At 42.0% G+C, this 72,089-nt stretch overlaps 1 long non-coding RNA gene across 1 annotated transcript; it reads left to right on the top strand.

Moving 5' to 3' along the window:
- Positions 1–25,717: 25,717 nt before the first annotated feature.
- On the top strand, positions 25,718–51,829 carry LOC128565537 (uncharacterized). Its single transcript, XR_008374276.1, has 3 exons — positions 25,718–26,038; positions 30,958–31,077; positions 51,353–51,829. It is a non-coding gene; the product is annotated as an uncharacterized LOC128565537 (long non-coding RNA).
- Positions 51,830–72,089: the final 20,260 nt, after the last annotated feature.

Below are 72,089 nucleotides of genomic sequence, written 5' to 3'. Positions count from 1 at the left end.
TCTTACTGTGGGCCATGGTCTAAAATCTAAAATCTTTGAAAGTTCAAGGTGCCCGTAGACATTTGTGGACTCCATGCTTATGCTCCTAGTAGTTAAATAGCCAGGATTTATTGTAGGTTGCTTTTGCGCCAGGCACTGTGTTACACTGTTCACAAACATTATCTCATACGGTCCTCATTACAGTTCTAAGAAAAGGGTGTTATTATTATTATTATTCTCATTTGACAAGAGGAGGAAACTGACGTTTGGAGGAAACTGACGTTTGGAGAAATTAACTTGCGGTAAACAGCTAAGCTGATGGCCCACTTGCAGATCTCTCCTTAGCCACTGCTCTGCAATATCTCCAGTAGCATCTATTCTTTAATTTCATATACTTAACTGAATCCCACCACTTGTTCACTATCAATAAAATAGACACTACTTATCTAGCATTCTAATGGGAGATGCTTTTTAGGTAGCAAGTAGGTACAGGGGTGAGTAGACTGTTGCCCTGCTTAGGAGTTTGAGACTCCCTGGTCTAGGTGTGTTCCCATACCTGTGCACACACACACAGAACCTGGAGAGAGCTGTAATTGTAGCTGCTCAAGAGGACTACCTGATAAGCTGTAGTTTTCATAGACCACAGGGAGGAAGATGAGAAATAAATACCCTGTCATGCCCTCTTTCTATCTTTGCTCTTCTTTCCCAGGGCCCCCCATTGACTGAACCAGGATCAAGAGATCTGTTAATGCACTCCCTAGAGGTTAACCTCTCTAGGCACAGAATAGAATGGAGCCAGTTATGTGAAGGGGCATGTGTAGAACCCCCAGTTCACCATCCTCAGTGCAGTGCAGACTAACAAGAATTCCCAAGGCCTTTGAATGCGCAGTCTTGGCTCCTGCAATACCTGACAGCTCATGACAACTCTTCACCTCTCCCTCAAGGACAAGATCTGAACAGGCCAAGTGGGGCATTGTGCAGTCTTGGGCCACACTGCAAGCCCGTCCCATCGCCCTCCCTTTCTTATTCTCTGGGCTGCCAAGTGAGGAACACCAGGCCAGAAAAAGAACTGCCCCCCCTCCACCTACCTAGGCATTTGCAGCTCTGCCAGCACTTGGGCTTCTTGTCCATGATCTAATCATGGATGAGGTCAGTAGGTTTTTATACAGGGTAAGGATTTGACTACTTGAATAGCAGAAATTTATTCCTGCCATGGTTTTTGCATATTTCAGAACTGAAACCTCCTGAGAGAAGGAAGCAGGGCAAAGAAAGGGTGTGTGTGTGTGAGAGAGAGAGAGAGAGGACAAGGGTAGAATGTCATCTTCTGAAGGTATCTTCCTGCTGCTCATACTTGACCAGGCTCTGCAGGCGAATGTGTGGCTGCAATTGTGGCTGAAATATGAATGAATGTGGTGGTGTGCAGGTGCATGAATGACTGTAAGTTTCTGTGAATGAATACATTTGTGATGAAGGGTGTATGGGAGCCCTTGCAAGCCAGGCTAGTGGTTTGCAGGTGCCTGGCTGGCTAGAAGTATACTGATTAGTATGTTTACCAAAGTCTAGGAGAGTTGGGTTGATGGGGAAAGGGGAGGAATACTCAGTTTTATTATAGCACCTCTTTTTTGCTGCTGCTGCCACTGCTGCCAACGCGGCAGCTTGAACCATTGGCAATTGCCTTGCTCTCCCTGAAGCCCCAGAGAAGAAAGTCAGGGGAAAACATGTGGTCGGTCTATCGTCAGTTGAAGGCACCTGCAGCCACCAGGAATTGTCCTTAGATAAACTCTAGTCCCATAGCCTTCTGACTAGTCTCAGTGCTCCTCAGATGAGGTTGAGTAGTAGCTGAGGTTTGATTTTCTCTGACTCTACTCCCCTGACCTACTAGCCTGGCAAGGTAGAATTATGCATATTCTGTCCTTGTCTGAATGTTGAGGATGATAAGATCTTATTCCCTTCTTTCTCCCATCCAAATTTAAGGGAATGAAAGGAAGGGCTTCATTCTTTTAGGAAGTAGTGATAAGCAAAAAATGATTAGTGGTTACAAATTCAAAGGCTGACTTTGTAGTAAAAAAATTTTTTTTCAAGCCCTCTTCATTTTAATTCATGTGATTTAAATACATTTTGGGCTCTCCTCCTTCACCCAAGACCCCCCACATCCTTTGTCATCCAAGCGGCCTCTTTGAGGACCCTTGTATACAGTGACCCTAATTAGTCCCCTCATTAATAGTCTCAGCAGGAGCCAAAGACTGGGTCAAAGAAACCAAATTCTTCTACCACCCAGAGGCACAAGTGTGGCACATTTGAGGAAGGTGAGTTAGGGAGAGAGGGTTGGGAAACATGAAATGAGGAAAATGAAGACTTAACCAAACTATTGTAAACTGCCTTCTTTGAAAATAGAAAAAAAATCTATCATCCCCCCCACCCAAAAAAAAGCCAACTTTGAAAGTGGCATATCTCACATCTCACCCATTTTGCTTCCATGGGGAGGCGCTTTGTATTCATTCACATACGTGATATATAATTTACAGGTATATATGCACAAATATGAATACTTGTGAAATAGACCCCATCAGCTACCAGATTTTTATTAAATGCAGTTTTTTATAATACAATCTAATTATCAGATTCCCTATTTAAGTCCCCCAGATTAAACCTAATCCCATTTTGGTGAGCTGCTATGCCTTTTCTGCCAAGCAGCCATGAAAGGAAGGATCATCCCAGAGTTCTTGCTTATGAATGTACTGTCTCCGCTAAGTGTGAATGCTCCAGGGCTTTGTGTTTGTATGAATGGGGGTTGCATGTGCTGGTCAAAGGCCACATGAGACACATGGGGTGGAATTATGCCTTTAAAAAAATGAATTGGAAATACAAAATAGTAAAGTGTGAATGGCATAAATCTGCCTCACGGCACCGCCTCTTTTTTATTACCCACCACCATAATAGGGCACACTTGTTTTATTAAAATTAATTTGTGGCTTTGCAAATATCAATAGATCAATATCTGTACTTGTGTTCCACCCTTCACTGGGACCAGACTGCTAAAAACAGAGAGCTGCAACACAAAAGATACTGCAGTCAGCTCAAGGCAGGGGGTTATTTTTAGATCAGAAAGAGGGGAAAGGAAAAAAAAAGAGGCAGTTCTGGGTTTTGCAATCTAATTTGGTCCCTTTTCTTAAGGAAAAAAAATCCCATCAATGGCATTTTCCATACAATCTGATTTCTGTTTGGCTTCCAGAAAAAGAAGAAGAAAGCTAGGACTGAAAATTCTGGAGTTTTATGGCTGATTCTAGCTAGTATCCTTTCTTCGCCAGGCTCCAGCTGAATTAATTTGATACTATTTTTGAAAGTCAGTGTTTCTAAGGGAGACCTAATGACGCACTGACGTCAATGCAGGTCAATAGCACACACCGCTGGAACTGGGCGTGCTACACCGAGCCAGAGCTGGAGCCTTTTCAAACAGCCCCAACTCTGCAAATATCCCAGCTTTGCAGGGGGAAAAAAGCCAGGGTTTTGTAAGCATTGAGACCCCCTACCCACCCCCACCCCCAATGTCTTTGAAACTGATGCATTCTTTCCTGGTACAAAAAAAAAAAAAGAAAAGAAAAAAGAAAATTCAAACAGATAATAATCAGGCGCACTGCAGTGCCAAAAAAAAAAAAAAAAGAAAAGAAAAAAATACCTGTCAAAGGAACCGTATGTAATCGGCACACACACATTTACGTTCGGAATGCAATACATATCATTAGGGTCTGTCTATAAATAGACCCGAGCGCGTGCATCGGGACTTAGTCCCAAACCGGGTTTTCGAACGTGGGTGATGAGTTCTTTGCTGTGAACAGTTACTCAGGAGGTGCCTGAACGTGTGAGGGTGGGAGCGTGGAAGGGGGGCTGCCTCCTCTCCTCCTTCCCTCTGGCTCCCCCCTCCTTGCTTCTCTTTCTCTCTCCCTCCCTCCCCCCTCGCCTCCCCTCTCCTCTTCTATTCCTCTCTCATTTCCTCTCTCTCTCTTCTTCTCCCTCTCTCCTTCAGCGTCCCCCCACCCTCTTTCTTTCTCTCCCCTCCGTCTGTCTCTTCCTCCCTCTCTCCCCTCCCTTTCTCTTCTCCCTCTCCCTCCAAGTCTGGCACTGAACGCGAACTGTTTTGCTTTGCTCCGGGAAGAGTGCAGACACATAACGTGAAATCCCGAGCTTTTTGCGTGGTGCATTTAAAATGCTTCCTTATTTATATTACCCTCATTCCCTCACCTCCCCCACCCCCTCACCAGTCCTTCCAAATTTCCCTAGAAATCTATGTAAAGCATGCGGAGGGGAAAACATTTGCACAAAAAAGTGAAGGAGCTCGCCAAGGTAGGTTATTCCGTGCACTGTCTTGTGTCTGGCTTTTGCAAAGTTTATGATGTCAGTTGGTGAATGTTTGGAGAAGTAGATTTGTATGATTGGCCATGATTACTGCCTTTTACATTGAACAATTATATTTGTACAAATTGCCTAGACTTCTTGGGCAGGCTTTCCTGGGGGCTTGTGTGTGTGGTTTCTGCAGGAGGCATGCCAGTTGGAAGACAGTTCTGTAGTGTTAAACGGGAGAGGGGATGTTGTCTTGGCTCCCCCCACCCTAATGTTTTGTGGCGTGGGGGTGGAAGGGTGGGGGGGTTCTATAGTGGGCAAGTGCTTATTCCACTTTGCCATATTTGGGGTTGATTCTCATTCACTAAGTGTCTTTATTCTTGTAATTATTTGGCACATGAAAATTTAGTTCCAAAAAGGCTTCATAAAGTCAGAGCAAAGTGGGGAGTGTGGGAGAGATAAAGAGGGTCAGGGCATGGTGGTGGTGATGGTAGTGGTAACATTTCTTGCATAGAGGATTTAATCTTCTCTCTTCCCACTAGTTGGAGAAAATGCTAAGTCTTTAGTGAGTGTAAGCAAAAAAATTTTGTTAAAAAATGTTCTTAGTAGGTAAAATGGAATTTAAAAAGGAAAAACACTGTTTCCATTGCAAGAGCAAAAACTGCTACAGCTTGCAACCACCTGTAGAGGGAAATCTTTATGCATGATGTCTTAGGGTGGTTGTGTGGAAGAAAACCGCCTGAAAAGGCGCCTGGCAAAGTTTGCAGCAGGAAGGCAAAAGCGGCTGGGTGCTGCAGGGTGAAAGGTTAAATCTCAAAGGCTGGCTGCTCAGCCAGGGTCTCGGGTCTGGGGAGATGCAAGGTTGTGCTCTGTGCTTTGGTGGGCTGAGCTTAAGGTGGAGAAGCTAAATGGGGGAGGGGCCTTGCAGAGTACAAGTGGGTAGTGGGGGAGTCTATTACAGAGTGGGGGGGGGCGGCATTCTGTGAGGTTAGGGATTGTGTGCTGCCTGGTGCCATGTGGTGGGAGGTCAGAGGCCGGTTTTTCCCGTAGGGCTCTGGTCCTCCCTGCTGCTGCACAAATCGAGGTGGTTATCAACAAGTGTTTCTCCTGAGAAGATTAGTTTTGACAGGAACTTCAAGGGTTTTTTTAATCTGGGTAAATCCACCAGAGCTTTATTGTGTGTAACAGAGAGAGTCATTCTTTGTTAGGAAGGAGCTTCAGGAAGAGAGGTGGGTGGAAGGAGAGAGGGGGGCTTTTGAACATTGGCCATTTGACCTTGGGGCTAGAGTTCAAATCCTCCAGAGGGCTGAAAAGGCTGAAAAGGTATCTTTATCCCTTCTCCCGCCCCCACATCTTTCATCCAGAGCTTTATGTTTAATGGGGAAAATTCAGTGCCTGGTGTTGGCCAAACCTCGTCAATGGGAATTCCATGTGTCTGAGAGCAGGATTTTTTTTTTTTTTTTAATCTAGGGAAGCAGGCGGCACTCTCAGCTGTAGTACTGTAATTTTTTTTCCCTGCAAATGATCTTCTAGGAAAGCTGAATCACCTCCTCTCTGAAGAGCAGCCATCTCAGGGAGGTGGAACACAAAGTGGGGGAGGGAATACCCCCCCTTATGGTCCTTAAATATAGATGCAGGGGAACCATTTGAATGTCTGGTTAAAATGAACTTGGAGATTCGGGGATGATAAAAGACCAGAGTTCTTTGGACTAGAAGACCGCCTGAGTGAAGATATGATTTTGAAGGAATAAGTTAGTGACTTTTTTTTCCTGGAGGGCTGGCCAGGTGGTCACCATGACAAGAGAATCTGAGCAGGGATTCCATGCCGAGAGGTTTACGAGAGAGTGCTTGGAAGTTAGAATTGGCATGGTGGTGCCACAGCCTCCTCCTGGAATGAGGATAACCAGAAGGCAACAAGTACAGATGAACGTGGAAATGGGAGGTGAACTGAGGGTACAGACCAGCACTGTCTAGCTAAAGAGAGCAGAGTGGATGGTGAATCCATCCTTAGAAATTTTTGATGGGAAGTAAAACCAGGCCTGTTTGCCTGATACCCAATCATCCACATCAATGAAGGTCCTGCTTCATCCCGTTTTGGCCAATAAAAGAAGGGGAATCATCTTTCACAGTCTACAAGGCTTTGGGTTCCTTGTAATGCTCTTCTCCCATGGAAATGGTTTCTGTTCTTAAGTATTTGTCTCCTTTGGATATAAACCAAGAGGAAAATTGTTACAAGAAAAAAGTCTGGTCCTAGAAATACCGCCATGTCCTCCATAGGTCCTCCAAACCCATCAGTATCTCCCTCTGCTTCCAGCTGTGGTCTCTTGAGTACCATGTTCCAGGACACCAGCCTGTATATACTCTTTGCCACCTTTTTCACCCTTATAGTGTTTTGTGTCCATCAGCCCCCTGAGATCCATGTAAAAGGTCATCTCCATCAGCTTTTACCAGATGTCCAAGTCCACGTCATATCAGACGCATGTGCAGTGTATGAGCCTATGTGGGTGCAAACACCACAACAGTATGCTTGTGGGTCCTCAGGGGTACCCACTATACATGAGTTCACCAGCATCAAAGAGAACAGACCATCGTCTTCTCTGTTCCTCTCTGTCAAGTCTGAAGATGCCAATCGAAAAATGCCACATCCAATTTAGGGGTGGATCTGACATCCCTGAGTGTATGTGGTGAACCTGAATTTGCCTTGGGTTTCCTCATATTCATTCAGGAGTGTCAGTTGCCCCTACATACAACATTGGAAAGCCTTATGGTAGACAGATGTCAACCCATTTATGCGAAGAATGAAGTCAACTTTTCTCTCCACCAGCTTGGATGACCCCTGATGCTTCTCCTTTTTCTGAAAAGAAAAACCAGACATAGAGCCAGCTATGTAATTTGTGGGGCCCAGTACATGAAAATGTAGAGCCCCTTGTTCCAAAAGCAGGGGAAAAAAGTACTGTTAAAGGTCCAAAAATATAAAGCTCTTCCCTTTCTTCCATGGTCTCTCTCTAGACTTGTGACGTTTTTTGTTTGCTGTTTAATGTTGTGCTAAATAAAAGTTAAAATTTTACATTTTTAGCATGAATTTTATCATTAATCATTTTATTGTGCAATGCCAGTGGTAAATGTAAATACAAGAGCATTGAACTCACGGGTAGAATCAACAAAATTAAACAATTCTTATTTCATAGATTGTATGTGAATAGGTATTTCGTTCTTACCAGAACAATGAAAATGTTGAACCAAATGAACTCAGCTGTTTTTACTCCACTTCTTAAAACATGTTCTACCAGCTCCATCTACCTATGGCTTGCTGTTGAGTAGGGAGAGAATGAAAAGAGCAGGAGTCTAGCAAGGTGGCTCATGTCTGTAATCCTAGCACTATACAAGGCAAGAGGATTGCTAGTGGCCAGAAGTTTGAGACCAGCCTGAGTAAGAATGAGACTTCATCTCTACTAAAAATAGAAACGTTAGCCAGGCGTCATGGTGTGCACCTGTAGTCCCAGCTACTCAGGAGGCTGAGGCAGAAGAATTGCCTGAGCCCAGGTGTTTGAGGTTGCAGTGAGCTATGATGACACCATTGCACACTTGCCCAAGTGACAGAGCAAGACTCTATCTCAAAAAAAAAAAAAAAAAGAGCTGTGGAAAGAACACAAGAAAGAAGTGAAATGCTTGGTCATTCGTGTTTCTTAGAACCCCACTGCCACCTTTCTGCATTTGAGCACCTGGTTCATACAGAAAGCATGACCTGTCCGTACGGTCAGTGTCCCCATTTACTCATAGACTTACACTCAGTCTCACGGAGCTCCCACTGGAGTTCTGTACTCATGGGGCACTGCCAACACCACGAGACAGCAAGGATGGATGGGCGCTGGTATTCTTTATTGTGCTAGAGACATCATTTACAAAACACACATTCAAGATAACAGTAAATCTTAAACTAAGCATGGAGCCCTTCTGAGTACAGGACCTTACACAGGTTGCATGTTTCCGAAGCCAGCCTGAACAGGAGAACCCCATTGTTCATCTCCCTTGATCAAGTGAATAATAATCCCATCTGCAGTGAAAAAACCTCTACTGCCTCCATTTTTGATCCATTGAGAGTTTCTTCTCCAACCAAGTCCCACTCTGCGAGAGGTTCTACCCCTTCCTGGTGACAGTGTCACAACTGTGAAGAGAAAATTCATCTGCTGATCTTTTCTGGGTCCGCTGAAGCCTTGGGTTAGAGCCCAGACCTCAGAAATGAAGCACTGGCTCCAATCCCCACCTACCACTTTCAAGCTGAGTTCCATCAGGCAGATCTGTACTTAGGTTTCACGATCTAAAATTATTAATAATAATAGCTTGCTTCATGAAAACTGTGCTGATTATTTAATGCTTATTAATTATGATTTATCTCATCACTGCTTTGAAGTTTATCCAAGGATCCCCTGGCCCAGAATAACAGGTTCTCAGAAATTACTTTGGCAATAAATAGAATTGATGTTGATGTGGAAGAAGTAGGGCTTGGGGCTTAAAGAGTCCAGGGAAAGACAGTCCTATATTCCTGATAGACCCAATAAAAAGGGAACTTTTCCTTCCTTCATCAACTGCCTTCCTGCTCTTTACCTGCTAAAGAGAAAAGCTAGGGGACATCTCAGAGACGAGAAGTGGACTGGGGTGGAAATAAGATAGCATTAAAAATGCATCCAACCAAAAGAAGGAAGATACCATTGACCTTCCATTATTGGTTCAGGGACTTTGAGGATTGAGTTTTTCAAGCTTTCCTTCTTGTCTGGTCTTTTGGGTAAAATATATAGCTTGGTCTAAACTGAGAGTACCTAAAAAAAAAAAAAAAAAAAGAGGAAAAGGAATTGCTCTTGTTTATTCCTTTACGTAACTTTTACTAGCCTTGGCAGCTGTTGCAGTGACAGGCTAGTTAGTGGACTGAAAGACTAATCAATGAATAATTATTTACTGTTCATGATTGAGGCTAGCACAGTGCTTGACCCATAGTAAGCCTAATAAACATTAGTGTACTCTGAGTATGTCTCCTTATTGCGACAATATGTTATAGTGATAGAGCCATGGATTTGGCATCAAACTACGTAGGTTTAGGCAATCAAATAGATGTATAATCTTGGGCAAATTGTTTAGCTTCTTTGTGAACTGCTCACCTCACCTGAACAAGGAGAGTATTCGCATCATAATGCCTACCCCACAGGGTTATTTTGAGAATGAAAAGAGAAATGAGATGGCTCATCACAAAAGCATGTTAGATACATATGTGAAATGTGTTTGTGCATATGTGTGTGCACAAAGGCAGATATTAAATTTTTTTTAAAATCGGGCTTTCATCTCTTTCCCATGCTACTAAGCAACAGACGTAAGTGTAGGCCTCTGATAGGCTGGATTGCGTCCTCAGTACAGTATAAACAGTAAATAGTTCAGGTTTTGCAGCTCAACAGAACTGGGTTCAAATCTTGGCTCCTATATTTAGTTTGGTTATGTGACTTTTGATAAGTTATTTAAACATCTAAGCATGTTTCTTGACACTTATTGGATACTACCTCAAAGAGTTACTATGATGATTTGTTAAATTGATATTTGCAAAGGACTTGACACAGTTCCTAGCACATACCAAGTATCTAATATATTACTTTTACCTTTTATTGTCACTGTTATACCTTTGGCCATTAGTGGGCCCAGGGAAACACCAGGAAAGTGACTTGGGAACATCTCCTCATGAGGCATATACCTCTTTTACTTGGATAGATTCTTTTCTGAAATTAGCAGAGTCATTCTTAGACCTTTCCACATACAAAGGTCTCCTCTTGAGAGATCTGGATACAATCTCTTGTTCTCATACCCTACTGCAGCCAAAGGGCTGGCTGTCCATTGACCTGACCAAGCAAGGGACAGGCCTGGGCTACTTCCCTGGAGAATTTGCTTCAGCTCAGAGTTCACTAACTGTTTTATCTCAGCAGTCCCCACGCCTGAAAAAGGAGACATTCAGGTAAGAAAAAAAAAAAAGACATTTAGTCAGTGCTTAGTATGGGTGTGGGAAGGTCATCTGCATTTGACTCACAGGAGCCTAGAGTCAAGACTTGAGTCTTCTCTCCACTAAGGCAGATGTTCCAAGTTCTCCTTGGATACTATGGTAGGCCCTCAGTGATTCCCTGGAGGAAAGTATTACTATCTACTCCTCATCCAGATCCTCAGTTTCAATGACCTCACTCCCTAATAGAAGACAGAACGAAGTAGTCCCTATGATCTCTTTAAAATGGGAAACTAGTAGCCAGGCACGGTGGCTCACACTTGTAATCCTAGCACTCTGAAGGCCAAGGCAACTGCATCGCTTGAGCTCATGAGTTTAAGACCAGCCTGAGTGAGACCTCGTCTCTACTAAAAATAAAAAAAACAATGGGATGTTGTGGCCTCCACCTGTAGTCTCATCTACTTAGGAGGCTGAGGCAAGACGATCACTTGAGCCCAAGAAACTGAGGTTGCTGTGAGCTATGACACTCTGGCACTCTACCCAGGGTAACAGAGTGAGACTTTGTCTCAAAAACAAAAAAATAAAAAATAAATAAAATAGCAAATACAGTTTTCATAGCAAATACATCCCATTCAATACAGCACCAAGAAAGGTCCAACCCAACAAAAATCAGAAGAGCCTGTGAGAGTGTGTGCCCTTGAAGGGCAGCAAAACTCACCTGCCTTTCTCCTCCACAGCCTCCTGATTTAGGCCTGGCACTCCCCGTGCATCAAACCTGGGAGCAGCAGAAATAGCAGTGCAAATTGGCAGATAATACATAAAATAAAATAAAATGGGAAACTCAATAAAAAATTTCCAGAAGGTTTAACAGATAGAAGGTCAAACACTAGGTTCTAAGGTTATACCAGTAACTAAAACACGAATGCTGCTTGCCACCATGACACTCAAAGTCCAGAGGGTGAAAAAGACCTTGAACGGTCCACATTCTTCTTTGGTGAGACCCTTACCGACCCTGTATTCTTGCACAATGATAAAGCCCTTTCACAAACAGTAAGCCACCATAGTCTCCCTTTTTCTAGTCCAAACTTATCTGTCTTATGTCCTATTCTATTAAGAATCCTTTCATTCACAAACCTATGTGAGTGTGTTAATTGTTATTGATGTACCAATTGCAAAAGAAGTATAAGTTCTATCCATTAAGATCCAGATTTTTAGTTGCAGAGACCCTTGGTAATATTTATGAAGGAAACCAGGCTTTTGTGGCCCTTCATTCTGTTAGAGCCTATGGATTGATGATGTTAGGGTTTGTGGGTTGCCGAACTACAGACTTAACCCTGACCACCACATCTTGAGTAGAGAACCACAGAGCCAGAGATAACCTGCTGTATAGAGAGTAGCTACAACTTAATCTCAGTCTGGAACAAGATTTAGGATCCCAACTCACTAAAAGGTTATTTGCTTCTACTTGTTTTCTATATTTGCATGGATTTGGAAAACAGAAATTGTTCAAGGAGCTGATGAAAGGGACAAGGGAAGATCAAAATAGCCACTATCCTTCCCTGAAAACTGCTTTAGCCACTCCATGAAAGCAAAGGAGTTTCTCTTACTCTATACTAACTTGCTGGTTTTTAAGCTCTCAAGTTTTTAAAATCCACCTATATTGTGCAAGCTGCAGCATGTTGAAGGCTGATCCCTGGTGAGGGCATGGTGCTTTTCTCTCAGGACCTAAAAGAAAACTGGACCACAAATCCCTAATCAGAATGATGCCTTCCTGTGCATCTGCCATAGACCCTATCAAAACGTTAGTAATTCTGAGTTACAATCCAGACCAAAGTTGTGTTTTGGTTTGTAACCTAACATTACTATTCCCAATCAATTGGAACCAATCAATTTACTAAAACCGGTGGTCGAGAACAACAAGTAATTCCATGAATCAGACAGAACTTTTGGTGACAGCCCTAGAGATGAGGCAATGAGGAGAGGCCAGAATGGGCCTACGCCCAAGTCTTCTCTTCTTCCTGGAATCAGTGTTTGCAAGGCTTTTTCAGGCAGTAGCTCCTTCATTGTTTCTCTTCCATGTCACCTGAAGTCCATCTTCTCACTGGAGAGCTTCCATCTGTTGACTTTAGGAAGTGAAGGATTATTAAGCAGTTCCTTGAGGACTTGACAGCAGGGTCTTTGTCATCTGTGATTAAGGCGAGTTACCTCCTGTGAAGTTATCTGTGCGTGTACAGCTTTCCCTAAGAAGCCCAAGTCCAAAGGAGCCAAATGCTTACCCTTAACCAGACGTGGATGAACAGAACCCAGAAAACTTACAAATAAGAGCAGATGGAGTGATGGCTTATAGCTGCTGGTCACATCCATTATCTGGCCAGGGGCAGTGGCTCACACCTGTAATCGCAGCACTTTGGGAGGCTGAAGTGGGAGAATCACGTGAGGCCAGGAATTTGAGGCCAGTCAGGACACTAGAGTGAGACCTCATCTTTATCAAAAAAAATGTTTTTAATTAGCTAAGCACAGTGGTGCATACCTGAAGTCCTAGCTACTTGGGAGGCTGAGGCAGGAGGATCTCTTGGAGAGTTAGAGATTACAGTGAACTATGATCACTGTCAAGTCTTCCAGCTCATTCCCATATTGTAGAAGTCCAGTGCATTTTCAAAGCTGTGATGAAGTCCCTTTTGTTCTGCATGGTGTGACCATCTTGGAGAGGAAAAGGGAGGTAAAATGTTTTATTCTGGAGGTAATATTTTTCCTTCTGAGATGGGATACACTTGCTCTACAGGAATGAGACCATGGAATGAGAAGGGACATAACATGCTTCCAGTGGTGCTGCTTGGGGCTTAACAAAGTGTGCCCTACTGCTCAGGTTCCCCTGATCCTTTAAAACTTCTCCCAATGGTAAATGGAACTCCATTCTTGTTTCTTCTGGAGAACCCAGCCATGGCTCAAGAAGGCGCAGCCCTACATATCAGAATACCAGCTACTACACTTAATAGCTGTGTTTAACTTGTGGACAAGTTATTTAACCTCTCTATGCCTGTTTGTCAACTTGAAAATGGAAATTGTAATAGGAAGTGTTCCATTAAGTTGTCATAAGGATTGAGTGGGATAATGTATACATACCATACCTCTTAGGATAGTACTTGAAGTTAGTAAATACAGTACCCAGTAGATATTGTTACTCTTGATATCATACCAGCAGAAAAGGGAAGCATAGCTCTCATCATTCTTAGCCTTCCTAGATGGCAAGACTTTGCCTTATTCTGGATTCCTTCTGGCTGTGTATCATGTTTTGAGTGGGTGAGGCACAGATCCTCTTGAGTACCCTACAAGAAACGAGGCCACTGTTAATCAAAATGAGGCAGTGAACAAATGTTAATTGTAAGAAAGACCAGAAAGATCTCCCATCATCTCTTGAGGCTCCTACTATTGCATAGATTAACTGTGAGCCTAAAAATAGACGTGAAAAAAAAGGTCTGTGCACTGACAGGTGAGTGGACTGATTGACCTAAGGAATCTAATTAGGGAAGGAACTGTGGAAAAGCTTTGTTCAGAATCTTCGTAGAGAATACCTTGCCACCTTTTGACAGCCATGCTAGGTCTTTTATCTAAGAAGGATTTGGTTTATCGGACATGTGCTTTTAAAGGCTCCTGAGAGCAAGCTATGACCATTTCCTTTACTCTTCTGCTGTTAAATGGGATACACTGCCAGCCTGATGCAAATCTTTCTGGGAGTGGAGTGATGTCTAGGCTCCCCAACTCTTTAATAACAAGTTTATAGAAAGGTCCTTTAGTGGCTGTGAGTTAAGCTAGAACATATGCAAAATACCATGGGCAAGAGAAGTATTAGCTTCGGCCTCAGCCCCAGATCTCATGGGATCAGTCCCAGCAAGAACTAGTCTTTCTATTCCAACTTGGAAATGGATCCCAAGAGTTGGACTTCAGCATGGGACTCAAGATGTCTCTAAAGTTCAGGAACACTTGGGTTATATGAAGGCAGGACAGTGTCCAGGTCCTCTACTGAGAGCTTCAGTTTTCTCTAAGTAAAAGGTTTCTAGTGGAGAAAAACGTTTGTGGTCTCTGGGGAGAGATTTGTTTTGGAGAGAAACGAAGGGAATGTGTACCAGAGAAAGGTTTTACTCTGGAGCTCCCTCTACTGGCCCTTTGATAGAAATGCCATAGCCGTTACTCTGCCCTGCCCTGAGGGCATCAATGTGAACTGTCTGAGCCTCTTGGTACTTTGAAGCAAGGAGAAAGCAGTTGTCCTGAGCCACCAGGCAAGATGAAACTCCGGATGTTGTCTTATTCTGCCTCCTTTATAATTTCATCTAATACTTATTGGGTGCCAACACAGTGCTAAGCATTGTATTTGCATTATTTCATTTAAAACTTAACCATAAACCTGTGTGGCGTGATTTTGCAAATGAGGCAGGTGAGACCCAAAGAGATAAGTTTTTTTTTTTGTCACCAGAAACCACACCCCCTTAGTGACCCGCATCATCCTTATGATGATTCTGAGTGACAATTCAAGAGAAGCAAGAACCAAGGAACAATGTGAGATTGGAGGTGGAAGGTGTTCTAAATCACCTAATATAAATAGGTTGTTCTGGTTCTGAAATTGCTCCATAAACTTCCTGGGCCCTAGATAATTTCACTTCTTTTTTTTTTTTAATGCAGCTTATGAGGCAATTAATTACAGGACAATGCTTGTCCAATCTGCACTCTCACTGTGATACCCAGGCAAAAGAAAGCAGAGTAACTACCACAGTGACTAAGGAGAATTTCCATTACGGAGATGATGCCTTTTTAAATTTGTGGAACATGTTCACACCTATTTTTCTAAAAATAAAATCCCGTGATGTAGGGAGGGCATGTAGCAGCGCACAGCACATTTTATAGGTTGAGAGCTTAAGAAACTGAGGAACTGGTTCCAGTTCCCATTTTGATCAGGGGCAAACAGGAGAATCAAGACCAGAAGTGTCACTCTCATCAGGCTAACTTCTGACTTCACTGTTGGTGTTGGTTGTAACAAAGGTCTAAGTTGGGCTTTTTAATTACAGAAAATATTGTATCCTTACATCTATGTGTTTTACCTATAGATTCTTTCCTGAGTTGCTCCTTTTCCTGTTTTGGGTTGGTTCTTCACTGAACTCCCTTGTTATGGAGCCGTTTGGGAATTAGGCCTTACAAAGCTACTCATCTTTTCACTGTTGTTCTCTTGCCAGTCCTTATTTTAAAGATATCTGGGTTCCTGGGAGAACCCCAAATATTATTTCAATTCTCCTGTACTATAAGAAAATGTAACCTTTTCACTTTACCGAGAACCTCAAAGCATTTCCATATTGGTTTTTCTTGGGGATTTGAGCTATGGGTAAGTAACAGGATTCCTGTTCCTGCATGAGGTGGGGTGCTGGTCTTCAGTTTTACTGCCAATGTGTCTCTAAGTCCACATAGTGCGATGGTGGCTATACCAGATATTACTCAGCTCCCTGACCCCCTCGCTAGGACCTCCCTCTAGCTGTCCCTTCCTCTGAAGGCAGAATGATGTCACAAAGGGATCAGAACAGTCCCTGCTGATAACAAGCAGACTTCCTCCAGTGCCTCCTGAGTGATTGATTGGGTTGTCACTGTCTTAAACAGAGTGGCTGGGTTAAAAACATTTGTCCATGATGTAACCTCCTGGCCCTCAGCTATGAGTGGAAGCAGCTCTTTCTGGTTTGACCCATTAATACCACAAATTCCACTTTGCCAGAAATGTGACTTCTTGATGAACAGTCAGTCAAAACCTGCCAATTTGGAGTGAACTCTTATTTGGACACCTGCTGGTAAGACTGACCATCCCTTTGCTCAACTGTAGCCTTGAGCATCTACTCCCATCCCCGAGAAAGCCAAAACATAGCCCCTGCAGAGCGGGAGGGGAGAGCCAGGAATGAACGCTCCCAGGGAATTGTGAGTGATGAAATGTGGATTGCTGACCCCACGTCCCTTTCCTCTTGCTTGTTGTAGGAGCGCCAACGACCAAGAGGAGACCAGATGAGTTTTCAAAGCAGTCCTCCCACACCCAGGACACACCTCATCCTTTGCTTCCTGCTTTCTGCAATGTTGCTGCTCACGTTCATCTTCCTGCTAACCCTTGCCATAATTACCCCTTCCTGAGCACCATTAGCTTCTCCATTCACCACCCACTCAGCTCCTTCTCTGAGGTGCCCCTCTTACGGGCAGTGGCTTTAGACTCTCTGTTTGGCGAGTTCCCCTTTAAGTTATATCCAGATGCCTGCCATTAGCTTCCCTTTCTCCTATCTTTGCCTTGTGCCAAACTCAGCCCAATGCTCAGCCCCCTAAATCAAGAAACCCACAGCAAATCCTACTTCTTCCAAAATGAAGTTACAAGACAGTCTACCCGAACTGTTACCCTCTGTGAAGGGACCCAAGGTACCTTGAAAACAGATGGAAAAACCAGAAATCCCTTAATCCCAGTCAGATATAGTGAAAGAACTTACTCATGACTGTTGGGACTGATTGAGAATATAGAGGTAGGAGGAGGAGAACGAACCTCAAAATTGTATTACCCCTAAATACAGGATGGAATCATTTAGTTGTTTTTTTTTTCTCCAATTAAATTTGCATTTCATTCACCACATTGCAATGGCTTCACTCTAAACATTTTCATTCAAGACCCAAGGCTTTTCTTCATGGGTCCTGAGCCACAGGTTCCTGGATGGTGAGGTAAGTGGCATCTGCCAGCACTGTTAAGGGTAAAAAAAAAAAAAAAAAAAACATGCTGATGAGTCAGATCCACCCTGTTAGGCCCTAAGATTTGTTCTATTGGTCCCTTTTGGCTCAAATGTCCTTCAGGGATCCCCAGCCCTGCCATCGGTGTTAGTCCAGCCTCACAATGCTAATCTAGACTCTGCAAAACAAAACAGACCCTGAGAATTGACCAAACCAGGGTTTATTGATGTCATAGCATTTTCTTTCTCAACCACGATCACTACAGAAAGGTGCCTCTCTGAAAATCCACCGTACTTAGAAAGTGTACTGATCCCCCTCCCCTTTTCTATCTACCATTATGGATAAACTAGGACTGATGAAAGATCCCAGGTTTTCACATGTGAGCTGAAGGTCTTTCCTTTCATGACAAGACTCAGATCCAGTTCATTATTTAATAGCTTTGCTAATAAGTACAAAAGACAGACCAACCCAGCACCTATGGTCAGTCCATGATTCCTCTATACATGATTCCTCTATAAGTGTGATTCCTCATCTACACTTATTGGATGAGGAATTAAGGAAATGCAATCCCCATTCTTTACTCTTGGCCAGTCAGATTTGTAATGATCCAAGCCCAGTATATCAGCAGCCAATGGCAAGACTGCTTTAATAGTGAATAGATGAAGGGTTCTGCTAATTCAGGCCCACTGTATCCCTAAGAGTTCACAGCTGAGCTCTCTCTGCCTGATGAATTCAGGTGGAGTAGACAATTGTCCATCAATCACAAGATGAAGGTTAACCTCACACAGGTATTCTAAGCATCACTTAGATCATTCTTTTTGTGCTATGGTCCATGCTTTTCAAGCTCTGACACTTTTTCAGTTGACCTCTGCTAAACTAAAGTACCCTGCAATCCTGATCCCCATGCCAGCTGTCCCTGCAGCTTCAGACGCCTGTCATGTGCTTGCTGTGGCTTCTTTGTCTTTGCTTAGAACCTCATCATGAAACTTACTTAGATATTCCTGGGTGACTCCTAGGTCCTTATTCTCCCAAATATGCAAGGGGCGAGCTAAACTGTCATCTGGCTCTGGAAGGTGTTCCCTGACTAGAATTGTTGGTGGGGTGGGGGAGGCTGGGGCATTTGCCAGAGTATGCTCCTCCATGGTGGAGCTGTACAAAGAATGGATTTTGTCTTAACTGTTTTGAAGTTGAACAATGTAACTACTTTCAGGTGAACAGAGACTTGGAATTATTTTGAGTTGCTGATGGCAACCAATAAAAGGGGGGCGTGGCTTTCCTCTAGCTTTGACTGGTCCTTAAAATTTTTACCCTCAAACCTTCAAATATGCTGGCTTCTAAGAAGCGTTTTCCAAGATTGAATGTACTTCTTGATCAGGGTAAGTGATGAAAACGCGTATTTACCAGGGGAAGAGGGTCGTGGAATAGCTTGTGTTATGCATGCCATGGCTTATCTATCCCCTCCACCATGCTAAGAACCCAGTCTTTAAAGTTTTCCAAATCAGGAAAATAACCACAGGTGCCAGTTTTTAAAGGACTGAAAGAAAAATGAGGATGACCAGCTAACTGAAGGGGCAGACCTGCTTCTGTTCTCACCTTAAGACAGCCAACTTTCTTAGAAGACCAGGTCAGGGAGTTCCTAACTTCTCCCTCACACCACCCAAGGGGCTTCCTCAGTGAGAGTAGAAATGTGGCTGGATTCAGCAGCCTGAATGGAGATCAAGGACATCAATAGCCTTCACTGCATCTCCACCTCAAACTGGCTGGTTCCAGACGATTTCCTGAGTTTTGGATGAGGCTGAACTAGATGGGGCTTTCCTTGAAATACGATGAAGGAATGTCTTCTCCTAGGCAGATTGCCGTGAGCAGGGGGCATGTATTATTCTTTAGGAGGAATAAATCAGTTATTCCTCCTAAAGAATAAAAGTGTTTGAGAAAGTTCCAGATACTTCCAACTGAAAATCAGGCTACAACTGGAATAGTAAAATCAGAGGTTGGAATAGAGGCAACATGATGGAGTTGTGTGGGCATGAGTGTTAGAGCCACAAAGACATGAATATGATCATGTAGTTTTACAAACTCAAGGACTAAGACTTGTAAACAAGTTGCTTAAACTTCCTGGTCTACATTTCCTCAGCTTTCAAATAGGAAAAATAATACCATTGTTTTCAGAGTGATTTCCGTGCTCAACAACTCTATAGGGTAGGTACCATTATTATAACAACATCTATAGAATTGCCTTAAACAAGGACATTTATGTAAAAATGTCCAGCACAGTATCTGGCATATAGTTGGTGCTTGAAAACTATTGGTTTCTTCTCCCTCCCTTTTCCTTGGGCCAAAATAGTTGGGCTTACTGATGAAGACACCTTCAAGCAAAGAAATCCCCCTTTCCCAGACTTTCTCCCTGATAGATTCCCCTTGGTTCATTTCCTGGGTGCTGGGCTTTTGTCCTCCTCCAAATCCAGTACTTCACCTACTGGCATTTTTCTTGGTGTTTGGAGAGAAGACAACAGGCACAGACAGGACATTTCTGGGCTCTACTGACCTTGAAAGAGAAGAGACTCAGTTGTTTTCAAGGGCTGTGTGACAAGCAGCCTATTCTCACGGGCCCTCTGGGGGAGCATTAGGGGAAACGAGTCCTCTTCGTGCATGGGACGCCTAGGAATAGGCTGGAAACTCAGAAGGCAGTTTTCATCAGTCTATTAATTACCTGGGTCTTTAGTTTGACTGCCCAGACAGGAATTGGGCACCACCATGCTTGGTAAAGGATGGTGGGACAGCTCAGGTCACCAGCTCCAGCCCAGATATGCACCAAAAGACCTGACTGAGGAGTAGGGAAAATGTAGATGCTGGCTGTGAAGAACTGTCTTTCTGCAAATATTTCTGCTGAATTTCCTACCCTTGTTTATTCACTCTAAACCAGTCAGCTTGATTACTGTAGCAGCTGAATTTCCTAGCCCTGTTCATTCACTCTAAACCAGTCAGCTTGATTACTGTAGCAAGGCAGGAACAAGGCAGAGAGGCGCCCTCTTCTGGGAGGGAGGAGCAAAGACACTGACTCCACCATGCAGCTGGAGTTAGATTAATTTTGTCTGCTGCCCTCGAAGAGCCTGAGTACATTTCTTCCATTTCCAACTCTATTTTTTAGAGCTAGTTTCAGGGTCTGCTTAAAGGTGTTAGCGATATTAAATGATTCTGTCTTGGTCTCAACATCAGACACTATAACATCCAGCCACCAAATACAACATACAAAGCAGGTAACATTCTAAATTGCCTTTTCTCTAGATGGTTTGTGTAGTCCACATAGAAACTGCATAGCTTCTGGGAAAGTGCCCACATGAGTTTAATCTTAACCTAATCTCATGTCTAAAAACATACCTACTCTGTGCTTTTAAAAACATGCTTAGCCTGACATTTTTATTAATCCAAGAAGACTTCATTGAAATGCTGCTTGCATTTCCTGTCTTTCCTTTTCATTGGGGTACATCTGATGACCCCATATGATAAACTATCTTCAGTGCAAGAACCAGGGCTGCTTCCCTCTCACTGATATTTCTCCTGACTGCAGTCGCATTCTCACATACATACGTACATGCATTTGTGGAGCTAAAAATAAACAGCTGCTGATGGGCTGCCAGAGGGTGTCCTCTGTCTGGAGCAGACGTCCTCTCTCTCCCTTTCGTAAGCATGGCTCAAGCCACAGACAGAAATTGAGGGTGCTGGACAAGTTTAAACTTAAATCAAAATCTCCAAGGCCAAGTACACAAGCTGAGAGGAACCACAGAAGGAGGGGATACAGGCTGCGCCCCATGATCATTCTCTCCCAGACCTCGTACCTCAGATCCAGGTGGTAACCTCCATAAAATGGTTTGCTGGCATCAAGGAAAACCATTGTCAGGGAAAAGTTGACAGAGTTAAGAAAAGAGAGAAACCATGCATCCAGTCACAACTGTCAATAGCTGTCTGCTTTCCATCTTTCCCCTTCTCTTGGCAGAGGTTATGCCACCTGGGTCTGGCCAGCTAGGAGGATTTGGGGAGGGTGATTTATGTGCATGTGGTTTTGTCTAGCTCTTCCAATCTGCAAGAATTCCCCCACACACACACATCACTCCATCAATAAATAAACCCTTTGTCATGCTGAGGTGTGGCATTTCTTCTGCTGAGAACCTCAGATTCAGACACATCTTATACACCCTGAGACACACACACACACACACAGACACACAGACACACAGACTTTGCCACCCTCACAAAGCAAGCTCCATTCAAATTGGTTTAAAAATAGCACGAATCCATTGAGCTCATTTTTCAGAGATGTTATTTTAAGTAGAAAAAGATCTCTTGGTCTTTGAGAAGGAGAAAGAGGAAACGTCACCTCGCCTTAGAAAGTCCTGATAATGTCGCTGGGGACTAAGCATTTGCAGTCTTTGTTGAATTTTCTCCTCCTCCTCCCATTCAGCAAAAGTTGTTTATTTGCTAATAATGCCCTGCCCTCTGGGTATTTATAGAGGTGGGTTTCCTCTTTGGGTGGCCAGAAGCGGGAGAAGCTGCCGCAGCAAGCAAGCCCCGACCCTCCCCTCTGGGCGCTCTCCACTGCCAGCACTGCCTCTGTGGAGGCCAGTGGATTTGTGAATCAGCTTCTCCCTTCCCCCACACAGGGGAGCCCGGACACGGCTGCTGGCCATTTGCAAAGAGCTGTGTGTATGTGTTTAATCGCAGGTTCATTTGTTCCTGGTCTGGGAGTGTGTCCATCTCTCTGTAACTCGGATCACTGCTCTCTGGGAAGCTGTTGCTGGCTGATTCCGTGGGAGACCAAGCAGGATGCGTGGGCGCAGGAAACAGAAGAAGGGAAAAAAGGAGGGAGGGAGAAAAAAAGAGAGAGCGGGAGCCTTAGAATCTGTTATTTGCGTCACTGGAGGAGCCGGAGCTATATCTGCCCGACAAACACACAGAATTAATCCGAGTTACAGCCATAGCTGTCTTTGCTACAGTGGCCAGATGCTAAAGGGCGGGGAAAGGACAGGCGACCGAGTTTGCACCGGCTGCTAGGGACTTTGGGGAGGGGGCTGTCCTGTTGGGCACGCCCCTGGGGCCCCATACACCCAATGCAGACGAGGCTGCAGCCTCCTCTGCAGCTGCCCAGCCCAAGCCTGGGGTGGCGCCCGCGTCGGCCGCCTCGCCTGCTCAGTGGCTGCGCGGAACACAAAGCCCTGTCTCCGAGCAGAAGCCTCTTCTGGGCTGAACCAGACCCACCAAAGAGGAGAATCTGCACGTGACGTCAGTAGCTGCTGACTGACGCAGGCTGGCAAAGGAGACTCAAGGCGGCTGCTCAGCGCTGCCTTCATGAGTCTATTTTCTGCAACCCCCTCGTAGTGAATTACTAGAACGCAAAACACACACAGAGACACACATATGCAGCTTTCAAAATATACATTTCCCAAGGCGGTGTGTTGCAAACACAACGCGATTTTGCAGAGCGTGGGTGGGAAACGTGGGAAGGGTACGGATGATTTTTTCCCCCTCATTCGGGAATCTCCATCATCCAGCGTTAGACTCTAGAGCTTTCCTGGGAAGCTCTACTTGGGAAGGGGCTACGCTTCCCCCCTTCTCCAGCTTGTACCGAGTCTGGTCAATGGAGACAGGCAGCTCTAAGAATACAACCACTCCAACAGCTTCTGCTGGGGGAGACAGCGAGGAGCTTGCAACAGGCAGAGGCAGAGGGGAGTTCATGGGAAGGAGGGAGAATATAAGAAATATTTGGGTATTTTTCTGCTTTGAAAAACATCTTCTGCAGTAATGCAAGTGAATCTGCTGGTGCAGAAAAAAGTGGGGAGGGGGCGCTTAATGCACATTTAATGTTTTGGACGCAACGTTCCAGCAAAATGCCTTTGTGTGTGGAGGTTTTTTTCAGTACTTGCTAAAAATAGCATCAGGGTTTGATCGTGTTCCAGAAATAGACCGAGGGCTGTACTGGGATAAAAAGCCAGCGCGGGTGGAAGAAAACCTGGACATCACCGCATTCCTCCCCCCACAACTATGTCTGGAAATTAATTGTTGGATTTTTCCTCTCGTCTCTCCTCTTTCCACCACTTTCTCTTTCCTCCCCCTATATTTCTCTTTCTCTTTCTTAAGGAGTTCGCGTTCGGGTAAGTAATATTATGTCATGTGCATGCCGCAGACTGTGAGTATGAGCTGACGCTTACTTTGTGCATGCTCCGGGATTCTTTTTTTGGCTGCTTTTGTAACCCTAAAGAGAAGAGTGGGACTGAATAGGGGGTAAAGGGCTTAGCTGTGTGTGTGTATATATAATATATGATGAATTGGGGGCTGCATGCAAAGGAACCAAGAGAGGGAATTCTTCCAGAACCGGGAATCACCCTGACGAATCTCTGAATCAATAGCAGCTGCAACTCTCTCTTTCGTTATGGGTCGGCGCTGTTGAGCTGGGCTCTCTTGATGGTCCTCCTCCCCTCCCCATTTTTTCTATCTTAAAGGGTAACTAGACACGACTTAATGGGCCATCTCTGAAAGATTAAAGGTGCAATATAGATCAAAATTGCATGGAAAGGCCTGGGTAAAGAGAGGTAAGAAAGGGGGGAAATCTCTATTCCTTTTACAAACCTCCCTGCTCGCTCGGGTCCGAGAACTGAGTACCGCGACCCTGGTCCGTCTGGTTAGGACTCGGTTGCTGTCCATCGAAGATAGGTGCTGAAAATTCCCTGGTCCTGACTGAGTTCAGCTCCCAGCGCCAGGGGGCGGGGTTAGAGCCAGCAGCGGTTAGCCCCGCCCTGAATGCAGAAGAGGGATGCGGGGAGGAGGGGGTTAAGGATGTTCAAAGGGGATAGTCGTGACTTCGGTGAGAGCTTTGGGGAAAGGAGGGGTGAGTGGGAAGGAAAGGAAAAAAAAATTTAAAGGAGGGGGAGCGAAGTGTTAGATTCGAGGATGAGCCAAGGCCCAGCGTTCCAGGAATGGAAGGCCAGTGGCTCACTGCCTTTCCCTGCAGAGGCCAGGCACTGTCTGGGTCTCCATTGCCAGGCTTCCACACCTTCCCGCCAGTGAGTTTAAATATTTCTACCCGGTGATGGTGGTTCTCAAAATAAGATGCGATAGGTTGCTTTATTCGGACCCTCATCCCTTTCCACTTCTTACCCCCTCCATACACACACACACACACCACATTCTGCAATTCTCAGGAGGTGTGTAAGGTAGTATGTTATAGCATTTTTCTCATTATCCCCCCTCCCTTCGCGTCCTAGTCATAGAAGCCCCAAATGAGTTGGTGGAATGAGTGAATTAGAAGGCAAAGCCCAGGAGCTCCTGGTGCGTTGCGCAGAGAATCCAGGCTTGAAAACATCGCGCTGTGCCTCAAATGCCAAAAGCCAAAGGGTTCCAAACTAGCTCCAAAGGAAATTGGGGAGCAGGTGTTCTCCAAATTGCCAAGTGTTACTGGAGAGACCATCAACTCCCTGGGGTTGTGGGCTCGACCCAGACTGAGATTCATTACAATCAGCTCTAGACACTTTGGCCAAACCTGGGCCAGACAGGTGAGAGGGAGGAAGGTTATTAGAGGCCGGTGGGGGCGGGGGGGATGAATATCACCCGCACACAAAGTCATTAAAGGAATAATAAAAATACATCCTCAAACTGGCCCATAAGAATGAGCTGTAGACGATGTGGGAATTGCACTCCAGCAGATCTGCAGTAAGCTGTGTACATACAAAAATCTTTTCTATATAATTCTTTTTAATAAACTCAGGACAGTGAGGTAAGTATCTGTGAGGGCTATCCTTTAGGAGAGAGAGAAGGAGAAGCCAGATCGCTTGTTTCATTTACTTCCTCACTGTCTGGCAACAGCTTCTGGTTTTAGTGAGCTGACCCCCACACACAGGACAACCAGGACGCAGCCCTTAGGGTACTGGGCTCAGAAGGAGTCCCTCTCTGGGACGTTCCCTGCCTGAGACTGAGTATTCAACTCATAATAGTAAATAGAGCTGTTACTGATGTGGAGAATAACACAAATAACTGCACACTTGGTCTTGACAATTCAGCTCAAACCAAAGCTGTTCACAGCCTCTCGGCCCACCCCTCAGCCTCCTCCTCCTTCAAGGGGACCTACCCGGTCCCTTTCCCAAGCCTCGCCCCTCTGTCCTGAAAGTCGCGTGGTTGTGTTTACAAATTCTGCTACATTTGCGAAGGAAAAGTGGGGGTGGGAGCAGCCTCCCGGGAGGGGTGGTAAGCGCAATAAAGCACTCGCAACACGTGGAGCAATGATGGTGGTGGTGGGCTCCAAGAGTCAAGAAGGGGGAGAGGGGACGCCCCATGTCCTCATTTGCCCCGTTCTCCCTCACCCCTTCCCCATTGCATGGCTTAATGCACAAGTTTACCCCCTAAACTGGATCCTATTAAATAATTCAATGGTAGCGGTGTAATTTTGGTTGGAACCAGCACGGATTCCCAAGTCGTGACTGCAAAAAGTGAGTAATGCGCGCTGGCTGCGTCATGGCTCTAGTCACAGTTCATTTCGAACTGAGAAGGAATCGTGACTTCGCCTGGAGACGTCCCCTACAAGGGAGATGGAGGGAGGGGGCATCAAACTAAGGGGAACAGAGGTTGGGGGGAAGACCTATCCAATGAAAACCGCTGCCAGGGGGCATTTGAACTCCGCCGCTCGCTGTCTCGCTCTTCCCTCTCTGCCCCGCGCATCTCTCTCCCCCCTCCCGGCCAGCGCTCCCGGGCGCGCTTGCTCGCTCTCCGGCTACCCGACGAGTCCTCAACAAGTTGGAGGAAGGCAGGAACGCAGGGGTTAAGCTCGGGAAGCCGCAATTACCAAGATCGTGACCCTCCCACACAGTACAGTAACTTATATACTTACCTGGAAGAGCCCACTTTGCCGCTGGGCAAACACCCATGGGGGCGGGGAGGGGTAGGAGAGGAGCGGGCCGGCTGGAGAGGGGCTCCTCCAAGCTGGCTGCAGCGCTGACGGGACCGGCACGCTCCGGTGGCCCCCAGACCAAGGTAAGGAGAAAGGGATTGATGCACAGGTCGGATGGTGGTCGGTAGGCTCACTGGTCCGCTGAGCAGAACTTTTTTTTCCCAGCTGCCACGCGCTGCAGCAGCGGCGGGCACGGACTGTGGAGCCCCCTCTGGCGCGGCGGGCGCGCCGACACTCAGAGGGTGTGTGCTTGCATCTGTCGGTGGCCAAGCCGAGAGGATGTAGTAGGAGGGTGGGTGGGTCGGAGAGCTGCGGGAGGGTGATGGATGGGCGAAGGGGGTGGGTCGACAGGGACTTGCAGACAGCGACTCCCTTGTCTAGAGACATTTTCTCTGGGCGTGCTCGGACGAGGGTGTGTGTATGTGTGTGTACGCGCGCGCGCCCTCCTGCACGTCGATTTTAGGGTGGCAAAGAACAAACATGGCAACTTTCCCCTCAAGTTCTTTCAGTGTTTGCAGTATTCCACCCTGAGTAAGGTTTTCCCCACTGGGGGCTTATGCAGCTAGGGAAGTTAATGGTCAGAACGTCCCCATTGCCCACACCCTTCTTAGGTACTGATGCGGGGGTCCTCAAGAGAGGACTTGGGAAGGGTGGCGCTGCTCCAGAAACCAGGGCAACCCTTCAAAGTTTGCACGGGTGGGATGGAGGGGGAGAGTCTGGAAGGAAAGAGGGAAGGGCAGGAGGGATAGGGAAGGGATACCTCCTCCCTCCTTCTCTAGTCTCCCCCCCACACACACACACTTTCCTGCGCCGGAAGCTGGAATCTCTTGTCTTTATGGGAGCCTGTCATCCAAGGCCTCACCCCTTGCTGTTCTCCCAACAGCTGCAGAATGGGCAGGGAGTGGGGAGCTGCAGCAATGAAAGGGCACCTGAGGCGAATGGTCCTTAGACACCCAATATCAAGACGGGTTTCGGGGAGGGTGCGGAGAGAGGAGCTTCACCTTCCTTTTGAGCATTGGGAACTTTTTTTTATGATGGTGGTGGTGGTGGGGGGGAGGGGTATTGAGACTTCTCATTTTTCTAGATAAAAGCTGACTAGTGTGGAGTTTGGGATTAATTTTATGTTCATCTTTGTCATTTTTCGTCTGCATCTTCTGGCTTGGGTCCCGTTGGGAGAGATCTCTCTCTTGAACCCCTCTTTCCCAATATATCGTGCCGCCCCCTCAGGAATGGGAGGGGTCCTGGACAGCTGTTTTGCAACAACAATATTTTAACGTGTTCCAATCTAGGTTTTGTTGAATAATTAGAAATGGAAATATTTTTTCTCCCTCCCCCTTCTGAAAAAAAAAAAAAGGAAATGTGAGCTCTCTTCTGATTGGTGGGTGACGATTTTAGTCCACACCAATGAGCTGGCGGCCTCGTCTGTATTTATTTAGTGCTCTGGGGGAGTTTTTCTCTTTACGCAGCGCCTGTAGTCACGGCTGGAACCTCGGCTGGGGGACTAGGAGGGATAAGAGGGGATTCGGGGGAATCCAAACTGTACCTGTTCAGAGATCCGCGACCTTGCAGCTTGGGCTGTCAGGACCTTGATAGGGGAATGGGGTGATAGGACAGAGAGGCAGAGATGTTCGGAGTGCTGGGGCGACTGGAGAAGGGTGGAGGCTGGGCTCCTGGATTCCAGGTCCCCCTCCGCGGTCCCCTTCTCGCCTTCCACACACTTCTTTAGGGGTCTGTGCGGGGCTGAGTTGGAGGGATCGCGGAATGTCTGGAGAAATGGAAGCACGACGGGTCTGGGGACCCGGGAGGGGCGGGCGGCGCGCGAGGTGGCGGGGCTGAGCCGCGATGGAGCGCGCTGGGGAGACCCAGCCTGCTCGGCTCCGAGGTTCGGAGACATCCTGGGCTGAAGGCGGCGGCGGCGGCGGCGAACTGAAGAAGCCAGCAGACTGCCCTTCGCGAATCTTTTTGCGGTCTGGGCTTGCTGTACATAACTCAATAGCCGGAAGCCCTTACCCCAAAAAGCATTCGCGGAGGGCGCAATCGTCGAGAAGACTGCAGCCACCGGCGACTTCCGAAGCTCGCGCCTTCGCGAAGCGGCTCTGTCCGAGCCTTCCCCAGCCCTTTCCCTGTTTTCCACAGAAGAATCCGTCCTTTTCCTCTTGCCCTTTTCGCGCTCCCTGAGGCTCTGGTCATCCGCCTGCCCTCTGCGCGGGTCCCCCGCCCCCAACTTTTGAGCCGACTTTATTTCGCAAGGGGAATCGAAGCGGGTGGGGTGCGTGTGTTTTCGGAGAAGTGAGAAGAAGCTAAAATACAATAAAAGTTTACAGAAGTTTCATCTTCCCCCAGCCCCCGCCCACACCCCCCAATAACCCCATTCACTCACTGCACAGAATGTATCTGGTCTTAGGGCCAAGTCAGTACGTGGAATATGAATCAGTTTAGGACATTTCATGGCCATTTTAGACCCTAATAATCGGATTCCGCAATAGGGGGGTAGGGAAGCCTTTGAGGGAGGGGCTGGAGGCCCTCTAGATCTTCTGTCCCTGTGCGTGGGGGACCCCGAGGAGAGGAGAGCCAGGCTGAGTTGGGTAGCTCCGAAAAAGAGGGAAAGCACCCCGGCACCGCCCGCTCCCTGGAGTCTCTTCCACACGAGACTGTTTCCAACCTAATCTGGAGCCTTTTACAGCCTCGGGTCTCCCCCGTCTCCTCTTTTTCAAAACTAAGTAGCACGGAAGGGGGTAAAACAGGCGAAAACTGGGGAAACCCCCCACAGAGAAGGCGCTTTTGAGTGGTGCGGTTGTGCCAGACTCAGCAGCTGAACCGTAGCAGCAGCAGCAGCAGCCCCATCCCGGCCTCTCGAGGCGCCCAGTCCTGGGGAGGGAGGCAAAGCTGCAGGAGTGGGGAGAGTCTGTGGGTCTCCCTCCTCCCCTCCACTCATCGCAGTCGTGACCACTTCGGTTACAAGTGGCACAAATCAGGCCTTCACCACGTTCTGCGCCCCGTGCCCTTCGCCAACTAGGAACACTGCTAGACGCCCTTGCCCTTAGGGACTGGGCCAGAAGGACACACAGACACACACCAGTGCCCAGAGGGGTAGCAATGGACACGGGGCAGGTCCAGGGATACCACAGTCCAAGACCCAGAGGCTTCGAAGCTTCACGTTTTCGGGGAGGGCCTGAATTTCCCCTGCACCTGAACCATCCTTCTTCTAACAAACCAAGCGCCCACCGTCATTCCCTGTCCTTTAGTTAAACACCCAGACTCTATCCTCTCCAGAAAAAGGACAGCACTGCGAAGTGGACAGTGCTGGACAGAGTCGATCTTGTATGGCTCAGCCCGTGGGAAGGCACAGAAGCCTAGCTCTCCCAGTTCCAGGGCTAAATCAGAGACCTCCTCCCCAGATAAAGGAAATTTTTTCTCTCTGAATACGTTTTATGAAAGAGTAAAAGAGTCTCTAAGATCTGCAAAGAAGATGGAGCAAAAGCAAAAAGCTCTGGGGATTTTCCTCCCTGCCTCTCACCTGGGGCCGTCTGTGGAGCGATAGCTCTGCAGAGCGAGAGGCATAAGAGCTACATTAGATTAAAAATAGCTTTACCCTGTGTCCCTCCAGCTCCTCTTTTGTCTTTTGCTTCTTACATCGCCCTCCTCTCCTCAGCCAGAAAGCCCTCCTCTCTCCAAAAGCCTGAATCTTCACGAGATTTGGGAGAGAGGTGACCCAAGAGAAGTGAACTTGCCCAGAAGAGGTTGAGCAACCAGACCTCAAGGTGGCTCGGGGTTCCTGCGCCCCCTGCCCCTTCACTTCTCCCACAGAGGCTAGATGTGGGGCTGGGGCTCCAGGGCCCGAGATCACCGGCCAAAGCCGGCGTCGTGCAGCACCAGAGCGAGTCCTCGTCTCGCCTCGCTTCAGCCAGACAACTGTTGCTGCCTTGAAGAAGCTTCTGCTGCAGCAGCCGCTGGGGTGGCTGCATGCGCGTGGGGCTGGGGCTGCTTACTTTTCATCAGAGCTGGGAGCTTTCGGAGAGGGGATGGGATGGGAGAAAGGACCCCTGCCCCTCGTGCTTCGTAATAAGTGAAAACAGGTTGCTTTTGGTGTCTTTTGATATCTTTCCTTCCCTTCTTAGGATGTTTATATATCAGCCTGAGGCTGGTAGGATCTAATCTCTCCCTTTCACCCCACTTTGCCTTTGCTGAAGAAAAAGGGAAAGGGGGGTAACTTCTTAGAACCCCCAAACTGCTTATGCACACCCCAATGGAAAAAGAGCCACCTCACCTTGGGAGCCAGGGGCCTGATGGAAAATTCCAGGCACTTATGTCTGATGCCAACCTCTGGAGACCCTACAGAAGAAGGGGCAGCTCGAGGAGACCCCTCCTCACCCCAGTCTACTTCTTGGGAGGTCTTGGGGGGGTAGCTGGGGAAATTTGGTCCCCTGGACCCAGCCAACTGGCTACAACTTTTGCCTGTGTTCCAAATCAAGACCTCAGGAGCTAGGGAAGTGTGAAGGGGCTATGGAGCCCACTAAGATCACATGCCCCCCTGCAGAGAGAGGCAGGTGACTGGGCCAGGCGCTCTGCGAGCTGTCTGCCTTGAGCCTACTGCTCCCCATGCACATTGCTCTTCCCCACTCCCAGAGTCTGGAGCCAGTGTTCCTCCTTTTGTCTGGCCCTTTTGACTGTCCTATCCTGTTTTTAGCACCTTGGGCTGCTTTAAGTCCCTCTGCATTGCCTGCCTCAGGTCAGACTGATGCAAAAATAAGGGGCAGAGATTGATATAAAGGTTCTGGGAAGACTTGCTGTGATTTCAGGCCAGGACCTTCTCTGAACCAAGGACTTCTCAACCTGGAGGGATGCATCAGCATCCCAAGCCTAGGTCACTCTTTCCCTAGATGTGCCCCTTCCCTTCAGCCTTTCCATTCCTTGATTTCCTATGAAGTGTCCCAGCTTTCAATCTCTCCCATTCTCTCTCTGAGCCAGCAGAGTAACCCTGCCTATCTTTTGGCCTTCCCAGGGAGTCCAACCCGTCCTGTCCTGACACCCAGAGGTCTACATGAGAGGTGGCCACTGAAGGAGGAGGTCTCAAGCATCACAGGAGATGAAGAGCTTGGATGCATGAGCTTAGGAGTCCCCGGTGAGTGCCCAGATATATCAGCCTTTGGCCCCTCTGCCTGGCCTCCACACATACTCCCCACTTGGTCGTAAGCCATAGGGAAGCCAGGGTTCTAGTGCTTAGGGACTGTTTTCAAAGGCTTAGCCCATCACAGAGGTTACAAGGCAGGCACCTGAGGCAGGCTCATTTCCCATCCTATCCCCTAGGCAGGACTTGGGCCTGGGTGTTTGGAAACTCCCAAAGCCCAGGTCCTGAAGGATGCAGGTCTTACTCAGTGGGACCCACTGTTTCCTCTCCACTCCTACTTTCTAGGCCATTTCAGATCTCTCAGGGGTTCTGGGGATGTGCAGAGTTGAAGGCTCAGTTACTGAGCTCAGTTTGTCCAGAATGCTTTTAAACACAGTTGTTGTCTTTTTAACTGGAGTTCAGCATAGGATGCATAGTTCTATGGGAAAGTTTTAGGCTATTGATTTTTTTTTTTTTGGAGGGGTATGGTATTAAACTCTAAATACATTTACTTTTCCTATTAACCAGCAAAATCTCTTGCTAGAGAGCTTTTGTTTAACTACCTTTCTGAGTTTCAAAGTCATACTGTGATTCTTATTGGGGATTTCAGCTCAGAGCTTGGCAGAGAATTTTGAACCCCCGGGGCTGGTTAGATTTGTGAGGAAGGGAGAAACCGAGTACCTAGCTAATCCTTGGATGTCGTGTGAGCCAAATGTAGGAAGCTGCCAGAAATTTTAGAGGGAAACTCAAGGCTGTGGCAGAACAGAAGCATATTACAATGAAGATCTTCAGGCATTATACAACCGACTATGTGCTATATAAATTAAGTGACTGCTACATGGGTTTTTTGAAATGTTTACATTTCAGGAGTGGAACTTAAATAATAAGTAAATTGACTGGAATCCCCTATAATTTCCACTGTGTAAAGTTAGGATGAGTCCATCAAATCATCGACTGAGCATAACTTCTTTTAAATCCCCCTTTTGAATATAAAGACCAGAAGTTTGCAGTATCTATCTTTGGGCCATAGGATTATTGTTAATTCTAAGAGGTTAACACCACTCCCTTCCCTCCTTATTTGATATTTCAATTGTGCTATGAAGAAATCTAAGAAAATAATTGGGGGGCGTCTTGCCTGAAGAGTAATCTTTCCTAATTATGTTTGAGAAATCCATCAATGGGTTAAACTTCAACCTTAAATATACTATGTAGCAGCAAAAGCTATAATACAATATAGAGTATATAGACTAATCATCTTCATTTTATAAATGAAGAAATGCGTTCGGAGAGGTTACCAAGGTCATGCAGATGAGGCTTGAACCTCGGTTATTTATTGTCCACTCTGAGTATTTTTTTTCCTACTAAATATTTCCTATCACTGCCAAATATTACTGATAATCCATAAACATAATCCCAGACATTATAACAGATTCCCTTCCAGAATGACATGCATCTAGAATGCCAGGGTTCAAAGAAGGGGTTACAGAAAGTTTCTTCTGCTGGTAATTAGCATTCTGGGGACATCTCTAGGTTTCAGAACTTTCATGTCGTGTTGGTCTGCTGAGGAAGTCCTTGGCACAAGAAATTTGCTGTGTCATAGAACCCCAGTATTGGTCTCTTTCGATACCTCTGCTAGCACGAAGCAGCTCCAGAAGGAATGGGCCCCAGTCCCTTACTTCTCTCCTCTGGGTGGCTGTTGATTCTCATCCTTCTTGCCTGGCAGGCTTGATTCTGAGCTATTCCGAGGGTAGTTAAGCCCAGTTTAAATTCTCCCAGGATTCTTTTATAAACAAGAAGGTCTTCATAAGGAGCTTTTGAATCAGGTGGAGATCTGTTTGACCTCTGTCTCTCAGATTTTTATTTGAGAATGCTGCAGAATCCCTGGATCTAACTCCACTATTTCAGTTTTATATATTTCCACCAATGACAGCCATGTTGATGCTATATTAATCACGTCTTCAGAACATGGGAGTAGTAGCCAGGGTGTGTGTTGTCACAAATAAATTATTCTGGTGGCCTTTCTCATAGACTTTCCCTGCTATTTGCTCCCTCAGCTCTTTAGGAGATACACATGCTGACATCTTCTAACTAGGAAGTAAAATTCATTTCTCCACTTAAAAATAAATGGATTGGGAGGAATAAAAATGACATGGGGCAAAAGATACAAATAGGTTAAAAAGGAAAATGAGACTGACAAGCAGGGGAAAGAACTAAACGAGCTAATTCTATCTAGTCCTGACTATTTAGGCTTATGAACTTGAAGAAGCTATTATATCCTCTCTATGCCTCAGTTTCTCTGCATCTAAAATCAGGTTCTTTGGAGCTGAGATCCCAACCATTCATGCGTTTATTCAATAAATGTTGAATGTTTATCTGACAAATGTTTATTGAGTCCCTGTGCCAAGTATCAGGTCTTAGGCTTTGGAGATATAAATAAATTATTCTCTCTTTGATAATCTGAGGAAAGTTCTGAACCTTCTCCCCAGCAAAAAGGAAAAGAAAAACACAGACATTTTACATAAAATTTCAGGTAGTTCATGAACTCCTGAGGCTCCATAGTCCTCAAGTTAGATTTTTTTTCATCTAGTCTCTAAGGCTTACATCTTACCATATTAAGGTTGGAGCGTAGGTTGTATTGCTTCTTGTTTTTCTTTTCCGAGCAGCATTCTCCTGCATGTTTATTGTGATTTAGGTATCTCGTTTTTTGTAGAACGAATATTCATAACTTAGTTCATACTTCAAGTGGCTAGAATAAATGTTGAATAGAAAAATCAGAAACTGAGAGGTAAAGCTGATGTGGGGGGTGAGGACAGAGCAGATGGGGAGCTTTGATGACCAAACCCAGCTTGGTCCTGCAGAATTTCAAAGAGACAATCCATCTTAGGTTAAGTGTTCTTGGCAAAGCTTGGTGGTTCCATGGAGGGAAGAGAGGTCTGTTTTGGAACTGGACAGTGTAAGGTCACAGTGTCCGGATGTGCAGCAAAGATGGATTTCCTTTGGTGCTTTTGGTCACCAGGCAAAAATCACAGCTAGATAGGCCAGAGATTCCTTGAAAAGGAAAGACCAGTCCATTTCTGGCCCTGCTGGATTGGTAGCCCAGAGAGGGGCTTAATGGCAGGCAGTTCTGTTGAGATCTTTGGTAAAGGGGAAATTGGAGGTCTTAAAGATTCCATGAAGAGGTCAGGGTAGAAAGGTTTTTCCCTAGTCTTTCGGATCTTTTTTCTTTGCCGCTTTTAGCACCCTCAGAATTCTTTCTTGCAATGAGGAAGGCCTGAGCTTTTTAATTTTGGGCAAAGGGGCATTTATTGACCTTAGTGCTAATCAGACTATCCTTTGTATGGGCTGTGGGGGAGGTTAGAGACTCTTATTCAACAACCAGCAAAGTCACTGCTGAGAGACGACCTTGGAAATGAAGTGACCCATCTTTTAAAGGTCCAGATGAGGACCTAAACTTATAAAAGCTTTGTGTTAGATTGTGGGAGACTAGGATGAAATGTTTGAGATTTCTGCCTAAGTAAGAAAGTAGCAGGTTGCTGCTGCTGAGGCCAAAGTACAGAGTATAGGAAAATCCATATAAATGCAAACTTTTCATTTTCTCAATTTCCTCATCTGTAAAATGGGGATAATAAAACCACCATAACGTGCGAGTGAGGATTAAGTGAGATTATGCATTTAAAGTGCTTTGCATCTTGTCTGTATCTTGTATCTTGCTCAATGTTAGTTGTTATTATGATTAGGATGATGATTTTTTTTCCTGACACATCTAGCAATGTTATACATGGCTTAGATCACAGAATCAGCAGCCATAGGACCAGAGCTATTCCCAGTGACAGATACAAGATAATCTTTTCTGGAAGCATCTGTCCCACTGCTCCATAGCCTGCCAGTGCCCAGGATTACGCGCTAGGAGCAAATTAGAAGGGCTGATAGAAAAATCTTTTTCTCTACTTTCTGTGTCCCTGCATGAAGATTATCTCTTTCTAGTTTCATTCCCCTTTAATTCCTTGCTTCCACATTCTTTTAAAAAAAAATCTATTAAATTTAACTGCAATTGTTTTTGCAAGTCACCACATCACTCTTTTTACCTTTGTGTGGGGGGGGGGGCGAGTGTGTGGCTTTTCGATCAGGGAAAAAAAGTGATTCACCCAGAATACTTGCCATTCCCTTTTTACTTTCAGCTTATATCCTGTTCTAAATCTTCATAGTTTAGGTGATTTCCTCCAAAGAAAGAGTAAAGAAAAAAAAAATAGCCCCACAAGAATATAGAACACAATTTGCTGTTATAACTGATATTTTCTCTTTCCTTTTCATGCATATTTTATCTTCATTTTTTCGTTCTTCTGACTTGTATAAGACATTGGTCTTATAAATCTTTTTGTTTCTTCTCATACTCTCTCCCTCCAAAATAAAAAAAAAAAAATCTTTGTTCTCTTCCTTATGATCCACTTAACTTGTCCTATCAAGCATTTCTTTTTAAGTCTTGGCTGCTAACTGCATGGGTGAGCCTAGGAGGAATCTGATGGGCTCTTTCCATTTTCTGGGCAACACTAGGAAAAAAGGACCAGGGCCATTGTTTTATCCCTGAACCTGTCAAACACATCAGAGGCCATTTCAAAGAGAAGGAAAATATATGTTGTATTTTTTTCGAACAGTTTAAATTTATTTTATTTAGTTTTCATAGAAATGAAATTGAAACCTTCTACATTTTCACTTTCCCATATTTAAACCCAACGCCTGTGCATTGCTTACGTTCAGCGACTTTTCTTTTTCTTCTTTTATAAAAGCTCAGGGTCATGTCAAACAGCCTAGATAGTGGTCTTGCCAGCTCTTCTTTTCAGCCTTATAAGGGGAGAATGGTGAAGGCAGCATAGGAAGGAAGCAGTGAAACCTAATGGTCAAGAGCAGTGGCCTTGAAAGACCAACCTTTATCAGCTGTGTCCCTTGAGTAAGTTCTATCTCTGAGTCAGTTTCCTCATCTGTAAAATGGGTATATTAAAAGTACCTATTTCATAAGATTATTGGGAAGGTGAAATGAGATGTCAGCAAACACACGAGTGCTTCAGGCCAGTAGTATGTACTCAAGTGTGATTAAGAATTATTGTTAAAACAGGTTCCTTCCAATCCAAGTCTGGATATAGCCTCGGAATAGTTGGAGGATTTGAAACTGCAATAAGGACGCAGAAAGGTGAAGGTGATGTTACTAGGAGTCACAAGACAGGGGAGGAGTCTGAAGTCTAGGACTCCTCACAAATGTCCAGCGCTTACCAAGATTTTCCACGTGTTGTGATTTGGGCTGGGGTCAGTCTGAACCTGAACTAACAGCGATAGTGTAAGGGAGGCTGGCTTGGGGTTTCTTGGCCTCCCATCAGTAGATTCTGGCTAGTTAAATGGCAATGACATTGCTTGGAAACTTTAATACCTTAAGTGGCAAATTACTTAGGTTAGCACTGTAAAGAAGTCATGATCCCCAGGGTCAACTTGTCTTGAAGGCCCAGATTTTAGGTTTAGTTGAAACAAAAAAATCAAGAAAAGAAATAATATCAGCATTTATTTTGAGTTAGAGTGGCTTTGTTCTTTTTTTCAATTAAGAGGTCTCCTTTACCCTTTAAATTTGTGACAAGAGCCCTGGGCCAGGCATAAGAAAATAAGATAGAAAACCAACTGGCTACAGGTGCGGGTTCTATGAACTAAAATGAAATTATTTGGGGAAATCCTGTAATTCTCAGCTGATTATTAGTAAATAAATTGAAAGCATATAAATTAATTTAAAAGGAAGAATGAATTAGATATAACTCTCCAAATTTTATCCTTTAGATCTCTACCAGCTCTTCAATCTTTATACCACACTTAATGAAATATTATTTAAATAAAAGAGAAAAACAGTGGTTCCCCTAGTGAATTTTACTATACCTCATTGTTTTTTAAATTTTAAAAAATTTATGTAGGTAATGGAGTGCAGAGACTGTTATTTAAATCAAAAATTTTAGAAAACATTTTTACTGGCAATATCTTTAATTAAAATTTGCTTAGTGTTGTTTATGAAACATTTAAGAAAACATTTTAGGCTGTAATATAAATGGATGCCTAATCTAGTGTTTTCGTGTATTTGGCAGGTTTATAAAACCCTCATAATTATAGATATTTCCCTCTCAAAATTATCCTTTAAGAAGTTTTACCAGGAAAAAAAAAAAACCTGTCTGAGGTAGTTTTCCATAAGAAATTTTTGCATTTAAATATGAAGCCTTCATAAAAACAGTGACTATCATTTTAAATAACAAACAAATGAGATTTTAAAAATACAAATACAAGCTTATTGCTTTTCTGAAGGTTAGATATTAACTTTTGAATTTATTTTTTTAATGATGCTTTAGAATTCTGGGAGAAAGGAAAACCTTTCTTTAAAAAAAGAAAACCTTTTTTAAATAAAACCTTAAAAAAAGTTTTCCTTTTTTAAATAGACCATGTAATTTTGTTGGCATCTTATGATTAAAAATATTATTTTTTAGTGAGATAGCTCTCTGCTAATCTGTGATTCAAAATGAAATTTTGTGTTTCCTTTTTTTGTGTTTCTTTTCTGTAAAGTCAACTTGTACAATATTGAAGATAATTTATTCCAGTAAGAACATCATTTAACTAAAGCTTAGCTATCTAAGAAGATATTTTATTTAGGACTATAAAATATTATTTTTTCATATGACATAAAGGAAATATAACTTTCCCCTGAGAATTATGTGATGATTCATTAACATGCTTATTTGGGAGAGGTGCGCTATTTTCTTCTGCTATTCATAAATTCATTCCTTAATTTGAAATTAAGACTTCATTTTGAGTTAATATTTTTTGTTAGAAATGTAGTTTTTAGTCAAAATATTTTTTGAGATACAATTTTAAGCTGAAAGCTTTTTTGTTTACTATTTTAATTTTTAAGAGTCTGTATTATAGCACTAGGTTGATTTTATCTCTGTTTCCTTTCAGCATTTGCTCATAGATTATAAAATGTATTGATCTTACTATAACACAGAAAAGTAGGTTGTTTTATTTATAATATTTATACTTACAAGGGTATTATAGTGGCCATTATCTGTTTACTGCTTTGTTTTTTGTCAAAAAAAAATTTAATTGCAGGAAGGCCTTATAATAAATTAATGTAGTATATTCTGACAGTTGCTTGAGGAATTATATTATAGAATTAATAAAGTTTATGGAACTGTTTGGAAATCATTCTAGTTCAAACAATGGAATACCAAAAAAAGAAGTTAAAAAGTATAAAAACCTAGGGTCCCAGAATTGCTCTAAATTATTTTTCACAAATATTCAATTGTTTCTCATATTTTTCATGATGATCACCCACCTGTTGCATTTTAACGTATCATGTCTTCATGGAAACAGAGAAATGAGGTGCTGAAAATGATGACATTCATTGCGTAATTATTTCCTTTCTTCTCACTGCCATTTTTCTGAGCAGACAGGCACAACCCGGGGTCCAGTCTTCTGACATTCACAATTCTTTCTCCATTCTCCCTGTTGGCTCTTAATAGGCACTCTTATGGGAAAAATATGGCTTATAGATCTATTTTTTTAATGGAGTTTTTATGGTAGTCAGGAAGGGAAGTTGTTGCCTGTTAATTCTTTATTTTCAAGGGGGTCAGGATCTTTTCTTTGATGTCATGCACTCCTGGAGGCTAATAAACATTTGCTGAGAATACAGGAGGGAGGCTGTGATCTCAAAAAGTTTGGATGAGGGAGAAATATGTCAGCACCTAGGAAGTAACTCAGACAGGGCAGGGTAAAGAGGGATGTAAGGGGCTTACTCCAACGTCTTGGCTCAGTGATGTGATGAAAACCCCAGAATTGTATGCTCCACATCTGTCTACAAGTTAATTTCATAATGACTCTTTTGCACCCACACATGTGCACGCACACACACATACACATGCTTATTGCTTTTCTGAAGGTTTGATATTAACTTTTGAATTGATTTTTTAATGATGCTTTAGAATTTTAGATTCTTTTTCACCTAGGGGGGTCAAACTCAGCCATTTGTATCTGAAGGTTGGTTACCCTGATGTTAAAACATAATCTCATTCCTCTAGTTTCATTTAAAATCAAAGTGGAGTCTATCTGTCACATAAATAAATAAAATATTGACAAGATTTTTGATCGAAAGAGGTTACTCAGCTCCAAACTAAACCTCAGAACTTTTTTTCACCTCCTTAAAAAGATCAATGATAGAACTGTGTAATTATCTGTGTCTGGCAATGCTAAATCAAAATATCTTTAAATAAAATTTTGATCTCCAGCCTTGATGATCGGGAAATCCTAACTATAACGTCAGAGAGGCCTTAACTAGAATGGTTTTAACATCAATATCATGGAAAAACAAAATTTCAATTCTCAAATTTCTAAATCCTGTGGAAAGAAAAAGAAAACTGACTTTATATTTGTAAATTACCTTGAGAACCTCAAAAGGAAAGTAGTAGACAGTAAAATTATAATTTTTAATGTTACTGTAGCCATCATTATTTACTGATGATTTTGTTATTAATAAAAGTATTGCTAATGAGCAAAAAAAGGAAAAAAAAGAGCCAGGATAATTAAAAGAAGAAAAAAATATAAAAAGAAAAAGGAAAGCCAAAAAAATCTGACTATGGGGAATCACATTTAGAGGGCTATTTGAAATAGGTTTAAACATATAGTATAAATATCAAACAAAATTCTGTGCTGCTCTCTTTTTGCAGGAACACACGCATACCAACCCCAAATTTGTACATAGGAAATATTTTTAATTGATGTCAACCTTATTTAAAACTTCACTGCTGTTAAATCTGCCACCACATTTTGTAAATATACAAATTGTTACTTTTTGAAAAAGATTTATTTTTCCAAAACTAGAGGCAGGATTGCAAAGGGGAAAAGGTCAGTATATCCTTCACCTTGATAATTGGATTAAGGCATTTCTGAGTCAAAACAATGGTTAACTTTTAAAAATCTTAATTACTTCATAACTACACAATCCTTGAAAAAGTGGTAATTATTTTTAAATATCCTGAGTTTTAAAAATACAACTTTGAACAAAGATACTTTTTCCAAAGAAAAGAAAAATGCTAGCAATTTCTGCAGAAACAAACAAAAAGATTGAATCTATTTTATTGATATATTGAAAATGTAGATTGGGAGGGATTGGGAAGAAATCCTCAGCAAATAGGAGATTTTTGATTTTAAGAAAAACATTCAATTTACTAAAAAAAAAAAATCTTATAAGGAAACTGTTTTTTATGTGGAAATTGAATCTTTAAAATACTCTCTTGAAATTTTTTGCTAAAAAATTTTTGAACCAATTTGATTTGCTTTTCTATTTTTCTCTCTTTTTATAAACTGTGTTTATATAACAATATTGATTTCAAAGCTGTGCTTCCTCTTGTAGACTGACTAGTAGTTTGGCCTTTAGAGTTAATGAACTGACTACATTTAGCTAGATTATCTCTGTTTTAGAAGATCCCTCATTCACCTCCATGTTTGCATTCAAAATGTTTTACCCTGTGAAATACATTAGTCACTTGTTTTTTTTTACTTTTTCTTTCTTGATATTTTCTTTTTCTTCAGAATTTCACATCACCTTGCTGCCACCCTGCCAAAAAGTACCCAACCAAAATAAGTTATCCCTTTTTTCCTTATTCTTATTTTTTTTTAATTTTTTCTGCAGAACAAATACCATTTTCTTTCTTTTTTTTATTTCATTTTTATTTCTTTTTTTTTATTAAATCATAGCTGTGTACATCAATATGATCATGGGGCACCATACACTTGCTTCATAGAATATTTGACACATTTTCATCTCATTAGTTGACATAGCCCTCCTGGCATTTTCTTAGTTACTTTGCTAGAACATATTCTTCTCAGTAAAGTGTCTCAAGAATGGAAGAAAAAATATCCAATGTATTCACCCCTACTATGAAACTAACTTAGGATCTTCACATGAAAGCTATAACCAAGTTACAACCATTTTCTTACAGAAAACAAATAATCCTTATGTAGTCAGAGTCCTTTTTATTGAAACCGTTGTGGAATTTCTACATTTGAGGGCTCTTATGTGGCTTTGAGTAAAGCAATCTTGGCGAAATATCACAAATGCACAAACATTTGATATAAACAAAAGTGCAAGACTGATTCTGACCCTAGCAGTACTAAAGCCCCTGTTTATTCTTGGTTTTCTGTGACAAGAGAGGGGCCAGAGGGCTCCATGTATTCTTTTTTTTTTTTTTAGAGACAGAGTCTTGCTTTATTGCCCTTGGTAGAGTGCCATGGCGTCACAGCTCACAGCAACCTCCAACTCCTGGGCTTAGGCGATTTTCTTGCCTCAGCCTCCCAAGAGGCTGTGACTGCAGGCATCCGCCACAACGCCCAGCTATTTTTTTTGTTGCAGTTTGGCCAGGGCCAGGTTCAAACCCACCACCCTCAATATATGAGGCCGATGCCCTACCCACTGAGCCACAGGTGCCACCCAAGCTCCATGTATTCTTGAGATCCATGGTGGGTTCCAGTGACATCCAGCTATAAAGGTTGTGGGGGGTTTCATGGAAGCACCTAATGTGGAATTTATGTTGCACTGTGTATATGTATATGCCTTGTATAGAAACTGCAACTTTTCACCCAAATCTGTCTCTAGGAAGGTTTAGTTCAGTCTAGTTGACAGTTTTGAAAACTGGTGAATGAAATGCTTTCCTTGGTTATCTGACTAAAACCAGCTATTATTTTCTCCCTCTGTTGATCTAGTCATTGAGATGTTAGGTGTAAATGAAGAGAAATTACTTGTTAATGCTGCTGATTGGATTCTATAAGTTTGTGTTTTTTTCCGAGTAATCTTCAACTGTAAAGTTAATGTATTTGAAATTAACCTTCAGGCTCAGCACCTGTTGCTCAGTGGTTAGGGTGCTGGCCACATACACTGGGGTTGGTGGGTTCAAACCCGGCCTGGGCCTGCTAGACAACAATGATAACAATATAAAAAAAATAGCTGGGTGTTGTGGTGGGCACCCGTAGTCCCAGCTAATTGGAAGGCTGAGGCAAGAGAATTTCTTTTTTTTTTTTTTTGGAGACAGAATTTCACTCCGTCGCCCTCTGTAGTGTGCTATGGCAGCACAGCTCACAGCAACCTCCAGCTCTTGGGCTTGGGCAATTCTCTTGCCTCAGCCTCCCAGTAGCTGGGACTACAGGTGCCCGCCACAACACCCGGCTATTTTTTGTTTCAGTTTGGCCAGGGCCAGGTTTGAACCTGTCACCCTTGGTATATGGGGCCAGTGCCCTACTCACTGAGCCACAGGTGCTGCCCTGGTTATTTTTGCAGTTTTTGGCCAGGGCTGGGTTTGAACCCAGCATGTCCAGTATATGGGGCCGGTGCCCTATTCCTTGAGCCACAGGCGCCACCCAGCAAGAGAATCTCTTAAGCTCAAGAGTTTGAGGTTGCTGTGAGCTGTGACAGCACAGCACTCTACTGAGAGTGACATAGTGAGACTCTGTCTCAAAAAATAAATAAATAGATAGATAGATAGATAGATAAAATTAACCTTCATTAATTTCTTATTAACAATAACAAATAATAATAATAACCCTTTGTAGGGAGTAACCAAGCAATGTTTTCACCATTTAGGTATTCATTTGAATAAATGAAAAAAATTCTTGAAAATATACTCTCGTGGGTTGATAGCTTTCTACTTCTCCCCTCACTGTGCACACAAAGAAAATATCCACAGAACACACACAGAGGGCAGCGCCTGTGGCACAGTGAGTAGGGTGTCGGCCCCATATACTGAGGGTGGCAGGTTCAAACCCAGGCTTGGCCAAACAACAACAACAACAAAAAAGAACACACACAGAAAGAGAGACAAAGAGACAGAGATCTATTACCCTGGTGACAGAATCTTCCATATATTGGTGTTTGCAGGTTGGCCTGAAGAATGAGCCAATTCCCAAGTCATTTTGATTTTGCTCATTCAACACACAAGGTTAGAATTTTGATAAAACTTGGTCGGGACCCTTGAGACTATCCAGCCCAAACTCCTTGTTTTACACAAGGGAAAACTAAGACAAGCGGGGGTGGGGGTGGGGGAGGCACCATCTTGCCCAAAGTCACAGAGAATCAATGAAGTAGAGGCTATTCTGAAGTTAGAACCATCTAGCCTGAGAAGATCTGACTCTGGGCAGAGTAGAGATGGGTGTTGCATTCCTGGGTAGAGCAAAGAAAAACAAGCGGGGGGGTGTGATGTCATTTCCTGGGTAAGGCACTTTTCTAAGCCAGACTTATCAAAGGCTAAATATCTGTCACCCTTTTCTATATGCCATCAACTGAGTTAATCAGGCTAATTCTTTTTCTCCCTTTTTTACATCTTCCAAAAGAGACATAGCTTAGTGACCTCTCATCTGAATAAGTTCAGAAGTCAAACATTTCCCCTCTTCTTCATGGAATAACACAACAAACACTCGTGAACACCTGAAATGTGTGAGCACTCGGCCATATCACAGTGACACAGGGTAAATGACATTACCCAGGAAAGTGTCTGGCACCCACAGTAGATGTTCAATAAATGTACATTTACTTACTACCTATGAGGACTTTAATCAAGACAGATTTAAATAGCAACAATAAATTAAGTGCTAGCTAAAGGTAAAAACAAAGAACTGTAGCACTAAAGGGAAGGAATGCTTAATTCTGATGGGAGGTCAGGGGTTGGGGAGCACATGAACAGTGCCTAGTAAGCTGAGTAGGATTTTGATAGAAATATAATGAATAAGGGTATGTCTGGCTGTGGAAGCTTCATAGTAAAGGTCTGGAGTGGTGAGTGCATGGTATATTGTGGAAATGATGGGGAGTATGTTGTGATCAGAATACTGGGTGATGAGAATGATGAAGAGGAAAAGGAAACCATGAAAATAATCAGTTGTCAGATTGTAGAGGAATTGAATGTTGAGCAAAGGATTTTGGACTAATCTTCACAGTCATTAGAGAGCCGCTGGAGGCTTTAGGCAGGTTGATCTCTGGTGACAATATTAAAGATAGTGGTTTGGAAGAGCAACAAGATGGAAACAGGGAGAGCCTGCAGGTGATTCAAATTAGTCTTGGTCATTAAGAAAGTCTGCTTGCAGGCAGCGCCTGTGGCTCAGTGAGTTGGGCACTGGCCCCATATACCGAGGGTGGCAGGTTCACACCCAGCCCCGGCCAAACTGCAACCAAAAAATAGCTGGGCACTGTGGCGGGCGCCTGTAGTCCCAGCTGCTGGGAGGCTGAGGCAAGAGAATCGCGTAAGCCCAAGAGCTGGAGGTTGCTGAGAGCTGTGTGACGCCACGGCACTCCACCCAGGGCGGTAAAGTGAGACTCTGTCTCTACAAAAAAAAAAAAAAAAAGAAAGCCTGCTTGCTTTTTTCATTTTTAGTTTTGTATTATTTCAAGGGAAATCAAGAGTGTGTTGCAATGCTTGGTAAAAACTTGAGTGACATGAAACCATTCCCGTGACCAGGAGTGATCTGCAGAGCTATGTGGGCTTTACTTAGGCTTCCTTGTAGAACTCTGGCTATCGTGGGTACCACGTACGGGTCAAGGCCCTCCAAAAAGCTGCCAAGTTATTGAGAAACCTGCTGTAGTGTGTGTTACAAAGTGTCTGTACGGGTCAAGGCCCTCCAAAAAGCTGCCAAGTTATTGAGAAACCTGCTGTAGTGTGTGTTACAAAGTGTCCGTCCTGCCATAGGGAAGGTTCTTGGCTTGGGTGAAAGAATGGCCTCCAGATATCCTTTGTCTTCATCCGGAGTTATGACCTATGTGTCTGGTCTCCTGGGTCACCTGTGATCCTTTTGAATTGTTTCCCAACTTCCTCCCCCCAAATGACTCCTTTGTTCAGCCACCTGAACCTGTCAAGTGTCTGGGCACCATCCCGCCCCAGGTGTATTAGATATAGGCGTCTCTGAGAGCTGTTTTTGAATCTTGTTTTTGACCTTCTTTTTCTAGTAAATCAGTTTCTTGAGCTGAGTCCTTTTTCCTGCCAAACTTGATCTCAGTGAAGTTGATTTACTCTTACAGCATTCCCATTGCTGTTCACACCAGTGTATGCCAATAGGAACATATCTTTTTGTAGGCCTCAGAGTGGGAACCCGGCTCTTCACGCCATCCTGCAGCTCTCTTCTCATCCTGCTTTGTTTTCTTGCACTCTGTGTCTGCCAATTTTCCCTTCTGTCTCTTAAAACTCACATCATTGTCCCTAAGCCCTCTTCTCCCACCCCACTCTTTAAGACAGGGTCTCTCTCTGTCACCCAGGCTATAGGGCAGGGGCATTACCATAGCTCACTGCAACTTCAAATTCCTGGCCTCAAGTGATCTCTTGCCTCAGCCTTCTGAGTAGCTGAGACTTCAGGCACATGCCACAATGCCAGGCTAATTTTTCTATTTTTTGTAGAGGCAAAATTTTGCTATTGCCCAGGCTGGTCTTAAACTCCTGACCTCAAGCGATTCTCCTGCCTCAGCCTCCCTAAGGGCTAGGATTACAGGTGTGAGCCACTGATCAGGCCAGACCCCCCTCTTCCTCTCTTAATCCACTTGGGTTCAACTGCCCTTCCTTCTGAAACTTTTCTGATGCATGCATCAGCTCAGTCAGAGCTGAGCCCTGACTTCCAGGTCAGAGTGGAGTATGACAAACCAGGAAAAGAAAATCTCTTCTGTGCATGCTGATAAGGCTGATGTAGGGTGTAGGCCATAAAAGTATGGGTGTGGAAGTGGGACTTCAATATTACATCCGCACATCCACCCAGCTGTGTATGTGTGTTAGAAAAGCAAGTGCCCTTCCTGATAGAGACCCTAAACCAGATGTTGGAAATCTGGGTTTTATTGCCAATTCTGGCACTGATTTCTCATATCGCTTTGAACAATATTACAGTTTAGGAATGAAATGGAATCCTTTTGTTAGTAAATAGCACACACAATCTCATTCTTATTCCATTTTTTTTTTTTTTTGCTATAGATTTTTTTTTTTTTATTGTTGGGGATTCATTGAGGGTACAATAAGCCAGTTACACTGATTACAATTGTTAGGTAAAGTCCCTCTTGCAATCATGTCTATTCCATTTTTTTTTTAAAGAGGTGGGATCACTTTCTGTCACCCAAGCTAGAGTGCAGGGGCATGATCATAGCTCACTGCAACCTGGAGCTCCTGGGCTCAAAGGATCCTTCTGCCTCAGCCTCTCAAGTAGGTGGGACTATAGATGCATGCAACCATACCTGGCTAATTTTTTAAATTTAATTTTTGTAGAGACAGGGTCTTCCTATATTGCTCAGGCTTGTCAGGAACTCCTGGCCTCAAGCAATCCTCCTGCCTCAGCCTCCCAACATGTGGGAATTACAGGCATAAACCACCACACCCAGCTCATTCTATTTTTATAACATTATTTATATCTATCTACTCAGCTTTCTATCCATCCATCCGCTCATTCTTATATCTGTATAAAAAAACCTCTGGAATGATGTTCACCTAATGGTAATGATGGTTATTTCATGATGGAATTAGTGTGATTTTTTTTTAACTTTCTTTTTTATACTATTCTGCACTGCTTAATTTTCTAAGAAAAGATCACAATACCTGAAGTGGAGTAAACGTTGGCTCGGCTCAGATCTCAACAGTCCATGTGATTCGTAACACTTAATCTCGTTATTTCTGTCTTTTTTTAACCGTGCTAAAGAGGAGATTTTTAATGTCCCACCCAATTCCACAAATTTATGATGCTTTCATTTTTTTATTTACTTAAAAATTACTTTGTTGTTTTTCTTTTAAAGGTAGTTTATACTTTCAAAAACTAATTTCAGATTTTGATGATTTCCTAGGCACATACAAATAAAAGATAGGATGGATGGATAGATACCGACATTCAGGATTATATGGCTTTTATATAAAATGGGATCAAACTCTACCTGCTATTTTAAACAAAGTTATTACATTTAGTTTTACTTAAATCGAGAGAAGAAAAAGGATTGAAAGAGTTACTAAAGTTCAGATAAACACGTTTTTGCAGAAGATATCATTGCTTAAAATATTCCTTCTGATGTTAAGAAAAGATTATGAAATACCTTAACAGGTTGCAGTCACTATCTTTAACCCTAAATGATTCAGTTTTAGTTAGTACTGATTTGTTTCTTGCTATCCAAATTAAAACTTTAACTTTTTTTTTTTTGAGATAGAGTCTCACTATGTCGCCCTGGGTAGAGTGCGATGGTGTCACAGCTCACAGCAACCTCAAACTCTTGGGCTTAGGAGATTCTCTTGCCTTCCAAGTAGCTGGTGTCTGCCACAAGGGCCGACTATTTTTTTGTTATTGTTGTCATTGTTGTTTAGCAGACCCTGGCTGGCTTTGATCCCACCAGCCCTGGTGCATGTGTCCAGTGCCCTAAGCACTGATCTATGGTGCCGAGCCAAAATTTAACATTCTTTTTTGTTCTTCCACCTTCTCTCTCATTTTGATTTGTATTGTTCCATGGCATCATTTTGTTATTAATATTTAGTTGTGTTGTTTTTTTTTATTTGTTTGTTTTCTTGTTTGTTTGGTTTTTTGAAATAGAGTCTCTGTAGCCCAGGCTAGAGTGCTGTACTATCAGCCTAGCTCACAGCAACCTCAGATTCCTGGGTTCAAGTGATCCTCCTCCCTTAGCCTCCAAGTGCCTGGGACTACAAGTGCCCCCTATCACGCCAGGCTGATTTTTCTATTTTTAGGAGGGTCTTGCTCTTGTTCAGGGTGGTCTCAAACTCCTAAGCTCAAGTGATCTTCCCACCTTGGTCTCCCAGAGTGTGAGGATTACAGGTGTAAGCCACCACTCCTAGCTAGTTGTATTTTTTTTTGGCCGGGGCTGGGTTTGAACCTGCCACCTCCGGCATATGGGACCGGCGCCCCACTCCTTGAGCCACAGGCACCACCCTAGTTGTATTATTTTTATTTGTTCATTATCAAATTTTACATTACTTCTGTTCTTTTATATGGCCATAATTCAAAACTTTCATTTAGTATTTATTCTCTTTACTATATTCTTTTAACACAGCTTTTCTATTTTTGAGTTCTTTATTTGGATTATTGTTTAATTGACTGGATTTCATTGTAAACACTTTTTTCTTTTAAAATAGCTCATTAGTACCGTTTCATTGAGCTGTTTTATATATGTTGCCTTTTTTTAAGAAATGGGGATACTATTCTTGGGTCACACTTTATTGCTGAAGAGCTAGCTAGTTATTTCTTCATTGTATCACTGTCATTGTATATTACGGTGAGAAGACCATTAGCACGATTATTTCCCATTATAGATGATTTATATTTTCTAACTAGATGTCTTTAAAAGTTTTTTCTTTATCCTTGTTTTCATATTTTGTTGTTGTGAGTTTCACATTCAATATGTCTAGAACTCAGGATACACTTTTCAATAGGCAGATTCAGTTCTACCTGACTTAATCGTATTAACTGTTAAACCTTAACAAATTACTTAACCTTTTTAATGGCTCTAGTTTTTTAGCTGTAAAGTATAAATAATTATAACATCTACCTTGTAGAGTTGTCAGAATGATCTGAGTTGGGCAGTGCCTGTGGCTCAGAGGAGTAAGGCGCTGGCCCCATATGCCGAAGGTGGCAGGTTCAAACTCAGCCCCAGGCAAAAACTGCAAAAAAAAAAAAAGAGTTCATAAAATAAACCTTTGCCTCTACTCTTAAAAAAAAAAAAAAAAAGAATGATCTGAGTTAATATATTTAAATTACATAGAATAGTTTCTGGCACATAATAAGCACTATTTAAAAGATTGAAATTACTTTAGGAAAGTTTTCTTGTATTAGGTTTAAGTATTTTCATATTTTTTCCACTATGTTGAGTTGCTGCTTTAACGATATCAATTATTATTATTGTTACTGATCATCTTTATCTTCCATGTCTATTGGTTTCTCCCTCATTTGCTTTGTTTTTTTAAATATATATATTTTTCAATTTTTTATTTTATAACTGTAATTTATTTTCCATTGTGCCTGCTCTGCTCTTTGGTATTTTATTTATTAAATTTTTCATAATATTGTTTTGGCACCAATTGTCTCCTCTCTGCTACTTCTTTCTTCGTCTCATGCTGTTGTTTTATCATCTTAAGAACTGTTCTTATTAGGTTAAATGTACATGTGAAGAATTTTTCTTTTCTTGAATTATATTTTTAAGGGTGGTAATTTGTATGTCTTTTGTATGTTGTGTGTGTGTCTTGTATATACTTGCACTGATTTTTATTTTTTTTGACAGCGCTTTGACAGCTCTAGTCATACCACATTTTCTATCTATTTATTTTTATTAGTGTTAGTGACAGCTTGACTCCTATCTCAAGGTATCATTTGTTTTTTTCCTTAGGGTCTAAATTTAAAGAACTATCTAATTTTTTGGTATAGCCTGAAAGCAAGAGTGCAGGGGGTACTCACCAGAGATAGTCTCTGTTAGACAGTCTGGGCTCTGCTTTCCCTCTGGAGGGTTTTTTTTTTTTTTTTTTTTTGTAGAGACAGAGTCTCACTTTATGGCCCTCAGTAGAGTGCCGTGGCCTCACACAGCTCACAGCAACCTCCAACTCCTGGGCTTAAGGCGATTCTCTTGCCTCAGCCTCCCAAGTAGCTGGGACTACAGGCGCCCGCCACAAGGCCCAGCTATTTTTTGGTTGCAGTTTGGCCGAGGCCGGGTTTGAACCCGCCACCCTCGGTATATGGGGCCAGCGCCCTACCGACTGAGCCACAGGCGCCGCCCCCCTCTGGAGGTTTTAATATTGCCCAGTGCCACAGTTCACACTGCCTGGTTTGGGTGGTGGGGAGTATATCTCATCTGACGAACATTGTATTAATTGTTAAACTTTAACAAGTTACTTAACCTTTTTATAACTTTGTTGTTGTTTTATATATATATATATTTTTTTTTTTTTGACAACCTCTAGTCTCCTATCCATGCCCCATTTAGGACAGGAGTCTCCACCTCTGCCAGAGCCAGCCTCTTTATACATGTATTCTGTTTCTCGCAAGCAGTTGTTCACAGCTGTTACCACTACTTCTCTGTAAAGAAAAACACTAGGATATCGTCTCAGTTTACTTCTCACCAGGTTTGGGATTTTCCGTGAGAATTCTCAGGGTTGTCTTCACTTATCTCCAGAGCTTTTGAGGAGTTGGAACAGATGGGAACCTTGCCACTCCACTGGCTCACTCTACCCTAGAATTGATTTCTTTTCTCAGCTGATACTTCTTGAATCTTTTAGTTTTACCCATGCCCCGTCCTTGTTAGTTGCTACTAGTGAACTTTGTTGTTATTTCATTCAGTTTGGGGGAAAGAAGTACTATCTTCCCTCTTGACTCTGGGTCTTTCTCTGAGGTTCATTCACTCCCATCTGTCTTCCTTCAATCTCTCAGAGATATTGAGAGGCTGATAAGACAGTTTAAATAATTTTATGGAATTATGTTTAGTTTTGCAATCAATATATATGTTCATTGTAACTCGTTAAATAATGTAAGGGTATATAAATAGATAGTTCATACCCTCCCCCACAAGAGCCTCATTTTCATTTCTGTGAGATAACAGCTTGGATGTAGGAGGTAATGTCTTCAAAAACACACAGACCTTTTAGAATCAAGATATGGTGTGAATCTATTGTACCAATAATGTGTATGCACAGATTTGGTCCTTTTGTATAACTGGTTGATTTGGTGGAGTGTTCCCAGTGAGGTCTGGGAGATGATTATTTCAGGAAGAATGTAAGCTCCATGAGAGCAAGGATATGGGCTTACCCTCTTGCCACCCTACCCCCACACCCCACTCTTGTATCTTCACTGCCTACAGCAGCTCCTGGCACACAAGAGCACTCAGTGCATTTTTGTTGAATAAATAAGCAAATGGAGGCATAACAGACCTTAGATATTTTTACTTTGAGAGGCATTTATTACCACTTGAGCACAACAGATAAGGCCTGGAAATATGACCAGCTCCAGGCTATTTGAGTTAACGTATGTAATCTAGCTGTACCATCTTGCTTGCTGTCATTGTGGGTTTATGCACCAAGTGCTGGAAGGGGAAAAGCACAGGAACATGGATGGAGGTAGAAGTTTGAATCTGGGCTGGGGTGTCCTCTGTCAAGCAGAAGGGATCATTTCCTCTCTGGCCTACACTTCAAGTGCATGGTGTCTCAATACTCGGGTGAAAGGTGAGAATTACAGGCTCAACCCTGGATAGCATGTTTCAATTCTAAGACAAGACTTTCATCATCAAATTCTCCAGGAAGCTGCTTTGCAGGCACAGGGAGGCTGAGCATGCATGGCCTTGTGCCTACCCAGCTCTACCACCGGAAAAATGACGAGAAAAGTTCCATGCCTCAGGACTGGCAGAACACTAGTTTGGTGAATTTCAGGAGATACAGCTGCAACTGACTTCGCTTAATATTTTCTTCTGAGACAATTTATTTTATTGTGTATTTCTTGGTCCAGAAGGCCAGTAATATCTAAAGTGTACTTTGGCTGTTAATCAGATTACGTATTTCCTCTGCAGGAACGAACACACTTCAGTAATGAGTGAACAGATCTTAGTTTGGTGAACTTTCATGTTTTCCTGAATGGAAAGTGCTATACAAATGTGATTTTATTTTTATTAACTTTGCTATTTAAAAAGTTCATGTTGTTATTTTATTTATTGAGCGTGGTATCCAAGCACTTTGCCCTGTTCAGAGTGCTGCATTTTTTGTTTTGTTTTAAAAAAGAAATTATATTAATTTGGGGGAAAAAAATCATTGTAAGTAGAAGAATTGATACAGATGGATACATATATGTGCTGGGATTCCTAAAGCTCACACATATATTGGCCAGCTTGAAGAAAGATAAGTGATGGGTTATAGAAACAAATTTGGAATAGTTGTTATTTATATTTTGAAATTCCATTGCTTAATCTTAAAAAATAAAAGTTTATTCTGTTTTCATTTTTTTGCTGTTTGAGTTTTGGTTTTGGATACATACATGTGGCAGAAAATTATACTCCATTAAGTTTACACAAAACTTTATTTTAATATTTTACTTCTAAAAAGATTACTTTGAAGAATCAGACAGCTATTTTCCATATTTATTCCTACCTCGATGATAAAGTTATATTAGTATTTAATCCAAATTTGCCTCTTCAAAATTGTGATGCTGCTTGAGAAATATTTAACATAAATGAAATAACATGGAGATTTGTGTCTAAAATTCATTCTTATGTAACACAGGCTTATTTTGAATTGTAATATTTCAACCACATGTTTCATTTTCCTTATAAATTCTCAGATATATCTGACCTTACATGATTCACTGTACATGAAAATATATGTATTCTTTTAAAATAAATTATCATTCTAAATATTGAATAATTTCTTATTTCTCTTCTTTGAAATTATTGAGAATTTTTCATACATAAATAGACCTTAATTTTGGCCTGGACTGGTTTAATTTTGTGATGCTCAAAATTTTCTGGACAAATAATCTTCAGTTCTGTACAACTGGTTAATTTGGTGGAGTGTTTCCAGTGGGAGATGCTTTACTATATGATGAAGGATAACATTACAATAACAGTAATGAGTTTATATGGGGAAAAGTCCATTTTATTCAGTTACTGTTGTTGGAATTTTGTTATTTTGTCAGCGTGGACCTATCTGAAAAATTGTATACTTTAGCTTATTTTTGTGATTTTTAAAATATACTTTTTTTAAGGGCTACAAAAGTAATTTGAAGGCAGCAACTATTATTAATAAAATAGTGGTGTTAAAAATTGAAACACACACACACACAAAAAAAATTGAAACACAAAATGGGAAAATAGTTAAAGCTGAGATTTCCATCATCATCCATTCCTGGCACCAGGTATGGGACTTTTGAATGACTTAGTCTAATTCTGTGATTCCACAATCCAAGCCCCCTGGATTTGGGATGTGTCCTGGCTCACTCTACGATATGCATTTCAACTTTCTGTGTTAGAATATAGTCATATGACCTTTCTTCTACCTCTTAAATGTGACTTGAAAATTGCTTAAAAATTAGAACTTTTTCAATAATATATAGTAGTTATAATGCACTCTACAACAATGTGATTTTATATTTTTTATAAAAAGTCAAGTCACAACTGCCCTTCTGTAAACTTAGCAGGCTGCTATCTTTGGGAGTGTTAAGGCAACGTGGAAACTTGGGCTTCTGAGAGTTAGGTCATCTGTCTAGCAATGATCTTTGCAAGAAGATTCTAGGATTTGCTGTTGGTATGGAAGACTCCCAGGTGGGACAAGAGTAATACTTGGCCAGGTTTTCTGTGGTCAGAATGGGCAGACTGTCTTGTTACAGGAAAGCAGCAGGTAATTAGAGATAATAACCAGGAATTTCTGGGAACTGGAAGGATAAATAGCCATGTGTGCACTGGCCTGGAATTCTTTGTCCCTTCTCATCCCATTTCTGTCTTCGGTGGTCCATAGAATGGAAGTCGGTTTTTCTCTGCGAGTGGTGGATCCAAGAATCAGCTCAGCTACCAACAGGCTGTGCTGTCTCTGGCAACATGCTGAACCTCTGTGCCTGTTTTGTCCTAAAATATTGACCATAATAATTGCCTATTAGTACCAGCGATCATTGCTCTGAGATCTAATAAAATGGAGTTTACCAAAGGATATAAAACACTATCTAAATATAAGGAATTTATTGTCATCATAAGTAATCATTATAGACTTTTCTAGAGAAATTGAGTGGCACCGTTCCTTGCATTCTGAAGTAAACAGTGGACAAGTGTTCCTTGGAGATTGTGTGTGCTTGAAAATACACCAAAGAAATTAGACGGTCTTAATGTGTTGCCTTTGGTATTGTGAATGCAGCTGATCTAATGCCCGAGGAGCCCAGAGTGTCTGAAGGAGGATGCCTGGCAACACCGAGTCAAGAACTGTAATGCTATGACACCCTAGCAAGACAGAAATGGGAAAGACCCTATGAGGTCATTGACCTCGGCCTGAAATATTCCATGAAGGGAATGCTCACAAACGGAGTAGTAGAATATTATTTAAATGATTTAATCTACTTAGTGAAGAAGTTCTAAGAGAGTTACCTGACTGCATTCACTACAATTGGGTACTTTGAGGATATGGAAGACAAATCAGCTGCTTCCTAATCTAACTCTTGGCACATCACTCCCAAAGCAGCCCAACTCTGATGTTCTCTGAGGTGCAGGCATGTCTGTGGCTAAGGGTGCCTTTTTTGTGGAAATGGAATCAGTGATACCTGTATCATTATAGCTTAAGACCATCAGCAAGACATTTTTTTTTGTCCAATAAAGATTCCTGGTTGAGCATCCTGAGAGGTCAGACTGCTGGCAAATAAATTAGGGATTTGGTGAGAGATCTCTTGACCAGAAATAAGAGACATGGCCCATGGACATGGACATGAACATGGATACAGTAAAATGGAACTTCCAGATTGTAAACAATGGAAGAGAGAAGGAAAAAGAAGCTGGCTGGCTCAGTGCCTATAGCTCAGTGGCTAGGGAGCCAGCCATATACACCAGGGCTGGCAGGTTCGAACCCAGCCTGGGCCTGCCAAACAACAATGGCAACCACAACAAAAAGTAGCTGGGCATTGTGGTGGGCGCCTGTAGTCCCAGCTACTTGGGAGGCTGAGACAAGAGAATCACTTAAGCCCAAGAGTTTGAGGTTACTGTGAGCTATGATCACATGGCACTCTACCCAGGGCGACATAGTGAGACTCTGTCTCAAAAAAAAAAAAGAAGCTGGCTGAAGGAGGGCTAAGGACTTGGAGATTCATGAGTGGCTTTGCAAACAATGTTTCCTTTGCTGGTACATTATTAAAGGATTCAAATGGGGATGTCTGCATTTATGGTAGCTCTAGGGACTGAATATTACCTGGAGTCCCAGAATGAAGATAAGAAGCATCATTAAAGATAAAACACACACAAAAAAAATAAATCCCCCCCAATCATCCTACCTTCTGTCTATGTGGTTCATTAGAGTTTACAAGATACTTTCTCAAACACTGGTGCATTATGCCCTCACTCAAAAGCTCAATTGTCATTCTCTTTACTTTGGATATAAGGAGGCTGAGCAATGAAGGATCAAGAGGCAGGACTCAACCACAGGAACTTGGCCTCCAAATGCAGAGCGCTAAGCAGAGGTCCCTGGAGAAGATTCCCACATATCCCCATTGAGTCTTTAACCAAATTAGGATAGCTAGCGCCCTATGTGAAAGGGAGATGAAGTCAAACTGAAATCAGCAGAGCCTTCCATTTGGGGCCAGGCAGTTAATACTCACTCTTGTCTGTGCCCCTTATGGGAGATGGGACATTACTTGCACCCACATAACAATAGCATGACTTGGAAACACATACCTTCCAAGCATTGCAGTGGGAATCAGTGTGAATAGTTCTGTGTGATCTTGGGCCATACTTTTATCTTCTCCAGGACTTGCTTTCGGTATCTATAAAATGAGAATTGCAGTAGTTCCTACTTCAGAGGATTGTGGAGGAAATTAAATTCTTAGCTCAGATAGAAGTACATTCCATGCATAGTATATATTATCTTAGTCATTGCTGTGTTGAGATATTTTCTTCATTATAGAAATGTTCTGGGTAGAACATATCGTGAACTTTTTTGCTTCCTTTTGTGAATTTTTTGACTGCAAGAGTACAAGCGATCATAGAAGAGAAGAGAAAGGATGATGGGCGTGCTGGCGTAAGTGTGCACATACGTGTGTGCATGTGTGTGTCTATCTACTGTGTAACACCACCTGGTAAGGCCTGAGAACCTCACAGCAAACTAAGTCTCTAAGAAAAGAAATTATATTATTCAATGAAGCCCAAACATTTTATTCTTATGAAAGCCCCTCAAACTCTTATTCAGAACCCACGTGCTTTTATTTTACCCTAGCATTTTAAGTTTTCTTCAACAAACACTTATTATTTAATATATTTCAGATTCTGCTCTAAATGCTTTACAAATAACAATTCATTTGATTGTCACAGCAATCATATAAAGTAGGCACTAATAATATACCCACTTCACAGATGAGGAAACGGAGGCACAATAATATAAAGGTACATGTAAAATAATATGAAAAGCATACAATAATAACTATCATATATTTGTGTAGTTCTACATATTTTCTCAATGATTGCCACATGCAATTGTGTTATAAATGATTCTAAATTTTGATTATCTAATTTTCCATCCTACTTTTTTTTTTAGTTTTTCAATTCTTTTTAGAGACAGGATCTCACCCTGTCACCAACACTAGTGTGCAGTGGTACAGTCATAGTTTAGGGTAACCTCAGACACCTGGACTCAAGTGATCTTTCTAAGTAGCTGAGACTCCAGGCAAGCCACTGTACCTGGCCAATTTTTATATTTCATGTATAGATGGCTCTTGCTGTGTTGCCTAGGTTAGTTTTCACTGCTTGGTCTCAAGAGATCCTCCTGTCTCAGCCTCTCAAAGCACTGGGATTACAGGTGTGAGCCACCATGCCTGACCTCCTAGGCCATTTTAGAAGCTGTAGGTTAAATGTTAGGAGACCTTGATGGTTACAAGATGAAAGAGCTGGTTTTGAGATACTAGGTAGAAAAACTATAAAATGCAGTAATGAGAGCACACTGATATGAGACTGTTTAATGCAAGGGAAACAAATCCTACACATTTCAGTACCTTTGAGGACAGACCTCCTGTCTGGGCTGTAACTGGGGCTCATGTTGAGCTGGCCCATCAGGAAGATGAAGTGATCCTCCTTTGAGGAGAAATGTATATTTTTGAAAGGTCAAAATAGCATTTTCTTCTTTCTTTCTTTTTATTTTTTTTTTTTTGAGTAAGAGTCTTACTTTGTCACCCTCAGTAGAGTGCTGTGGTGCCATAGCTCACAGCAACCTCAGACCCTTGGACTCAAGAGATTCTCTTGCCTTAGCCTCCTGAGTAGCTGGGACTACAAGTGCCCACCGCACATCTCCCTATTTTTAGGAATGGGGTCTCGCTCTTGCTCAGGCTGGTCTCAAACTCCTGAGCTCAAGCAATCCACCTGCCTCTACCTCCCAGAATGCTAGGATTACAGGCATGAGCCACCAAGTCCCCACAACATTATCTTAATTTAAAAAGCAGTGCCCTTTCTTTGAAGAAAAATTAGAAAGCACAACCATTCATCAGAATACACAGGAGATTGGTTTCAGGATTCTCCTCACCTACCCAAATCTGTCCATAGGTAAGTCTCACAGTTGGCCCTGCAGAACCCACATGTAGGAAAAATTGGCCCTTCTTGTATGTGGGTTTTGCGTACCACCAACACTGTATTTTCAATCTGCGTTTGGTAGAAGTGGACCTGTGCAGTTTAAACCCTTGTCGTTCCAAGGTCAACTATACACTTAATCAAAGAGAAGAAAAAATACCCATAATCTTATCACTCAGGGATAACATCTTAATGGGTGCATCTGTTTTGTTTGTTTTACAAAAATAGGCTCATTTATGCATTTTTCACATAAGTTGAGAACAGTCTTCTATGTGGTATCTCTTCACTACAACATAGTTTTAAATGGCTGAGTAGAACTTCAGTATGCACATGTATTATGAAGAATTTAACCAATCCCTTATATTGTTGGAAAATTGTCTACTTAAAATTGTCTGGGGCTATTGTAGGTAATGCAGCAGTGAAAATATTTGTAGCTAAATCTTTGTGAATATCTCTAATTATTTCTCACACTAAATTATTGCCAAATTGCTTTCCAGAAAATTGTTCCAAATAGTGAAGCTCTTTGGAAAGCCTTATTTCAAAAATAGTTAAATGAGAGTTAAAATAAGGGGAGGGGGAGATAAGGAGAATCTGGATAAATGAGCCTTCTCCAGTTAGCTGGAGAAGTCTTCCTACTGAGGACGATCTCATTTTTGAATGAAGCCAGGTGTGGAAGGTCTTGCTGGTTCTCTAAGGCCTCCAAAAGCAGGTTTTGTATATTTTCTCCTTTCTCTGCCTGCCCCAAGCTCAGTGTGCAGGTGTTATGAGAGTCGTGGATTGGAATGAAAAACCTGGATCAATTCTCTGTCTCTGCTGCAAGCTGTGTGACATCAGGGAAAATCTCCTGGTTTCTCTGAGTCTCATTTCCTCATCCATAAAATAGGAATAATAGTGTCACCCACTCCTGTCTCATAGGAGCCCTCTGAAGTTTAAAATCTCAAAATTGAGATAACATTTGCATAAACTCTTTTTAGAAAAGTGAAAACCTTTACAATTGTAGGCTACTATGAATATTATTCAATATATATTTAATCTCCCATAGATCTTGTACTTCTGGTAAAGAAAGAAGACCCTTGGCAAGGGGGCATGAGTTCTAATCCCAGATCTGCCACTAACTAGCCTTGACAGGTCAAATAAGTCAATTTACCTCTCTGGAACTACTTTCTCCATTTATAAAACGAGGGGGGTTGTACCATGTGGCTTACATCATCAAAATTTTGATGTGATTCTCATTAGCAACTCTGAGATAAACTCAAAACAGAAATTATTAGTCCCATGAAGAAAACAAGATCCAGAAAAATTAAATCCATACCTATAGTTGCCTAATTCACTTTTTCATCTGCTTTCTTTTGCGTGGCTGTTAGAAGGGGATAAAATGAGGCTCATGTTTCCCAATTGTTACTAGAAAGAAAAATTTGGAATATTGTTTTCACCTTTTTTCTCTAGAGAATTCCTTTCTCAATGTACTTTTCCCTTTCAGCCACTTGAATTGCTCCATTATTGTTTGATTGGCTAAATTCAGGTATAAACAGATTTTAAAAAAATATTTGGTGTCATATAAACCTAGCATAAAACTGTAAATTTCTTACTACATCATGAAATCTTTGAAACCAGGGCATCTATATATTCCTAGAATCTAACATAATGTTTGGCACATTAATGTTCATTATTATTAAAGCCATGGTGGTAAGCAGAAAGGGCTCTAAACAGACTGGTAGGTACTATATTTGACTTCTCTAGTCAACTCTTGGTTTTAACAAAACTAGCTCAGGAGGAGTCCTAGGAAGAACTTATAAGTTATAAGGTACTAGGAAGAAGCCTAGTGAAGTCGGAAGATATGAGTTCAAATTCTGGCTCTGATGTTTACTATGTTTACTAGTTAAGTGGCCCAAACCTCAGTTTCTTCATATGCAAATGAGTTAATAATGCCTACCTGATTGTCATGAATATATATAGAACTAGAATATGGTAGTGACTCATTAAATATGAGTTTCATTTCAGGAAAGATATTACAAGATGGTTTGGGGAGAACCATAAGCAACAGGAGGGATCCCTAAAACACTTTGTTCTTGGGCATGTTTAAACTAATGCCACCAAAAAGTGGTACTTTCTCTTATTGTTACATCCATCAGTGGAATGTGTATGTAGGCCTGCATCCATTACTGTTCATTCACTATCTCGTATATAGTATGTTATACCGTGAATCCAACCTCTTTTCTTCCTGACACCTAAAATAACACACGCATTAAAAAAAACTTTGATATTTTTCCTTGATGGATGATCAGTGAATGCAAATTATTTTAATATGGTTTTTAAATTTAGAGCAACAAAAGCAATAATACAGAAAAACATTTTGATAAGATTCAAATATTTTGTGTTATCTTGTGCTTTTGAATTACTCATCCCATAAGACAATGAGCAAATTTGACCCATCCTTCTAGGTCCATTGCAAATGACTCTTCTTTTAGGAAGCCCTCCCTTCCCCCTGATTCCATATTGGTTGACGAGTTCTTTCCTAGGGCTATTTTTGCAACAGCTCCATGACATTAGTTTGTTCATTCAATGAGTAAAATATATAACAAAATTTTACTGTATAAAACTTCTGTTTAATAGAGTTGTTAGTTCTTTCATCTTAATCCTTCATAACTGCAGACTCCTAGACAGTGAGTGGAACCCCACTGATTCTAGCCTACCAAGGGTACAGATCTCCCCAGTAACCGAAATTGCTCTGATGTGGAGCAAGTGATATCTGGGCTGGAGCCACCACTCTCTTTGTGTTGTCAATAGACTCCTCTAGAGTCTGAATTGGGGTAATTATTAAAACAGTAATGAATATTTTTCAGTACCTCTCATATGCCAGCTACCCATATGTATTATTTCAAATCCTGCCAACAATCATGCAAATTTTCAGCATTTCAGGATGAGAAACTGAGGTTTAAAGAGATTAGGTTACTTTTCCAAGGTACATCATTGTGTACTGACTCTGACTTAACTGGTGGGCATAATCCAGTCCTATTTGGGTTCATAGTAGGTTCTTAGCAAATAGTGATTCCTATTATTATTTTTGAAAATCGTGAGTACAGATCTTCCTTTCCACTCTAGCAGGGTACTCCTATTTTTTTTCCTTTGTCTCCTTCCTGGCTGAAAATAATGACAGAAAAAAATGGTAACTCCCTTTGTATCAAATGATATATTAATAAACCATAGGAAAGTAATTTGAAAGATATAAAGTCCTAATGAAATTTTAGGTATTTTACAATAATAATAGTTATTTTATTATTATTGTTCAGTCCTCATCATTATGAGCCCTTCTGGGTAGGAATTTTATCATTATGAGCCCTACCCAGAAGGGCTCATAATAAGAATGTTATTCTTTGTATTCAAAGAGCAGGTACTTAGATGATGTTTAAAAATATATTGTGCCCATGGCGCCTGTAGATCTGTGGGTAGGGCATCAGCCACATACACCAAGGCTGGCAAATTCGAACCCAGCCCAGGCCAGCTAAACAACAATGACAACTGCAACAAAAAAATAGCTGGGAGTTGTGGCGGGCACCTATAGTCCCAGCTACTTGGGAGGCTGAGGCAAGAGAATCGCTTAAGCCCAAGAGTTGAAGGTTGCTGTGAGCTGTGATGCCACAGTACTTTATGGAGGGTGACATGGTAAGACTCTGTCTCAAAATATATATATATATGTATATATATTCAACTGTATTATGTAATATATGTATGCAAAATATATATATTCAACTGTATTATGCAATATTTATTATGTATATATAATATATATACTATGCATGTATATGTAAATGTATATTGCATAATACAGTTGAATTTACTTGCTTTAAAAGATAGAGTGGGATCTGAAAAAGTCTGGGTTTGGTCTGGGCTGACCCAAAGGCAATCTGGTTCACTGAACAAGTAAGATAAATAGTCTGATAGGATGGGACTCATTTGTTCATTCAACAAATGCATAACGAGCATCTACTATATGCCAGGCACTATTTCAGACCAAGAGAAAACAGCTGTGAACAAGAGAGATTAAAGTCTTACAAAGACAGATAGTACATAAGTAAAATTGCAAAGTGAACTGAGGAATGAAGAAAATGCAAATGGCTGAAGTAACAGAGAGGGAAGAAGTAGGGCAGGGTGTGTGGCTACTTTAGATATGGTGGTCAAGAGAGGCCTCTCTGAGGACATGGCATTTGCTCCAAGACTGGAAGAAGAGAAGGAGTCAACCACATTCAGATGTAGGAGAAGAGTGTTCCAATAAAGATCAAGGCCACAAAGCAGAATTGGGGATTGGCATATTTGAGATGCAGGAGGGCCAGGGTAGCCTGTGTAGTGAGAACAGTGAGTCAGGAGCCTTGTTGTTTAGGGACTATTAGCCCCAGTCAGAAATCTGTGTTTATTCCGAGATTTATGAGAAAGCCATTTGAGGTTTTAAACAAACGAATGATGTTCTCTGACATAAGCTTAAAAACACCTTTCTGGCTGCTGGTGGAAGATGGGTTGAAGAAAGGCAAAAATGTAACCAGGAAGAAAAACTGAAAGGTTATAACTTTTTATTTTCTTATTTTTCCTGGTTAATCTAGTAATTATTATTTGCATTTTAACTTATCATAGCCTTCTATGTATTCATATGATTTCATTTCACTTATATTATAAAAATTGTACAATGTGGTATTTTCATATAGTTTACTTCTGCATATAGTATAAGCCACATTTTTTTTCTTTTTTCTTTTTCTTTTTGAGACAGTCTCATTATGTAACCCTCAATAGAGTGCTGTGGCATCACAGCTCACAGTAACCTCCAACTCTTAGGCTTAAGCGATTCTCTTGCCTCAGCCTCCCAAGTAGCTGGGATTACAGGCGCCTGCCACAACGCCCAGCTATTTTTTTGTTGTAGTTGACATTGTTGCTTTAGCTGGCCCAGGCCAAGTTTAAACCCGCCAGCCTCAGTGGCCAGCAGCCTACAAACAGAGCTATGGCCACTGCCCTATAAACCACACTTTTACTTTTAAAGAAATCCACAGATTGAATGATTCTTCTCTTCCTTGTGTATGCAGTTTTTTTCCACCCCCAAATACTTCCTTTAATATTTCTTGTAGTGCAGGTCTGCCAGTGATGAATGATCTCAGTTTATATTTGCCTTTTTAAAGTCTTTGTTTTGCCTTCATTTTTTGAAGTAGATTTTCACTGGATATAGATTTTCAATTTATAAGCTTTTCTTTTTTTTCCTTTTAGCACTTTAAAGATATTATTCCATTGTCTTCTGGCTTTCATTGTTTCTGATGAGAAGTCATAGACATTTATATTTTCTTTCTTTTTTTTTTTTTTAGAGACAGAGTCTCACTTTGTCACCCTTGGTAGAGTGCTGTGGCATCACAGCTCACAGCAACCTCCAGCTCTTGGGCTTAAGCGATTCTCTTGCCTCAGCCTCCCAAGTAGCTGTGACTACAGGCGCTCGCCTCAGTGCCTGGCTATTTTTTGTTGCAGTTTGGTCGGGGCCAGATTGGAACCTGCCAACCTCGGTACATGGTGTTGGTGCCCTACTCACTGAGCCACAGGCGCCGCCCGACATTCCTCTATATGTGTGCCTGGCTATTTAGTAAAGTTTTTTTTATTTATCTTTGTATCAGCAATGTAATACAATGCTTTGTACCTACAATGCACCTAGGTGTAATTTTGTTTGTGTTGTTTTTGCTTCTTTAGTTTGTTCAGTTTCTTTTTTTTTTTTTTTGGCCGGGGCTGGGTTTGAACCCGCCACCTCTGGCATATGGGACCGGCGCCTTTCTTAAATCTGTAGACTGGTATTTGTCATCAAATGCAGGGTGGGGAATGATCATTAAGTCTTCTACTACTTTTTACAACTCAGTCACTCTTTCCTCTCCTGAGAATTCATTTAAACCTATGCTAACCCATTTTTGATTGTCCCTCAGTTCCCTGAGATCTGTTTTGTCGGACTTTTTACTTTCTGTGCTTTAAGTTCTTTGATCTCTTCTTCTGTAGTACCCAATCTGCTGTTAAACCTAGTCAGTAATTTTTTTTATTTTAGGCATCATAATTTTATATTAATATTTTTATTTGGTACTTTTTATATTTTCTAATTCTATCTTGAGATTTTTCATCTGCTCACCAACTATATCTAGTTTTTCCTTTAGTTCTTGATATATTTTAAAGTTCTTAAATAATAATTCCAACAACTGTGTTATCTATGGGTCTATTTCTTTTTTTTTTTTTTATTGTTGAGTATTCATTGAGGGTACAAGATACCAGGTTACACTGATTGCATTTGTTAGGTAAAGTCCCTCTTACAATTGTGTCTTGCCCCCCAAAAGTGTGTCACACACCAAGACCCCCACCCTCCCTTCTTCCCTCTCTCTGCTCTTCCTTTCCCCCACCCCCACCCCCACTGTGTACTAGGTCATTAATTGTCCTCATATCAAAATTGACTACATAGGATTCATGCTTCTCCATTCTTGTGATGCTTTACTAAGAATAATGTCTTCCACTTCCATCCAGGTTAATACAAAGCCATCTTTTTAATGTTTGAATAGTATTCCATGGTGTACATATACCACAGCTTGTTAATCCATTCCTGGGTTGGTGGGCATTTAGGCTGTTTCCACATTTTGATGATTGTAAATTGAGTGATAAACAGTCTTTTGGCTATTTTTCCCCCTTGGTTGTGGGTTACAGTTTTGTACTTCTTTACATAGCTAGTGATTTTTCATTGTATACTAGACATTGCATGTTTTATCCCTATTTTACAGATTATAAAACTGACATATAGAGAGATGGCACAAATTGCCCAAGGTTAATGGTTAATAGGTAGGGGGTTGGCATTTGATTGCAAGTGATTTGCATCCAGAAATCTACATCTTTAATCTCTATACTGCCTTCAAGTCAGACAAGGGTCATGCTATTGTCCCCTCACATCACTATCCCGTACCTGAACTAAAAAAGAAATTCCATGATAAGTTTGGTAAGTTATAAAATGTTACTGGGATTTGGGGCTGGTGAAAGGCGTTTGACAATTGAAGAGCTAGACACAGGGTTGGTTACAGTTTTTTCACACTGGGCTCTTTTAGTCTCTTCCATTTCATTGACTTCAGTCACCAGTACTCTCTTTTTATGGCCAAGTGACATTCAAGTATGGACAAAAATTGGTAAGGGACTCAGGGAGATTTTCAGTGCCTGGCTTCTTAACATGAAGTGCTTGAGAAAGTAGATGACAATCGTGATGATCCATCTTTTTGGAGATATGAGAAGTTGTTTGGAAAACATTACTTTCTTAAAAAATTAATACTTCATAGCAGGAGACTTTCAGCCTAGTGCTGCTTCTGACTTTGGGGTGGGGAGATTGGTAAGGTGAAAATGGATCCAACAAGGTTGCTGGATCACTGTAGGCTATTTTTTCCCACTTGTTTATCTGAGAGTTGGGATCTCCTTGAGATGAGTTCTTTTTGTGATCTTTGAGATCTCAGGAAGGAAGGATATAGCAGATTGCAGGCTATTATTATGGCAAGATCATTTCTCTTTGGCCACCAAACAGTTGTTCCCTGAGTCACAAACTACTCAATTCAGTGGCTGTTGAACGAAACTGCCTTTGAAATTCAGAGGAGAGTGTCAGTGTGTGCCAAAACCAAGCCCCTGAGTCACCCAGCACACAGCAGGAAGACAGCAATGAGTAGGATCAGAAGTGATGCCAGAACCCACCCCTTGCAGAGAATGTGGATCTTCGAGAGAGTCCATTACACAGAAATCATCCCAGGTCATAAAATCTCACGTCTGCGCAGAAGGGAGGTGCCATTGTCTGTTCCTTCCCCTCTCTGCAGCTTCCTGTGTAGTGGCTCATTTCCCTAAGTATCTTTTTACCTGGATTGAGCCATGTATTACGAATATCACTTTTTATTTATAATGTCTAAAGAAGCTACATTAGACATTATAGTTCAGGAGACAAAATAGGTGCGGTTTGTATTTGGAAATGTAACATCTTATTTACTGGGAAGACCTGAGTTTGAACTGATCTATGCAGAAAACTGTTGTCTTTTTTTCTCTTGTCAACCACAGTTATGCAAGTATTCTATGTAATTGTTATTTTTCTTTTCTTTTTGGAAGGAGTCTCCTGCTGAAGAAAGAACCTAAAGAGATGCATAAGTTCCAGGGAATTTTCCTCTAAGACTAATAACACCAAGTTAGCTTTGACCTTATTTATTTATGTTTGTTATTTCTTCCACATGAAAAATATCTGTCTCCTTCAGAGAACCTGGGCTAGAATTTTTGTTTTCCTTGTGCTGGTTGAAGAAGACTCTCAAACCCTGATGCTGTTTTTTATTTATTTCATGAAGAATTTCAGGTGGTGCTTGACAACTTATACCCCCTATAAAACCAAGAAACGTGCTTTTACACTGTGTATATTAAAGATATCTTCCAACTAACATTACACCAAAGAAATGGAGTCATCTTGCACTATAATTTTTTGTTAAATATTTGGGAACTATTGTTTTGAGTGTCACCCACAGTAATAATAGCCAACTAAAAAAAATGTCCTACTGGAGGACCAGTTAAATATTGGCTCTATTTCTACTTTTATACCTCATCCCTTTCCCCTTTCTAGTCCTTCCAGGAACAAAGCAAGGTATCCCTTCCTCTAGCAAACTGCTTACAAAATTCCATGTAATAAAATGCTGAACTGGAAATAACCAAACATTGCCATCAGTTTCTGAGGATTCCAGAACTAGAAGTCAACCAGAACCTTTGTTTTAGGGCTCGTGGGCCTGGAACACAATTTATAAGCTGCACTCGTATTGGCTCCAAGGTTAGAAATAGAGGAGCACAGTTTTATTGCCTTTGATTATGACATACTGCACATGAACGTCAGTAGGGCTCAAATGTGCGTTGAAGGCAGCCAAAGGGTAAATAAATTAAACTGAAGTGACTCAGAAGACACATAGGGAGCAAAGATGTGCAGAGATAACAAGGGACTTGGTATCTGACAACAACCCCACTTAGAACTCTAGGGAGAGAACCTTATTAGAAAACTCAAAGAGCTGTAATATCACAATGAGTTTCACCTATAAGTGTTCTCAGCAGGCATGCTGAAGAATATATGGATGGTGATTTAAGGGGGCTGGTGTTTATGTTTTAGAAGTCCCTTGGCACTTACCCTACAGTCAAGCCAATGCACTTTTCCTTTTAGACAAACAGAATAGCTGGATCATATGTACTAAGACTGTCCATTTTTTAAAAGACTAAAATATGTCGACATAAAGACCTTGAGCCTTTCCTCAATCTCACTTAACAATTTGCTTCTTTTGGGTGTGGGGGCAGTCTCAAGCTGTCACCTATGTAGAGTGCTGTTATGTGATAGCTCACAGCAACCTCCAACTCAGGCTCAAGCAATTCCCTTGTATTTTTAGTAGAGATGGGGGTGGGTGGGATGTGTCTCACTTTTGTTCAGGCTGACCTTGAACTCGTGAGCTCAAGCAATCCACCGGTTTGGCCTCCCAGAGTGCTAGGATTACAGGCCTGAGCCACCTCACCCGGCCAACAACTTGCTTCTTGCAATAGCTTCCCTTTAAGGCAATAAGGTACCACTTATGGTCACCTTTGTAGATTATGCTTTTGTTTTTATTTTCTCAGTGATTTGCCTTTATTTGCCTTTTTAACCTTGCTATACTTTTGCTGTATCAGGACAAAGCCCAGATGTCCACTGACATCTTTCATCAAGGCATCCATGGAAGGCACTGAAGTCCACTGGTTAGAAAGGAAAAGTGCTTTTGCGTTTGATTAGTATGAAGGTAGTTAGAAACAATGCTGAGTCACACTTTAAAGCAGCTGCCTTGCAAACAAAGTGAGAGGGCTTTACCACTGGCTTTGAAGTCAGTAAACCCAGGACTGGCCCTTGCTCCACCGAGAACAGGTTTCTCAAGGTCTCTAAGCGTCTGTTTACCCTCCCTCTAAATACCATCGTCTATTGAGCATTTATACCACTATATGCAACCTTTTATTCATTTAAACCTCAGAACAATTCTATGGCGTAAACATTGTTATCACTCCCCTTTTACAGATGAGGAAACTGAGGCTCAAAAGGCTGTGAAGCTTGCTCAACATTATAGAACCACTCTCATCAGTTTCACTTCAGAGCCTGAGCTTTTAACTTTTCTGAAATGGGGGTTAATAACAGATTCATTATTGGAGCTGTGAGGATCAAAAGAGATATTATTTGTAAAAGCACGAAAGAGTCACATAGGCATTATAAGGTGTTATAATTGTTAGAACAAGATCACTTAAGACAAGAGAAAACTAAAAAATAGTTATATGGCCTGGTCATGGAAAAGTACATTCAAATGCCTCGATACCAGAGGTTACCAGTTCTATGTAAATCAACTTAAAATTTCCTGAATACATTATTTTTCCTGACAGTGCCCCATCAAAAAGTACCATATGCACATAAATTGGGCAGGATGATGACCATTCCATTTTAAATTGAGTCCTTCTTTAGAAGGCCGAGCAGCCTAAAAGACAAAGAAAAGAACTCTGGGGCGGCGCCTGTGGCTCAGTGAGTAGGGCGCTGGCCCCATATGCCGAGGGTGGCGGGTTCAAACCCAGCCCCGGCCAAACTGCAACCAAAAAATAGCCGGGCGTTGTGGCGGGCGCCTGTAGTCCCAGCTACTCGGGAGGCTGAGGCAGAAGAATCACGTAAGCCCAAGAGTTAGAGGTTGCTGTGAGCCGTGTGACAGCACGGCACTCTACCCGAGGGCGGTACAGTGAGACAGTCTCTACAAAAAAAAAAAAAGAAAAGAAAAGAACTCTGATCCACTTGTTATTTCTGAACCAAACTGTACTGGTGTACATATTTGCTTGAGATATGAGGACATCTCCACAGAAGTTCAGCCCCGACCTCCAGGAGCAATAATGTAGGTTAGTAATCACCTAGAAAGTGTTTATTTACTTTCTTGCAGGGCATAAGAGGATCAGAGTCTGTGAAACTGAGACATAATGTTCCTTAAATCACCACCACAATAAAACATGCATCATGTCAAGTTAATTTTACTTTTACCACCGACAGGTGGTATGTGAAGTAGAAGAGAAGGCTGGGGTCCCTCCTTCTCTTTCTTCTGTTGGCAGCTTGAGGGAGTTAACAAGAACCCCTTAGTCATCACAGGAAGTCCATGGCTACACAGGCCAAGCAGATGGAGTCTCTGATGTGAACAAGCCCATTAACAGAATCGAACAACTGATACTCTTGTTCTAGTTCCTATAATACTGATGGAATTGATTAAAGTGGTTGGTTATTGTAGGGTTGTATAGAGAGATATGAATATAAATGATAGGTAGATCAAAGGTAAAGACACTGTTGTCACCCAGCATATTTCAATATGAAATGTAAACCCATGTCCTGGTTATTAGAAATTGTCCCTTTGGGGGTTTGGCACCTGTAGTACAGTGGTTCCGGCACCAGCCACATACACCCAGGCTGGCAGGTTCAAACCTGGTCCCAGGCCAGCTAAACATCAATGACAACTGCAACAGACAAATGGCCGGGTGTTGTGGTGGGCACATATAGTCCCAGCTACTTGGAAGACTGAGGCAAGAGAATCACTTAAGCCCAAGAGTTTGAGGTTGCTGTGAGCTGTGACACCACAGCACTCTACTGCAAGCAACATAGTGAGACTCTGACTCAAAAAAAAAAAAAAGAAAGAAAGAAAGAACGAAGGAAAGAAATTATACCTTTGGGAAGTCTGGGGACTGAAAGCTTGAAATTCATGCTTATATCTCTTACTAAAAAATTTTTGCAAATTCGTAAGCTTAATGGTGACAATAATTTCCCAGCTAGAAATGGGGATATTTGATCTGAAGAATGTCTTTAGTCCCAGATTATGAGCCTATTCATAGAAAAAGTCTTTCAGGGTTACAGACTTGCATCACATTTAGTGCATATTTAATCATTTGTTTTTATTGAAAAAAGCAACATTTTTTGAAGTTGGAGCTACACTAAAAAATGGTCTCCATATTTACAGGTTATCTTAGCTGATCTCCATCTGCTGGGTTGTAAACGCTCCTGAAAACTAAACTGCCCTTTGCTATAGGTTTGGTTGAATCACAGAATCAATTATGAAGCTGGTATCCTTTTGTCCAAAAATAGGAAAGAGTTTGTCCCTAAACAATTTGAAGTGGTCTTGTTAAGTTGCATGGCCCCCATCCTTCAAGAGGGTAATACAGAGATGAATTGCCCTAGTGAGCGAGACAGGATGAGAGAGCTGAAAGAATTGTGGGACATCTGGGGAACAAGAAGTTTTACTGTTTAGATCCCTCCTGACCCCCTGTTTACTTCCCAGAGCCCTGTGTTCTGACTACTCAATAATAGATTTTATTATCTAAAGTTGGAGTCTCACTTTCATTTTATCAGGCAGAATATAAGAATTACTTTTAGATAGCCGGGCGTTGTGGCGGGCGCCTGTAGTCCCAGCTACTTGGGAGGCTGAGGCAAGAGAATCACTTAAGCCCAGGAGTTGGAGGTTGCTGTGAGCTGTGTGAGGCCACGGCACTCTACCAAGGGCCATAAAGTGAGATTCTGTCTCTACAAAAATAATAATAATAATAATAAAGAATTACTTTTAGAATAAATAGAAAAGGTGATAAACAATATGACCGGATTTTATAAAGAAAAGAACTGCAACTAATTGATGGAATCTACAACTTTTTTGAAAGGTGGTATTATAAACTTACTAGCCCAGCCTCTTTTCTCCTTGATTTTACTAGTTTACAGACTTTGAAGAGAAAAGAGGGCATGAATAAGAAATCATCACATGGAAAATAAAGAAATTAATCCCCTTGGGAAATTTTTTTCTGAGTGAGGAGTATACGAATACATAATTGAGGTGAGCCCAAACCAAAATGGATTATGAAAAGACCATTTCTTGGGCCAGTTACGGTGACTCACGCCTGTAATCCCAGCACTCTGGGAGGCCGAGGCAAGTGGATCACTTGAGTTCAGAAGTTTGAGACCAACCTCAACAAGAGCAAGAGCAAGACCTACATCTACTAAAAACAGAAAAACTATCCTGGCCTTGTGGGGGGAGGATGAGGCAAGAGGATTGCCTGACCCCAATTGATGTTGCTGTTGAGCTAGGCTGATGCCATGGCTCTCTACCTAGGGCTACAGAGTAAGACTCTGTCTCAAAAAAATAAAATAAAACGAAAAGAAAGAAAGAAAGAAAAAGCCATTTCAAAAGGCAACCACATGAATTTTAACATTGAGGTTTATGATCAAAACACTTTTTTTTTTTTTTGGAGAGCATCTCATTTTGTCCACCCCTGGTAGAGTGCCATGGTGATGTCATAGCTCACAGCAACCCTCGAGCTCAAGTGACTCTCTTGCCTCAGCCTCCTGAGTAGCTGGAACTACAGGCTCCCATCACAACACCCAGCTAATTTTTTTTTGTTTTTTTTTGGAGACGAGGTCTCACTCTAGCTCAGGCTGGTCTCAAACTCATGAGATCGGGTAATCCGACTCAGCACCATGCCCAGTCAAAACTTTTTTTTTTTTTGAGACAAGGTCTTGCTCTGTCTCCCAGGCTAGAGTGCAGTAACCTATCACAGCTCACTGCAACCTCAGACTCCTGGGCTCACAAGGATCCTCCTGCCTCAGCCTCCTAACTAGCTGGAACAACAGGCCAGAGCTATCACACCCAGAGATTTTTTCTCTTTTTAGTAGAAATGAGGTCTTGCTTATGCAGGCTGGTCTCAAACTCCTGATCTCAAATGATCCTCCCACCTTGGCCTCCCCAAAGTGCTGGGATCCTAGGCATGAAGCGCTTCACTTGGCCCTCAAATTTTTTGTTTAGTTTTGTTTTGCTCAACTTGACCAGTGATTAACAGATTCCATTTGTAATACCTAACAAGCAAGTTTGTCAGCAACAATTTGTGAGTTTCAACAATACCAACAAAAAGGAAAAATAATGTTGCTTGAGTAATGTTTTAAGCCCAGTTGATTAACAAAATGTAAGGAGGTGTATGGTTTTCAGAACTTGTGGCTAAAGCTTTATTTTCCAGGTGTTAACCTGAAGGAAGAGAAAACAGTTTACTTAAAATGGCTGTAAATGAAGTTTCCCATGAAAGTCTTTCTTTATCAGTATAGCAATAATAACTGTTCGAGTAAATAAGCTTACATTTATTAGAGCTTCTGATTCAATCATATCTTTAACATTTCTTTAGTTTCCCATGAGCCATTTCAAAGAATGATGAGCAAAGCTTTAATTTTTTGCATATTCCTCAAACAATAAGATTTTTTAAAAAGATAACCTGTGTTTTTTGTCTGGTAAAATGATGAATAACTTTTTTAAAGGTTTTCAGCAAAATGTAATAGGACAAATGTTTAACAAATTAAACCATACCTGCATTCAGTTTTCTTTTAAGTAGTCGTTCAGCAACATATTTTTTAAAATACAAATATTTTGTGGGTTTTGGCCAGGCTGGGTTTGAACCCGCCACCTCTGGCATATGGGACCAGCGCCCTACTCCTTGAGCCACAGGCACCACCCCAATACAAATATTTTGTTTCTTACTTTTAATTTTTGTATAATGAGGGTAAAATACTTTTATTTGTTCATAAAAATCTTGGGGGTAGGGGAAGAAGGCGATAGTAATTCACAGTTTCCTGTATACAAGTGCCAAATTAAGAAGGTCTGTAGAGGGCTTTTAAAAGAAGAAAAATAAAGCTCTGGTAAGTTTTAAA

This window comes from Nycticebus coucang, chromosome 14, assembly GCF_027406575.1.
Source record: "Nycticebus coucang isolate mNycCou1 chromosome 14, mNycCou1.pri, whole genome shotgun sequence".
Taxonomy (NCBI): Eukaryota; Metazoa; Chordata; class Mammalia; order Primates; family Lorisidae; genus Nycticebus; species Nycticebus coucang.
Note: the sequence above shows the minus strand (reverse complement) of the source record. Positions and strands in the feature narration are given on the sequence as shown.